Source organism: Musa acuminata, chromosome BXJ2-4 (genome assembly GCF_036884655.1).
Source record: "Musa acuminata AAA Group cultivar baxijiao chromosome BXJ2-4, Cavendish_Baxijiao_AAA, whole genome shotgun sequence".
Taxonomy (NCBI): domain Eukaryota; kingdom Viridiplantae; phylum Streptophyta; class Magnoliopsida; order Zingiberales; family Musaceae; genus Musa; species Musa acuminata.
Genome location: NC_088341.1, coordinates 32277175 through 32339239, shown reverse-complemented (window position 1 = coordinate 32339239; position 62065 = coordinate 32277175). Strand labels below are relative to the sequence as shown.

General features: G+C 35.2%; 4 protein-coding genes and 2 long non-coding RNA genes across 14 annotated transcripts; 5 read left to right on the top strand and 1 right to left on the bottom strand.

Moving 5' to 3' along the window:
* The first annotated feature begins 4328 nt into the window (after positions 1–4328).
* Positions 4329–10473, top strand: LOC135584900 (probable alpha-amylase 2). 3 transcript variants are annotated; one of them, XM_009413778.3, is made up of 14 exons: positions 4329–4525; positions 4623–4818; positions 5400–5490; positions 5619–5658; positions 6159–6196; positions 7296–7422; positions 7500–7726; positions 8047–8192; positions 8283–8401; positions 9068–9156; positions 9261–9383; positions 9536–9571; positions 9911–10009; positions 10081–10473. In XM_009413778.3, the coding sequence occupies exons 3-14, from the start codon at positions 5473–5475 to the stop codon at positions 10270–10272; spliced, it is 1254 nt and encodes a 417-aa protein (XP_009412053.1). In that variant the 5' UTR covers positions 4329–4525; positions 4623–4818; positions 5400–5472; the 3' UTR covers positions 10273–10473. The 3 variants fall into 3 exon arrangements, with proteins under 3 accessions (XP_009412053.1, XP_064960826.1, XP_064960825.1); XM_065104754.1 differs by having other exon boundaries at positions 4334–4475; XM_065104753.1 differs by lacking the exon at positions 4329–4525 and having other exon boundaries at positions 4550–4818.
* A 262-nt stretch (positions 10474–10735) lies between these two features.
* Positions 10736–16082, top strand: LOC103993436 (uncharacterized). Of its 4 annotated transcripts, none has more exons than XR_010486103.1 (3): positions 10736–11277; positions 11666–13515; positions 14329–16082. It is a non-coding gene; the product is annotated as an uncharacterized LOC103993436 (long non-coding RNA). The 4 variants fall into 4 exon arrangements; XR_010486101.1 differs by lacking the exon at positions 14329–16082 and having other exon boundaries at positions 11666–11710; positions 11803–14246; XR_010486102.1 differs by lacking the exon at positions 14329–16082 and having other exon boundaries at positions 11666–11955; positions 12034–14246.
* An 8619-nt stretch (positions 16083–24701) lies between these two features.
* Positions 24702–31368, top strand: LOC135610349 (probable alpha-amylase 2). The gene is made up of 13 exons (XM_065104750.1): positions 24702–24794; positions 25376–25464; positions 25593–25632; positions 26226–26263; positions 27363–27489; positions 27567–27793; positions 29027–29172; positions 29269–29387; positions 30057–30145; positions 30251–30373; positions 30526–30561; positions 30900–30998; positions 31070–31368. Exons 2-13 carry the CDS (start codon positions 25447–25449, stop codon positions 31259–31261), a joined length of 1254 nt encoding a protein of 417 aa, XP_064960822.1. The 5' UTR covers positions 24702–24794; positions 25376–25446; the 3' UTR covers positions 31262–31368.
* An 836-nt stretch (positions 31369–32204) lies between these two features.
* On the top strand, positions 32205–36769 carry LOC135610348 (uncharacterized). Of its 2 annotated transcripts, none has more exons than XR_010486098.1 (4): positions 32205–32318; positions 34364–34429; positions 35909–36019; positions 36093–36769. It is a non-coding gene; the product is annotated as an uncharacterized LOC135610348 (long non-coding RNA). The 2 variants fall into 2 exon arrangements; XR_010486099.1 differs by lacking the exon at positions 32205–32318 and adding an exon at positions 32325–33554.
* A 1351-nt stretch (positions 36770–38120) lies between these two features.
* LOC103993185 (probable alpha-amylase 2) lies at positions 38121–44952 on the top strand. Of its 3 annotated transcripts, none has more exons than XM_009413272.3 (13): positions 38121–38460; positions 39044–39132; positions 39261–39300; positions 39806–39843; positions 40924–41050; positions 41128–41354; positions 42615–42760; positions 42856–42974; positions 43624–43712; positions 43828–43950; positions 44103–44138; positions 44467–44565; positions 44637–44952. In XM_009413272.3, the coding sequence occupies exons 2-13, from the start codon at positions 39115–39117 to the stop codon at positions 44826–44828; spliced, it is 1254 nt and encodes a 417-aa protein (XP_009411547.2). In that variant the 5' UTR covers positions 38121–38460; positions 39044–39114; the 3' UTR covers positions 44829–44952. The 3 variants fall into 3 exon arrangements, with proteins under 3 accessions (XP_009411547.2, XP_064960821.1, XP_064960820.1); XM_065104749.1 differs by lacking the exon at positions 38121–38460 and adding an exon at positions 38574–38627; XM_065104748.1 differs by lacking the exon at positions 38121–38460 and adding an exon at positions 38645–38754.
* Positions 44953–52784: 7832 nt separating this feature from the next.
* On the bottom strand, positions 52785–53198 carry LOC135608745 (auxin-responsive protein SAUR36-like). Its single transcript, XM_065101781.1, has one exon. It carries the CDS (start codon positions 53196–53198, stop codon positions 52785–52787), a length of 414 nt encoding a protein of 137 aa, XP_064957853.1.
* Between the last annotated feature and the right edge of the window lie 8867 nt (positions 53199–62065).

Below are 62065 nucleotides of genomic sequence, written 5' to 3'. Positions count from 1 at the left end.
AAAAATTTAGAAATAATTAAAATTAATTAAAAACTTAAAAGTTCTATTCTATTAATTACTGATCCATTCATTTATGACTTACGGTCTAAAGTATTTAAAAAAATATATTTTTATGATTGGGTTTATAAGTAAGTCATAAAAAATATGATGATAAATGCTTGAGTGGATATTATAATTGATATCATTATTTATGTAATTAAAAGTATTTGTTTGTACTAGCCTGTTCACATTTATGTATGTACACATTATGGTTGAATGTGTTAACATGATTTTTTTGATAAAATAAATTAAAAAAATATTTTGGATTATATTAGGAAGGGTTAATAGTATTGTAACATATAGAAGAAAGTATAATATTAATGATGGATAACCGTCATGACTCGTATTAGTAGTCAGATTTAATGTTTGTATTATGTTTATTGGACTTATTGTCTTATTTTATAAAATTCATACGCATGTGTAATTTTTTTTCAAAATTTTATTATTTAATTAAATAAAATTATTTTTAAATAAAATTTTATTTTATTTAATTTGATTTTAAATTTCTTTTATATCTTCTCGATTAATAGGTCAAGTGAGAGAATATTATATTATAATAACCCTATCCAATTAGGTAAGATATATTATGGATATAATTAAATATGATTATCTGTTAATAGAAAAGAAGCTTAATTATGTTATAATTCCGACTTGATGGGAGGGACTATTCTAATTATTTATTTTAGATTTTCTACTCTCGCCTATAAATAGACAAGACCTCCTATGACCCAACACATAATATAAATATGGGGATACATAGAGATTATAAATCTTGTCTCATCTTCCAATCTTGTGAATTAGTCAATTAGAGATTATAGATCTTCTCTCATCTCATTTTTGTCCCTAATTTATTGTTTATAGTAGTCATACGAAGGATAAGAAGAAAAAAAAGATAAGTCTGGTTCTTCTTACAGATTGACATCGTTATAACTTTCGGATTCAAAGAAGACGCGTTTACCGATCAGATAAAAGTTATATGAATAGTATCAAAAGGTATGCATCATAAATTTAAATATATTATTATTTGATTTCATATTTTTATATTAAGATTTTTCACATAATAGAAGCGGATGATTTTTATGTTTACATAAATACACAATTTATACTAGATTTTCTCTTATTACAGCTTATACAATCCATTTGATATAGTTTGGATTGTCGAACAAGATTTATTATGAATCCGACCATATCAAATATCAAATGCTTATGCGATATGAGGTCTTATATAAATCATAGCAAATATTAAGCTCCCCACTACTCATATTCGACATAGATAACATAGTTATTGATAATTACTTGTTCATTAGATATACTGAACATTCATATATATATATGTATATATATATATATATATATATATATATATATGTATGTATATATATATATGTATGTATATATATATATGTATGTATATATATATATGTATGTATATATATATATGTATATATATATGTATATATATATATATATATGTATATATATATATATATGTATATATATATATGTATATATATATATATATGTATATATATATATATGTATATATATATATATGTATGTATATATATATATATGTATATATATGTATATATATATATAATATATATATACATATATATATATATATACATATATATATATACATACATATATATATATATACATATATATATATATATATACATATATATATATATACATATATATATATATACATATATATATATATACATATATATATATATATATACATATATATATATATATACATATATATATATATATATACATATATATATATATATACATATATATATATATACATATATATATATATACATATATATATATATACATATATATATATATATATACATATATATATATATATATACATATATATATATATATATATATATATATATATATATATATATAGAATAATAGGTAATTGGTTTGTTAATTCACAAACCAGTTGGAGTCTCTAGATCAATTACAATTGAAGAAGACCAATCATTGATATGACATAATTTTGAACACTCCCTCTGAAATGACTTTTGGCTAGACTTATAATTTTTTTAGCATTGCTCTAATTCTTTCTAATAGAGTCATATTTATTTGTTCTTCTACATTATTTTGCATTTTGCCGATGAGTATATGTAATACTAAATTATGCAGAAAACATCAAATTCATAGGCTAAATATTCTTCTCGATTCTATGTCCTCAAATAATTTTTTTTTTTTAATTCAAGTTCCACTTATGCCTTAACAAAAAAACATTAATTTTTTTTCCTAAATCACCTACCTCTATAGAAATTTGATTCAACAATTATTCCTACTTTAGAGACCCCCAAGTAAGGCATTAATTATTTTTAATTAAAAAACACAAAATAAAAAATAAAATTAAGATTTCTTACCTTTTTGGAAACCCTTGTCATTTTTATAAACGACTATAGAGAACGATTGGTAGTTGTCTTTGAATTTAGGTAAGTCCGTGATTTTTTTAAACCATATTTGATGTATGCCTCTCAATAACTTAGAATTGAATATCGATGACATGATAATCAATAAGTAATCTAATATTATGACATGATAATTTTTAAACCATATTTGATGTTGAAAATTGATGCTAAAATTATTTGTAATTATATAAAATTATTTGAAGTTGAAATAGTAGCGTATTAGTATTTTCTATTTAAATATTTTTTAAAAATATTTTTCCTTGCCATGAATGGGTACTTTGATGCTACTATTTCAAGGTTCAGTTTCAAATAATTAGGATTGATGTTTTCATTTAGTTGTAAATATTATTAAGTGATATTATACTTTCATGTGATTTTGTTGGTATTGTTCTAATCGTATCTAAATATTTTTATATTATATACTATTTGAAAAAAAAATAGATTATTGGTAAAGTCTAGTCCGATTGAACTCACACTCAATTCAAGTCTAGCCTTGATAAATCCAACTCGGGTTAGATTTAACTTGATCCACATTAGCACTTCATGCAACCTTGAGACTCGATTAGTTAGTTAAGGTTTAAGCCAATATTATGATGTTTGGTATCCCTATAATTATAGTGCGGAGTTAATCACTAGATCGAATCTATAGATATATGTAAACCATGATTTATTATTTTCTACACCTATTTGATGCCTTCTTCAATGTTTACGTTAATGAATGAAATTGTGCTACATGATAATGTAAGGAAATATGATTTCTTGTCAAAGCAAACAAACTTTTATTGATAGAGTGATGATTTCAACATGAACTATTAGCAATAATGTATTTTCTATCGATGGGATAATACTCCATCGGGATTTCGATGTATGAGTTTATATCCGTTCTTAAGAGAACATAAAATATATTTGTTTATAATAATAATTTAGGTTTAATGCAAGGAAAGGAAAGACTCACTAATTTTTTTCCTTAAGTGCAGCATAGCTTTATCAATGGGTTAATTAAACTTGTGTTCTTTGACCTTTTAAAGTGCTATCTACAGCTTAGGTAGGTAGGTTTGTGAGATCACATATTCTTTTACTGCCATTGACATTTGCCGTTGACATTTGGCAGGAATTACTTTCCAAGTTGGTAAAGAAGCACAAGTGTCCTCCGCGAGTTAAAATCAATTATTAATTATTCTTTTTCTTTATTGTGGATTTGTTCTTCACGCAATAGATTCTTTGACTTATCTTGGATTAAACTTTATTATATACGTCATCTAAACGATCCATCGCGTATGAAAATATATTCCCTTACCATATGTCAACATGAATCTTTAATTGACTATATAGCATAATAATAATAATAATAATAATAAATAGTAGTCCAATGGAATTGCCGACGGGATTGCCGACGTGCTTTGAAAAGGAGTACAATGGAATCGATGCCGTCGCGACGGTGCATGTAAGCTGTCAGCGGGGGAATGATTTGATCACGCATAGCCGAGATTGAGCTGTTCAAATGCGGCAGCCGTTTATGAACCATACGACACAAAAGCTACGCGGTGATTAGGGGCCATATGTAACATCCGGTTTGGATCGATGTGGATCCCGCTTTTCCAACCAAAGAAGAGCTCGCGAAGAGTGGATGCTGTCTGGGCCGGTCCTCGAAGTGGTGATGGGTCGACAATTTCTTATGTTATCGTTGTGAAGAAAAGGCCGGAGAGAGGTTGGGGCACAAAGCAGACGGCGACACGAACCGTGTCGCCAGCCATCTGCGCGTGCACGCCTCTTACTCTTCCGCCTTCACTTTGTCGACCCCGCGCGTGGGCCAAGATTCTGACGCACTCGTTGGTCGATTCCCAGCCGTTGGTGCCGAGAAGCGAAGGGAAAGACGATCAGAGCGCGAGGGGCGCACAAAGAACAAACGCCTACCGGGCGTACAGGGAACCCGATAAAGTTCTCCGAGGACGAAGACGGAAAGAGACGTGGGAGGTTTGTTTATGTAATGGTTTTAGGGAAATAGAAAGGGGAGAAACGATCGCGTACGATGCTCCTCGACATCACCTCTCTCTCTCTCTCGCTTTTTGTTCTTTTCATCATATTCGAATTCATTGGCCCTTCTTTCTTGATGGTTCACAGCCGAGCGACAGGAAAAAGAAAAGAGAGATCCCGGAATCGGATCCATTTCACGCATTAAAATCGTTTTCTGCTGTCACGGACAATGATTCCTGAGCTCGAATTCGTCGTCCTTGACGCCTATAAAACGCTCGAGACTAGGCGAGGGAGAGATCACAAAGACGGCACACAGCGAGCCCTTGACTTGAATTGTTCTTAGGTTTGTTTCGCCTCAAGCGTCTTTGAGATGATGATGGAGTCGTTGCACCAAAAAGAAGTTCCTTGTTTTGTCTTTTCGTTGGCTAAATCTTTTGCATCTTTAGTTAGCTGTAAGTGCATTATATGGTCGTGGAGGCGATTGCTTGGAAACGTTTAGCTAAAACCCGTGAGACTCATTGCTTGGTATTGAGAAACGACATGCACTCTTTTAGCCCACAATACTGGAAAGAGTGCCTCAAACTTGAGGATTGTTTACATGGGCTTTTCAAGGTTTAAATGAGCTTATTCTAACCATAATTGTATGTGGTAAAAGTAAGGTTTGCCGTGCTAGGATCGTCATACCTATTATTTGAAATATCTGGCTGTGATATTTGCTATTTCATATTGCAAATTACTTAATGTTGTAAAGCAGAGTTCTGGAAGATGTTTTAGGAAAACTTAAATGCTATAGGAATATGTTGATTTTTGTTGCAATTTATGATATTGTTCTTCTAATTACTATTCTTCTTTTGCCAATCATTTCACTGTTGAAGTTTTATTCTGAGCTCAATGCATTACATTTATAAATGGCTGTCACTGCAGGGATAGAACCTCTCTGCATCTGCTTAACTGAATCAGAGGTCACAGTTATCTGATAATCATCTAGTTATCAGTTATGGGTTACGTTCGCACGGTATGCACTGACCTTCATCTTTTTTGCACTTACCTTTGAGTCTTTTCTTAGTTTGTGGTCCCTTTGCAATCAATCGTCTGGTCATGCTCCGTTATCGTTTGCATTTGTGACTTATGTGGGATTTGCAGGCGGTTGATGACACACGTCAGGGAAAAGAATGTTCCAACGGTAAGGAAACTTTCTAATATTCTATCACCTTTTGTGACTGCTATATTATTCTCTTTCAATTTTGGTAAATAATAAAGGATCTTTTATTGTTAAATCTGTTAAAGTTATTTAAAAGTTAGACATTTTCTGAAAGACTGTATGATACTCCAAAAAAGCTTATATGTCTATCTCTTGTATTGTAACCTTTTCTGGAATAAATGTAAATGTAACACTAACGACATAAGAAATAAATGATGAATCATCTTAAATAAAAGTACTTCAGATATTCCTGTTATGTGTTGTTATTTACAATATCTTGGAAATGACATATTTCTAATGTATTTTCATACAAATTGCATAAGTGATTGCACATATATATATATATATATATATATATATATATATATATATATATATATATATATATATTATGGCCTCAAAATGATGTAGCAATAGACTACTGTTTCGGTTTATGTTTGTTACTAAATCCAGTACCTCCCAATTTATATTCTATTGTTCAGGTGGAGCAATACAAAATGGAAGAGAGATCCTCCTTCAGGTGATAGATTTATTTTTTTGTTCTTTTTTCATTTCCATAATGTCTACATTAATACCATGAAGTGTGAGAATCCCTAAGGAAATTTATGTATAGAATTTTAGTTAATTGTTCATGCACCCATTTAAGAATGGGGGAATTGGAATGACTAATTTAAATTACTTGATATAATACCAAATAAAACACAACAAATGAATAATAAATTGTTTTTGACAGAATTCATTTTTAATTCTTCTAAAGGACATTTAGGTAAGACACAAGCTGCGGTACTTCTTTTATTTGATGGGCATGGAGGAAAAAACTAATGATAGAATGAATATTTTTATTGTACCACCCCGGATCTTTGAGCTGAAGGGAAACAGCATGATGATCATCCTGGATATCCTTGAATAGTAACAATTAATAGCATTCATGAATCTCAGGTGGTCAGTTCCAGAAAATTTTTTAACCACTTTGGTTAGACTCTTGTTCACCGGATAATCTTTATCTGGCATCTTAAATTTGTCTCTATGAAACTTCTTTTATTCATTTTTGCTTATAGCAATCTTCACTAATCTGACACCTAATCCATCTAAAACTACCATGTGATTTAGACAGTGCAAGAATTGATAGGTTAGCCTGTCTCCTTGCTGATAAAGTTCAATAGTAACTCGATAGGAAGAGAATTGATAGGTTAGCCTGTCTCTTTGTTGATCAAGTTCAATAGTAACTCAATAGGAAAAACTAAATCATAACGAGGATATCATAACTTTTAGTAATAACTAAAGTTCCAACTACAAGACATTGAGTTTGCTGGTATAACTGTATACACTTTACATGTATCATCACATACATTTCCAAGGAAAATTTATAATTGTGACTCGTAGTTAAGCTATAGCACATCACATTTGTCACTGTAACTTTATAACATGTTGTTGTGTATTGTATCTTAGTTAACTCTTTTATCAAATTTTATTCTTTCCTCAAAAGTGCTTAAGTCATTTGAGGGTCTATGCAGCATTTAACCATTCTTGCAGATGCATGCCATTGCAATTGTTCTTGTTATTTTAAAACTCATGCTGAACTGTTAATGTTTATGCTTAACAAACATCTGTTTTTGCAGGCTTTCAATTGGGAGTCACACAAACATGATTGGTGGCATAATTTAGAGAGGAAAGTTGGTGATATTGCTAAATCTGGCTTCACATCAGCTTGGCTGCCTCCAGCAACCAATTCATTATCTAAAGAAGGTTAGTAAATCAATGGATATTTCTTCATTTGTATTTTCAGCTTATGCTTATGAAATTTCTCCCCCTCATTTTTACAGGGTATTTGCCACAAAACTTGTATTGCCTTGACTCTTCATATGGTTCCCACAATGGATTAATAAGTTTACTTAAAAAAATGCATCAACACAAAGTCAGAGCAATGGCTGATATAGTTATTAACCATCGAGTTGGAACTGCTCGTGGACGTGGGGGAGCATACAACCGCTATGATGGAATTCCCATGCCCTGGGATGAACGTGCTATCACATCATGCTCTGGTGGCCTGGTAAGGTTACATCTTGATAGTATATGAAGTTTGTATATTAATAGTTCAAATATGTTAGCCAAGTTAATTCAACTGGAGTCGGTGGTTTTAACAAATATGTTAATTCAACAAATATGTTAGCAATGGCTTGGTGATTTTAATGCTTCTCATAATTATTATTATTTGTGGTGAAGGACTTGAACTGCCAGTATGACAATATATTCTTCTATGTATCTCCTTACTGATAGTACTTGAATGTATCAACTTGTGTAGCATGCAAAAAGGGTCATATTAAAACCATCGTTTCCAATTTCTTCTTCTTTTAACTGCGTTGCCTCTAGGGTTCGCGAAGCTATGGTGAAAACTTTCATGGAGTTCCCAACATTGATCATAGCCAAGCTTTTGTACGAAAAGACATAATTGGTTGGTTAAAGTGGCTTCGCAAAGATATTGGTTTCCAGGATTTTCGTTTTGATTTTGCAAAAGGGTGAGTGTCCTCTTTGAAGTTATTGTGAACTCTGCTGAGACTTCTCTTTTGCATGTTTCCTAAAGTAATATTCTCTTGTGAACTTCATAGATATGACCCAAAATTTGTAAAAGAATATGTTGAAGAGTCAAAACCTGTATTTTCTGTGGGAGAATATTGGGATAGCTGTAATTATTCTGCCCCTGATTCTCGCTTGGACTACAATCAAGGTATTATCCTTCAAAAAGACATTTCATTTTAATGTCACATGAGTAAATTCTTACCTTATATGTTAATGTGCTTCCTTCAATTATATGGTGATCTGATGTTTTATGATTTTTTTGGTAATATGTATATGAAAACAATCTAAAAGTAGTTCTTGTGCTGTGTGGTCTGTTCTATGTTTGTTTTCAGAATAGTTAGGACTTAGCTTCTGTTAATTGCAACTAACTTGTAGTGCCAGTTTAGGGAAATCAGTATTTTGAGACACCTAGAATTCTGATATCTTGCTCTTAATGTGGAAAATAACTTCAGCTTGGACTCCTATGGTTGGCATGACATAGTTACTATTGGGAGCTGTTGTGCTTCAAAGTAGTTGTCAATATGAATGAAAACAATGGCCACTACATAAAAAATGAATATTTTTGTAAATAATGTCTCGCTCTGGAACTTCAGGAAACTGAATAAGCTTTGTTAAACTATTAATTCATCATATCACTTAAACTAACAGTAACCTTTTCCATGTGTAACTTAAACTAATGTTTACATCTGCAGAAGAGGTACAACCTCCATTTAGATGGTAGGCGTGCCAAAAAGTCTGGTTGTTTTCTATAGAACATCAATGCTTATAGAATATTATACAATTTACATATATATTTACCTTGTTAAATGTACAGACAGTCACAGACAAAGGATTATTAACTGGATTGACAAAACCGGACAGGTCTCTGCTGCATTTGATTTCACGACAAAGGGCATCCTACAGGTGCTTTCTGTAAAAAGTTTTCTTTTCTCATGTTGTAACAAATCTATCCTTTGGCTTGGCAGCAGTATTATGAAAGCTGCTAAAATTTGTTCGATTAAATACAGGAAGCAGTTAAGGGACAACTATGGCGATTGCGTGATTCTCAAGGGAAGCCACCTGGTGTGATTGGGTGGTGGCCTTCACGAGCAGTCACATTTATTGAGAACCATGACACTGGCTCAACTCAGGTATATCAATTTTCATCAGTTGGATGAATTGCTTCTTAATGTACTATCAAATTTATTTCAGATTAAAGCATGCTTGAATTATAAGACTCTGCCACTTCTATTATATCTATCAATTTTAAGTATCTACTAAATGGTGGGATATAATTTTTCAGGGTCATTGGCCTTTCCCATCTGATCATGTTATTGAGGTATGTCTTTGATTTGACACTATACCCATTTATGGCAGAGTAGCGATTTTTTTTTTGGAAACTAACTCCTCTCTTCTAAACATTGTTGTGCTATGATGAAATCTTTGAATCTTAGGTTTTTTTGTATATGCATAGTAGAATACATAAAAATTATGGTCGATAATGATTCTATAAAAAAAAAATATTTTGAATAAAAAAAATAGAGGTAAGTTTGTAACAGTACTTAAAGCCATTCTAAGTAAAGATGTTTCTGTAACTATGGGGCAGAAAGCTTCGTCATTATTTGTCTTCTATGTTTTTGAACTGCAACAGATTTTTAATTCCAAAATTGTTTTATAGGGATATGTTTATATACTCACTCATCCAGGAATACCAACCGTATTCTACGATCACTTTTACGATTGGGGTAACTCTTACCACAATCAAATCATGAAATTGGTATGCTCACCTGCTTATTCTTGGTGAATCATTTTTCTAGACCATTTTTCTTAAATCTTAATAATATGCAGATGAACATTCGTTGCCACCAAGATATCCACAGTCGTTCCAATATCAAGATTTTAGAGGCTCGCTCCGATCTCTATGCTGCAAAAATTGACGACAAAGTCTGCATGAAGATTGGAGATGGGTCTTGGTGTCCGAGTGGTCGGGAATGGACACTTGCTGCTAGTGGAAATAGATACGCAGTTTGGCACAAGTAGTATTGTCATTATATATATATATATATATATATATATATATATATATATATATATATATATATATATATATATATATATATATATATATATATATATATATACGAGGGATAAAGAAATAAATCATTTTTCTTCGGTTGTATCTTCTGTTGACTGAAGTCGTCTTACTTTCTGTTTTCTAAATAATCATGAGCAGTTTACTAATGATTTACATATTAAATTTTTGCTTGGTAGTGATATACTAGACTAATTTATCAAAGGTTGAGGGTTCTGATATATTTTTGACGATAATGGTTAGATTAATTGGTAAAGATTTTGATATACTATCTTAAGATCATAAGCTCGAACTTTGTATTTGTCATTTACCCATAAAAAAAATTGTTGATTGGTGGGTCGATCTTGTCCTATGGATTTAAAATTTTCGCAGGTGGTGGCCTCACTATATATATATTTTTAAAAAGCCATATGGCAAGGTTGAATCAGCCTTTATTTTCTGATGGTGATGACGCTCTCACAAGACTGATACCAGCCTCAAGTGCAAAATGGGGTGAGTCACACTCCTTCAAAGGTTCCAGTGTTGGCACCAATCTCTCGATACCCAACACGGTACCTGATTTTTAGTGATGAATCAAGGCTCACCCATCTTGGCGTTGGATGTGGTCTATGGTCAGTGGCGGAGCATTCCTAACATTTCCAAACTGATTACACTTAATTTAAATGCGTTGCCGTATTAGTTATATTTGCAAGTTAGTAAAAATTATGTGTACTAAATCATCTTAATCAATCATGATGGAGAGTTCACCGCAGGGATCGACGCATCGGACGGTCGGCGTTGCTGCTTTAAGGCAGCTATATTGGTCGTCGCATCTCTTAAATTAACGGAGTAGATACCCGCGGTCATAATTAATTGCTCCAGAACGCGTTCGTTACCCCCCTAATCGCAACAACACCGCTTCATCCTCTGTAGATCGCCTTGATCCTCGGTGGCTGGTGGCTAGCGGCACAGTGGTACCTTCTCTCGCTCCTCTTCATCGCCTCTATTCCGATCGGGCTCCCTTTCTTGCCCCTTCACGTTCGCTATCTGCTTCGAAACCCCAATCTTTCCGGACTCTCATTCCTTTATTTTCGGTGATTCCAGGCTAGATTCTTTATTTCTAGTTGTTTCTTATGTTCTTCTGTCCTGCGAGAATGTCATTGCTGTTCTTATTGTGGGGCATCGTCAATGCTCTTCTTGTTCGGTTGACTCGGGATTTTGCTTGTTCCGCCTGTTTCGCCGCCTAAGTGTCAAGAACTCTGTTTCCTCATTCGTTACACTATAATTTAGGGTGTCTGTTTAGCTTGCCATGGAGATCATGTTTTCTAATCCATAAATACCTCTTCTTTACATGTATACAAGAATCATCAACAATATTATGCTTCCGAAGACAACTTGCATCTCCGGGTAATAGGGTTATTTTCTTGGCTCCATGCTTTCATCTTGTGTTTTATAGATGACTTTGATCGTCTCGATGAGGCCTTCTTTTCTTTTATCAGGGAGCTTTGGTCGGTTAAATTTTAACTGGATTGGGTCAACAAGTTGACCCGAAACCTCGTATCTCGGGACTAAGAACCGATCAAAGACCGTGTTCTTAACGATTTTGATCAGGGTTTACTGAAAGAGAAGTCTGTTTCAAAGACCGTTCTGCAGTAAAAATCCCTCTTCTTCATTTGTTGTGTTGTCAGATCCGAGTGTTGGTACATTCTGACCACGTGGAAGCATTGCAGTTAAAGGCCACCGCATGTCTCGTCCAAAAGAGATGCAACCTTTTCTTTTGTCGAAGAAAGGGGCGTGAGACTTCAGATCTCGTGGGAGATCAACCAGACGTGCTTACGATGGCCGTGGATACCCATCATGAGATTTGCTGCCTTTATGTCGCCATTTTCGAGACGCCTGTAGTTTACGAGAGTTTAGACCGCATTTATACGAACATCTGCTGGGAGTTACGGTATCACCTTATACTTCTCTTGCATTTTCTCTTTACATCTTTCTCTCTCTAAACTAAATTCTGTATCAAATTATATCCACCGGTAGTCTAGACTTTTCCATTTGATACGTACTTGGGGGCTGAGATATTACGTAGACTTGGCTATAACTCATGCACAATGCTCTCTTCTAAATTTTATTTGAACTACTTATGAGGTTAAATCAAGGAAAAGGGATAAACTTTTTCGAGAGTGGGTTCAGGAATGCTGTACTTTGTCCGATTTCTTATTTTAATGATGTTGGACAAAGTGGCGTGTAATAATGAATCAATTGGTTGGTGAGGTAGAATTGATGTAAATAAAACCCATGGCATGGGTGTGGAACAGAGGAAACATAATGGTAGGGTGGGTGGGGTTGTGGACATCATCAATGATGGTAAATCATAAGACAAATAAGGGAGGAATTCTGCTGCTTGGTGCAGTTCTTCCAACATCTTCTGCTTCCCTTTTCCCTTGTTCCCATGGTAAAAGAAAGTGGGGTATACATTTTAATTTTAATAGCTAGGTAGTTTTATATTTATGTATCTCGTTTATAAGCTTCTTGATGAGAAAAGGTAAAGAAAATTAGGTTGTGGGAGCTGAAAATTGAAAGAGGGAGAAAGAAAGAAACCTTCTAGGGCCGTGAACGATCATCATGTAGAGAGAAAAAGTTGCCTTTTTGCCTACCAAGATAAGCTTTTAATATCGAAGCTCAAAAAGAGGGTAAGAGCATCACAGCGAGTTCTTTAATTCTGACAAAGAAATTGACTTCGTCGAAAGATAGATCAGAGGATGGAATGCGAGTGGCCATCGCTAATACTTGTGCTATGCATTAAATATCAATTGTCCATATACTCAGAAGTCTTTGCTTTTAGTCTTTCTCCATGGCACAGACTGCACTAGCTCTTCGAGTAGTACTTTTGCTGGTCCTGGGTTTGTGCCTGTTGCACAGACCACATTTTATTTGTAGTTACAGCTCTCTGACAAATTTAATCTGTCCGCTAATTAGCAGCTGAGACTGGGCCTAAGAGGCGGAAGCCACACCTGCACCTACATTGTCATTCAAGTGGTTGTAACAAGTGTTCTTTAATCTACTCTAATTCCTCCAAGTGGTCATTGAACCTACGTGACACAACAGAAAATGTTGAAGACCAAGACATGGCCTTTGTTCCTGTTTAAGCGAGCGAGAGTTGGCGCTACAACCGAGGGAAGAAGACAGATTTGTAGGTGCGGAAGGCCGGAAAGGTTTGTGCTTAAACACTTTCCTTTTAGATAGGATGATTTGAGATGAAAGAATTGTGGGACACGATTGAAACTTTACTTCTCCACTTTGTCTCTCAAGGACAATCCCTGCCTCACCCTCATTAGTCCTCTCTTTTCCTCACCCACTCCCTCTCTTATATGGAACACAGAATATCTCCCTCGTTTGTTCAGAAGGATCATAAGTTTGGAGGCACTTGTAGCTCATTTATTCTGCAGTTGTTGTCATGTGGGTTTATCAAAGTGTTGCTTGCAGAGTTTATTGGCATTCTGTCCATCTCCAAGTCATCCATCTCTCCTGAACATGGAGAAGCTTATAGATGGAGGTGGGCATCCTGCCAACAGATCTCTGCTGGCTTCTCTTTGTGAAACCCTTGTGACAGACCGGCCTCGATTTCTAGTAGCCCGGGGATTCATTCTCTCATAAAATAGAGAAAACAGGCACTTACTTATATGTTGAGAATATGAGAAAAAGGTAAAACATGCAGCTCCTTTTTTGTTTATTCTTTTGATAGGACATATGCAGCACTCGTACAACTTATGTATTATATGGGCTTCGTGGTGTCACCTCCTACGATTCTTTTGTTATCTTGAGTTCTTTTCTTCTTGGCTGCTATCATACGTTATTATTACCTGTTGAAATTACGGAGATCATTTTCCTTTTTCTTTACTTTCTGATACTGATTTCAATAAGAAGTATGGAATCCTTATCCTTCGCTTGTGTTTGTTTGCTTCATTTCCTTTAATGTTGCTTGCTTTTAACTGGCATTCTTGTGCTAATTTTCATGATATGCCCAGATCGCTGATCTGATGTTAATTGAAGGCCGAATTATGGATGGAAAGAAGATATTGCTGAAAAATATTATATGTTAACCTTCTTGATGACAAAAGTGTTCTTTTTTGTTCATCATATTACTTCCCCCGACGACAGATCTTGTAGAAGGATATCTTGGATGTGGCTTTCTAGACCCTATATGTCTTTTTCTTTCCTAGAAAATTTTATTCTTTTTGCTCTCTGTCCACTTTACTCTTTGTTATTTTCTTTCTTATTTTTTGTTCTTTTTACTGAAATAAAAGACACCCTTTGTTCTTTTATCTTTCTTGAACCATCATTTGCCGAGAATGAAACTAAAACTTATCTCAGGAGCGAGAGAGGCACTTCTTTTCATAAATTTAGGCCCTATATGAACAATATACATAAGATACTTTTTTGGATCTATAACAAAATATTACTTAAAAAAATTCAATTGTAAAAAATTTTGTGTCTTTAGTTAGTCCGGGTGATGAATGCCTTTAATTTGTGCTCAAATACAACAAAGATAATCCAGTCTCTTTTGTCATACATTGTATGTGTAAGGCTTTGTTTTTGTTCTTATTTAATTTTTTTGTTTCAAAAGCAATTTGCATTTTAGATTTGATAGCATGTTTAGATTCCATGAGGAAGAAGTTATTTGCCTTTGAAACAGGGAGAATGGATTTAATGAAAGTTGAAGAATATGTGTCAGAAATTTATCAGATTAGGAGCAATTGAGGGTGAAGTATTCATCCATTAAAATTGTGAATCTTAGGAATAATAAATGCAAAATTTCTAATTGAGAATTTCAAAGAATCCGATTTCATATGATTTGAACAAGCAGAATCGAATGCATGAGATTAGAACCTGGTTGACTATGGCTTCAGCCAAAAGTGTTGTGCTAATGGAGAAAGATTCGGTAGTCGCAGCTGTAGTGGGTTTTTTCAGCAACTTTATGATATTCTTGATTTGTATGGCCAATCTTATGACAATATATGCAAATTGACTTTTTCAACTTTTCATTGAAATTACTCATAGCCACGGTTGAGGTAGAGGGTAAAGAACTCCTTAAGAGGGGTTCTGGGACTCTTACAACAAGGAGATGCACTACAACCACCATGACGATCTCATCAGTGATTGACCATTGTCGTACGTGATCCACTCCTTGAGGAGGTATCGTGTACAAGTGTTTGCCATGCTTGATTGAGGGGATCCATTTGATTGGGCAAAGGAGATCTGAAAGAGGGGCTTGATTTGATCTCAATTGGTGATGCGTAGAGAAGGTGGAAGCATACTTGAGAGAGAGAATAATCTATCATCCTTCTTGCAGTGTTGCAAGCTGAGTCAACATGGTGGATGATGTGGCTACGATGAAATCAATGAAGTAGGGAGCTTGCTTATTGTTGGTAGTGGTGAACAAAGTGGTGACCACGATGATTCAATGAAGCGGGGAAGGAAGCAACAACTTGCTTGTTGTCGACAACGATGAACAAAGAGGAGAGTCGTTGTTGGAGGGGAGTCACCGTCAATCGTTGGTGAGTCACCAAGGATAGGGAAGCAAGGAGTCACCGATCATTGGTGAGTCACGTCGAGGCAGGGAAGAAGGGATGCAGATGGTTGATGATGAGATTTTCGAGATGAATCAAGTACTGTCGGAGGTATGTCAGTGAACAAGGAAAGGTTGGAGTGAGGAAATCATCGTCATTGTTGTTCAAGATGAAAGGATACTATATTAGAATGAAAAAGAAGAAATTTTATTTTATTGATTGCATATTCTTTGTACAGCGTATCCTTATTTATTTATAAGGTGAAATATAATCAAATCAATCTTATAAATTGATGGCATTGTCAAATTTCTTTTGTACGATAAGAATTAGGAAAATATATGAGGATCATATCGAGGGATATGAGATCCTTTTTAATAGTAATTTTTTACATAGTAATATATGTTAGAGAAAAAGAAATTACTTGATATAGATCATTTAGAGTAAAAATAATTTAGTTATGTTATCTCTATTTCTAGCTAAACTTTTTAGTTTTTAGAATATTTCGACTAATTATCCTGAAACTAATGAGTTAGTTACTATTGTTTGGCATAGTGATCCTCTCAATAATTTTCACCGTAACTTATTTAAAGTCAAATCCTTATTCTCTAATTGGAATAAACATTGGGTAGGTTTACTCGAGCATAGATTAGAATTTTAATTGGGATATTATTACCCCTTCCAAAGTTTTTAATTGGTTTTTTCATCATAATTTTATTTATCTCAATTGGACTAAAATTTTCTTGACTTTTATACTGAAAACTAAGATGTCCAACACAAAACAAACATATAGTGTGAAGCAATGACCATCAAAGGAGAACTGTGGTTTGCTTCAAACCAAGGATTCACTCAATATTGTGGATCATTATTTAAGATATCAAACTACTTCAACAAACTTACTTCTTACATCTTCTTACACTGTTATGGAGAACATAAGTAAATAGCTAATTGGGCTGTTAAAAGTATCCTCCCGAGTTGTCCTTATATCTATCCAAAGATCTTAATAGGTCTCTCATCACTGTAGAATTTTTAAGTCACTAATCAAAGTTTTCTCTTTTGTAAAAAAAAAAAAATATTAATAACTCATCAGACTAATAAATACATCTCATATGATAATTAGGACCAATTATCAAATAAAAATGAATAGAATCTAGAAAATAAATTCATTCTTAAGACATGAAACCATCCTGGGGATCCCGTCGCAGGCTTAGGGTTTTATGAGCCTACTCTGCGGGCGCCCTCCTCCTCCTCCTCCTCCTCCTCGAGCGACGGTGACGGAGAGGAGTCATTTCGGACTCGAGCAATGGGGGGCTCCGCAGAAGGCAGGAATCCTTCTGAGGGGTTGAGATGTCTGGGATTCTGATGTTTCTGCTCTCTCCGCTCCGTTTGGCGTCGAATGATACTAGTATCTTTCTGCTATCTCTTTGCTTTCTCAAGATTTGTTTAAGATCATGTCTTGTTAGGTTTTGGAGGCGGCTTCTTTAGATCGTTGGAAGGGTGGGGTTTTGTGAAGCGGCAGGATCTAGTTCATTCTCGGCTTCTGGTTGGGAGTACTTGGGAAAGTGGGGAATGTGGTCTCATGCCTAGCCAAACTTGGCCTTTTCTGGTCTTAGTTGATTGAAATGAGTTGTGATTTCACGTCATGAAATCTTGAGCTCAATTAAGTGTTAATTCGAGTGGTTTCTTGGAATTCTGCTAATGCTTTTATCGTTTGAGGATATATCATCGTTATTTCTTTGTACCAAAGTGGCAATTCTTTCGGTAAAATATTGAGATGGTCTACGCTTCCCTAAGTTTATGTTTCTCACGAACAACCTCCTACAGGAGTGGTTTTCATTCTTTGGCATAGAAGATGTCTTTAACGAGCTTGATATCAAATTTGAAGGTGATTGGCCTTCGTCTATTATAGGAAGGCCTCTAGTGAATGTCGGTGACATCGTCGGAGGAGGAAGCCGATAGTGGATATAGGTCACGTTGACCGAACCAATATAAAATCTCGATTTGCATTTTCTTTGTGCACTTTACTTTAACTGCAAGCTTCCTTCTTATTACTTTCAAAGTTAAGCATTTCCAAAATCGATTTTATCATACGAAACGAAATTTCTTAAACCGACGTTTTTACTACTGCACTAATTCACCTCCCCTCTTAGTACGCTCTTGATCCTAACAATTGGTATCAGAGTCACGGTTTTCTATTTTGGTTTAACACCCATATAGAAATAGCTCATTTCGGCTTTCAAGAGGGTCACTCTCTCATTCATTCTCCCTTTTTCAAAGGGATGGACTACACTTATTGAAAAACTCGAATGAGAGTTTTCTTGCTTTCTTTGGATTTGAATTTATGACACATTGTCGAATCCGGCTTTAAAAGGTTTTCTCTTCCAATGAAAGATTGGAATGATTTGGAGAAAGAAGACTTTTTCTTTAAATGCTAGAGCTATGAATGCTCTATTTTGCGTCTTAGATAAAATGGAGTTTAATCGAGTTTCTTTGTGTGAAACGACTTTCGATATTTGGCGCACTCTTGAAATCACACACGAAGGCACAAGTAGTGTAAAAGATCCTAAAGTAAATTTTTTGATGCACGATTTTGAGATGTTTTGTATGAAACCATGCGAAACCATTATTGACATGTATACTCGTTTTACGGATACCATCAATGGTTTAAAAGCACTCGATAGAAGTTTTTCGGATTTTGAACTTATAAATAAGATTTTGTGTTCTCTTTCTAAAGATTGGAATTCAAAAGTAACTACGATATAATAGGTTAAAGATCTAAACAACCTATCACTTGAAGAACTAATTGGTTCATTGATGACATATGAAATAGTGCACAATACACATGATGAACATGATGAACAAAACCGCCTTCTAAAGAACAGGAAGGATTTGAGACATAGAACAATTGAAGATCTCTCGAGCATAAACTCAAGTGATGGTGAACTTGAACTCACTAAGAAATTTAAAAAATTAATGAAATAAAATTTTAAGAACAAAAAGAACGGAACTACTTGTTTTAAACGCAAGAAGAAGAACACAAATTGGGATGAATCGAGCTCCTCCGAAGACGAGGAGAAAATCAAGAAAGACGAGGTGACAAACTACACCTTAACCGCTTTCAATAATGGGGTAATCGAAACCCTCTTAATTTACTTTGAAATTACTTGATGCTTTTCACGATGCATTTTCTTTTTTTATTTAGTTTGGAAAAATTATTTTTTAAAAAATTGCATAATGTAATGAAAATACAAAAAAAATAGGAATCATGCTAATTTTTTATGATGATCATGAAAATTATATGAAAATATAATAAAATATTAATTTAATGCTTGCACACCAAATATAATTAATTTTATGTATGTGCTTGAGAAGCAATAATATATATCTTAATGATTTTCATATTATCTTCCGATTTTAAAAATGATGCATGACTTTTATATAGAAACTAAGCATGAAAAGTTAGATTCACCAAAAGAAAGAAAAATGCATGACTATAATGAACTTCATTGAAAATGCTTTAAGTTTGATGAAATAATGTAATAAGATATAATGATCATGCTTAATGAGTTTAACTTTTGAAATGATGCATGATGATTTTTGAGATTTATGGATTATCGATTTTTATCGTAATGAAAGTTGCTTTTTCGATTTTAAAATTGATGCATATTTTATTTGGCATAAATGAAAAGAGAATGTTTCTATAAAATAAATCACATGAATTTAAACAACTAAAAAGAGAAAAGCATTGTTCTTAAATATTCTTTTTCTTTATCTTATTGATTTTTATGAATCTCTTGAAATTGATTTTGATGGTTTGAATTTAATGGGTTTTATCAAAATCACGATCTTGATTTCTCGAAATTTATAACTTGAAATCTTTAATGAGTCAAGATTTTTTACTCTTTATTCTCTTGCATTTTGAGAAAATTTTCAATATGAATCATAAGAATTCTTATGCATGAATTGAAATTTTTTTCTCCTATGTTTCCTTTTACGATTTACTAAAGAGAATATCCTTTTCAAAATTCATGACTTAAAATTTATTTGAATATCTTTTATTATTTGATCTCCTAAGATCTCTTTTTGAATATTTAAAGAGGAGCATTTTTTAGATGAATCATGATTTTAATGATTGAAGATTTGATATGCATGAATTGACATCTAGCTCTCCTACTATTCTTTTTGCCATTCACTAAAAAGAAGACTAATTCTAATAATCCATGATATGCTATTTGACATCTTTTAAGGTTTATGATTTGAATTTTATTATTTAAATTCCTTGTATTCATGAAGTAATTTCTCATCACCAAGTTCTTCTTGATATTCTTCAAGTGATGATATGAATGCATGAAACACTTATGATAATGATGCATGCAATGATGAAATATTCATGATAAAATAATTGTTTTGACATTCATGACATATTTTCATCTATGCTATTTACCTTTGTCATAACTTGAAAATTGATGTAAAGGGTCTCCCCTTCTTTTTGCCAATGACAAAGGGGGAGAAAGAGTTGCTAATATGCACATCTCAAAGGTAAAAGATGCTAGCTCGCACAATTCAAGAAGAAAGCAAAAAATTACACTTCTCAAAAGAGAAGAATGAACTTCTTCTTGAACATCTCAAATTGTTAGCTTCAATGTTGTAAAACAATGTAACATTTTGTTAGCTTGCGTTTTTGTAAAGGAAGCAAAAATAATGACACTTCTCAAAGGAGAAGAAAGAGCTTGCTATCTTGAACATCACTAGCTTGCCTATCTTGAGAAGCAAAGAGTTATTATCTCAAAAGAAGCAAAATTGCTATCCTGCACATAGCAAAGAAAATAAATTTGCAAACTTACACAATTCTAAATTATTGCATATGTTGCAAAACTTGCTTTCTTTTTCAAATACTTGCTAGCTTGAACATTGCAAAACAAACATGCTGAACTTACGTATCTAGCAAAATTTATAAACTTGTAAAACTTAAAACTTTTGCTAGCTTGCATGATTATAAAATTGGAGATTTATGATGCAATGTATTGAACTTATTCCAAACATATGAATAGTTAGAACTTCTCCTTTTTGTTGATGTTGATGTTAAAGGGGGAGAAGTATATTGGATTTTTGAATCCAAGAGTCTCTATCAATACGATATATTAATAGGGGGAGTTTGGTTAAACTCCGGGAGTTAAGGTTAACTCCGTCGTCGGTTAGTTGTCATCGTCAAAAAGGGAGAGATTGTTGAATCTTGGATTTTGATGATGAAACCAATCGATAAGTGTTTATGTTTTAATCTGCGTTTTGAGTGACGCAGGATGCTTCGATCAGGATGAGACAATTAAAGCAGGAAAAATCATGTTGGGCTGGAGGAACATGTCAGAAGATTGGACGTCGGGCCGGTGGATCGGTCGACGTATCGATAGAAGGCTTCGGGCCGTGGATTCGGGCATCGGGCCAAGAAGAGCGGACATTGCGCCAAGGATATCGGAGTTGCAGAGTCAACTGGCCGATTGGGCAATAGGCTGCAGGAGAGGACGATGCGTCGAAGAATCGGACGAAGCGTCGAGAGACCAATGACATGCCAGACAACTTGATTAATGCTTAGTATTAATTGTCTAGATCGAAGTTTGTTTTACATGTGTAGGATTAACTACGATAGTAAGGCATGAAGCAAAATAAAGTCCCGGAGTCAAGGACACGATCACGTTGGGAGTTCGAGAGTTCGTCGGAAGTCCGGACGTTCGTCGGAAGTTCTGGAGAAATCAGCCGAGAAGTCTTGGAGCTTGCCAGAGAAGCTCGTCGGAACTCACCAAGAAGATCATCATGAAATCCATGAGTTTGTCGGGAGTCCATCGGAAGATCATCGGAAGCTCGCCGGATGAATAGACATAGGGACTTGTTTAGCTTAGTAAATGTCTTAGGATTTCATAATTAGCACGCAATTGGGCTTGGATTGGGCCAACCCGGCCAGCTAAGCCCATGTAAGAATTGTGTTGGGCCCAATAAGAAGCCCAAACAGTGCCTCAAGAAATCTCACCGTCATGGCACAGTCTTCGAGGTTGTGTCAGGAGGTGGTACCGCTAGTTTGGGTGGTTATACCGCCCCTAGCAGAGTGCCGGGCAGTGGTACCGCTAGTCTGGGTAGTGGTACTGCCCAGCACTGTGTCCCAAGCGGTGGTACCGCTAGACCTAAGCGGTGGTACCGCTCAAGACAGTGTCAATCAAACTAACATTGGGTGGTGGTACCGCTCGTGCTCGGGGAACCCAGGATGGGAAAGTTTTAGGCTCCAAGTTTGAATCAACTTGAAGCCTATAAATACTCCTCTCATCCCTGGTTAAAACATACAAGCACAGAGAGTCTAAAAGCAAAGAAACGCTGGTGCAATCTCTTTAGAATTCCCTCCTCTACTCTAAGTGTTAGATTTCTGTAAGAGAGGAGTGTGAGTGCTTGTAAGGGTTATCTCCTAAACCCAGTAAAAGGAGAAGAGGGGTGTAAAAGATGATTGGCCTTCGCCTATTGAAGGGAGGCCTCTAGTGGACGCCGGTGACCTCGTCGGAGGAGGAAGCTGATAGTGGATGTAGGTCACGTTGACCGAACCACTCTAAAATCTCGGTTTGTATTTCCTTTATGCACTTTACTTTAACTGCAAGCCTCCTTATTACTTTCAAAGTTAAGCATTTCCGAAATCGGTTTTATCATACGAATTAAACCGACGTTTTTACCGTTGCACTAATTCACCCCCTCTCTTAGTGCGCTCTTGATCCTAATAGTGATAATACTGTAGTAATTTTCTTCTCTAAGAATTACAAGTACTTTAATGATTCCAAACACATCAAGATAAAGTATTTTATGGTTAGAGAAAAAGTCCAAAAACAATAAGTGTTAATTGAGAACCTAAGTACCATTATGATGATTATTTATCCATTTACCAAAGTTTTACATTGTAACATATTTAAAGAATATGTTCTTATAACGGAGCTTGTGAGTAAGCCATATAAGATACGGTGATATATGTTTAGGTAGATGTTATTATTGATATTTTTTTACATAATTAAAGTTATTTATTTTTATTATCCTATTTACATTTATATTTATGTATATTATAGTTAAATGTAATAATAGAATTATTTTAATAACATAAATTACAGAGGTTATTATGGACTATATTATTAAAGACTAACTTTAATTATGTAAAAAAATAAAAAAGTATATGATATTGATGATATATAACTACTATGACTCACATTGATAGTTGAATTTAATATAATATTATTATGTTTATTAGACTTATTGGCTTGTTTTTAAAATTTATGGTTATGTATAAAATATTTTTTAAAATTTTTTGGAATCCAATTAGGTAAACTTGTTTTCAAACAAATTTTATTTTATTTATTTTGATTTTGAATATCTTTTATATCTTATCAATTAATGGGTCAAATGAGAGAATATTAGATTATGTGGCCATCTATAATTGAATAAGATATATAATAGAACTAATTAGATTCTGATGACAGATATTAGCTAATGAAAAAGAAGTCCATATTATAATAAGATTCCTTAGTGGATGTCCTTGATAATAAAAACTCTCATAATAATTTATCTTAGATCCTCTGCTCTTTTTTATAAATAGACAGGACTTCTAAAGGCTAAACATGCATCAGATATATGTAGTTAAGAGATTATAATTTCTCTCTCAATCTTCTTGAATTATCAATATAGTCCTATAAAAGAAAATGAGAGTCTAATTCTTTTCTTAGATATAAAAACGATGCCTAGATCACATAGATTTTTTTTTTAATGAAATCAAAAGGTACGTATGGTAAAAATCGATCTAATGTTATTTGATTTCAATCTTGACATAAAAAAATTTTCGTATTACATATAGCATATTATAGATTTTGTGCTTACAAAGATAATCGTTTATGAAAAGGGTGATCATGGGAATTATTCTTTCTTTTCCATGAGCTCTAGGGGATTAGGGGAATTATTCTTCCTTTTTTAAAAGATAAGGGGAATTTTTCTCCTTTATCCATGAGCACCAGATGATTAGGGGAATTATTTAAAAAAAAACAACGTGGTGATTAGAGGAATTTTTCTTCCTTTCCATGAGTGCCCGGTGATTAGGAGAATATTATTCTTTCTTTTTTTTTTAAAGCTACGCGATGATTAGGGGAATTTTTCTTTTTTTCCATGTGCGCCAGGTGATTAGGAGAATTATTCTTTCTTTTTTTTAAAAGATATACGGTGATTAGAGAAATTTTTCTTCTTTTATTTTGAAAAGCTCCGCGGTGATTATGAGAATTTCTTCTTTTCCATGAGCGCCGCTGCTTCGATTCCTCGACCCGCGGTCGAATTCGACCGGTACCATACGAAATCTCCGGTCAGAAAAGCGGGACCATTCGACCGGGACCATACGTAGGCCCCATTTTCTGACCAAAGAAGAGCTCGCGAAGAGTGGATGCTGTCTCGGCCCAGAGGCGAAGGGCACGAAAAGCAGAGCGCGAGGGGGGCAAAAGAACAAACGCCTACCGGGCGCACAGGAAACCGACCGCTTTGATGTTTGATGGACGAAGACGGAAAGAGACGTGGGAGGTTTGATGTTTTCAGGGGAAAACAAAGGGGGAGAAACGATCGCTTACGTCGCTCCTCGACGTCACCTCTCTCTCTCTCACTTACGTCGCTCCTCGACGTCACCTCTCTCTCTCTCGTCTTTTCATCATATTCGAATTCAGTGGCTTGATGGTTCACAGCCGAGCGAGAAGAAGAAACGAGAGATATCGGAATCGGATCCATTTCACGCATTAAAATCGTTTTCTGCTGTCACGGACAATGATTCCCGAGCTGGAATTCGTCGTCCTTCACGCCTATAAAACGCTCGAGACAAGGCGACGGCGAGATCACAAGACGGCACACAGCGAGCCCTTGATTTGAATTGTTCTTAGGTTTGTTTCGCCTCCAGCGTCTTTGAGATGATGATTGAGTCGTTGCACCAAAAAGAAGTTCCTTGTTTTGTCTTTTTGTTGGCTAAATCTTTTGCATCTTTAGTTAGCTATAAGTGCCTTATATGGTCGTGGAAGCGATTGCTGGGAAACGTTTAGCTAAAACCCGTGAGACTCATTGCTTGGTATTGAGAAACGACATGCACTCTTTTAGCCCACAATACTGGAAAGAGTGCCTCAAACTTGAGGATTGTTTACATGGGCTTTTTCAAGGTTTAAATGAGCTTATTCTAACCATAATTGTATGTGGTAAAAGTAAGGTTTGCCGTGGTAGGATCGTCATACCTATTATTTGAAATATCTGGCAGTGATATTTGCTATTTTATATTGCAAATTACTTAATGTTGTAAAGCAGAGTTCTGGAAGATGTTTTAGGAAACTTAAATGCTATAGGAATATGTTGATTTTTGTTGCAATTTTTGATAGTGTTCTTCTAATTACTATTCTTCTTTTTCCAATCATTTCACTGTTGAAGTTTTATCCTGAGCTCAATGCATTACATTTATAAATGGCTGTCACTGCAGGCATTACCTCTCTGCATCTGCTTAACTGAATCAGAGGTCACGGATATCTACTAATCATCTAGTTATCAGTTATGAGTTACAATCGCACGGTATGCACTGACCTTCGTTTTTTTTGCACCTACCTTTGAGTCTTTCCTTAGTTTGTGGTCCCTTTGAAATCAGTCATCTGGTCATGTTCCGTTATCATTTGCATTTGTGCCTTATGTGGGATTTGCAGGTGGTTGATGAGACACTTCGGGGAAAAGAATGTTCCAAGAGTATGGAAACTTTCTAATATTCTATCACCTTATGTGACTGCTATATTATTCTCTTTGAATTTTGCTAAATAATATAGGATCTTTTATTGTTAAATCTGTTAAAGTTATAAAGAAGTTAGACATTTTCTGACAGATTGTTTCGTACTCCAAAAAAGCCTATACGTCTATCTCTTGTATTGTAACCTTTTCTGGAATAAATGTAAATGTAACACTAACTACATAAGAAATAAATGATGAATCATCTTAAATAAAAGTATTTCAGATATTCCTGTTATGTGTTGTTATTTACAATATCTTGGAAATGACATATTTCTAATGTTTTTTTATACAAATTGCATAAGTGATTGCAGGTTCTTAAATTTCTATTTCTACCATATATGTAAATATATATATATATATATATATATATATATGTATATATGTATATATATGTATGTATACATAGTTATACATATATATATTTATTTATATATATGTATGTATGGTAGAAACAGACTGCTGTTGTAGTCTTAAAATGATGTAGCAATAGACTACTATTTGGTTTATGTTCCTTACTAAATCCAGTAGCTACCAATTTATTGTCTATTGTCCAGATGGAGCAATACAAAATGGAAGGGAGATCCTCCTTCAGGTGATAGATTGATTTTTTTATTTTTTTCATGTCCATATTGTCTACATTAATCCCATGAAGTGTGAGAATCCCCAAGGAAATTTATGTATAAGAATTTTAGTTAATTGTTCATGCACCCATTTAAGATTGGGGGAATTGGAATGACTAATTTAAATTACTTGATATAATACCAAATAAAACACAACAAATGCAAAATAAATCGTTTTTGACAGAATTCATTTTCAATTCTTCTAAAGGACATTTAGGTAAGACACATGCTGTGGTATTTATTTTATTTGATGGGCGTGAAGGAAAAAACTAATGATAGAATAAATATTTTTATTGTACCACCCCGGATCTTCAAGCTGAAGGGAAATAGCGTGATGATCATCCTGGATATCCTTGAATAGTAACAATTAAAAGCATTCATGAATCTCAGGTGGTCAGTTCCAGAAAATTTTTTAACCACTTTGGTTAGACTCTATTGATCACCAGATAATTTTTATCTGCCATCTTAAATATGTCTTTATGAAACTTCTTTTATTCATTTTTGCTTATGGCAATCTTCTTTAATCTGACACCTAATCCATCTAAAACTACCATGTGATTTAGTTAGTGCAAGAATTGATAGGTTAGCCTGTCTCCTTGCTGATAAAGTTCAATAGTAACTCAATAGGAAGAGAATTGATAGGTTTGCCTGTCTCCTTGTTGATCAAGTTCAATAGTAACTCAAAAAGAAAAACTAAATCATTATGAGGATATCAAAACGTTTAGTAATAACTAAAGTTCCAACTACAAGACATTGAGTATGCTGGTATAACTGTATGCACTTTACATGTATCATCACATACATTTCCAAGGAAATTTATAATTGTGACTCGTAGTTAAGCTATACCACATCACATTTGTCACTGTAACTTTATAACACGTTGTTTTGTATTGTATCTTAGTTAACTCTTTAATCAAATTTTATTCTTTCCTCAAAAGTGCTTAAGTCATTTGAGGGTCTATGCAGCATTTAACCATTTTTACAGATGCATGTCTTTGCAATTGTTCTTGTTATTTTGAAACTCATGCTGAACTGTTAATGTTTATGCTTAACAAACATCTGTTTTTGCAGGCTTTCAATTGGGAGTCACACAAACATGATTGGTGGCATAATTTGGAGAGGAAAGTTGGTGATGTTGCTAAATCTGGCTTCACATCAGCTTGGCTGCCTCCAGCAACCAATTCATTATCTAAAGAAGGTTAGTAAATCAATGGATATTTCTTCATTTGGATTTTCAGCTTATGCTTATGAAATTTATCCCCCTCATTTTTACAGGGTATCTGCCACAAAACTTGCATAGCCTTAACTCTTCATATGGTTCCCAAGATGGATTAAAAAGTTTACTTCAAAAAATGCATCAACACAAAGTCAGAGCAATGGCTGATATAGTTATTAACCATCGAGTTGGAACTACCCGTGGACATGGGGGAACATACAACCGCTATGATGGAATTCCCATGTCCTGGGATGAACATGCTGTCACATCATGCTCTGGTGGCCTGGTAAGGTTACATCTCGATAGTATATGAAATTTGTATATTAATAGTTAGTCAAGTTAATTCAACTAGAGTTTGTTATATTTAGTCACATCATGTATGCTTTCCATATTCTTGACTACTTCCTTTATGTTCTCTCTTGTTTACATATACTTACATCGTACCAAATGTTACCTTCAAGGTGGATGCATCTATTTATATAATTGATGGTATACTTCAATAAAGTGTTTCTGTCACATGTTCTTTTTGAGTCAGAGCCAAATATATCTTTTGGGTAGACCAAAGCGAAGAAACATGCAGGTTAAGACGCTAGGTGTGCAAATAATTTCTGCTCATTGATAAAAATTAAAATTTACTATTTGTCTTATTGTTCAATTATTAAATTCTCACATGAAGAGTAAGAGAACTTTTTTAATGAGATTTATTTTATGATGAATGATTGACCAGAATTGAGCATTTGGAAAGCATAGGATATATTCAGTTTTCTGGCTTCAATGAATAACTAATCCGTATGATGCAAAATTAGAAAATTATCAAATTTTGTGTTTCCTTTCAAAGGGGCATGATTGAAACCTCTTGGCATGCATGTGCTAGGAGCCATGTGCCAAAGCTTAGCAGACCTTGGCGTGATGACATTTATATAGGGCAAAAATGTGAGGGAAAAAAAGGAACTAGTCAAAATAGTATCAACAGTAAGAAATTTGAGAATTAAGTAGATCATACTAGTATATCCCTTCTGTATATATTTACAAGAAATAAAAAAAACACATTTTTGACGAAAAACTGGATTTGTTCCGGAAATTGGTTTCATGCTGTGGCTGTTGACACAACCAGCATTACATGGTATCCTGCCATGCTAAGAGGTTAGCAAGCTTGCATGCCAGTCAAAAGGCAATTGTTGATTGCATATAATATTTTAGTAATCTATTCAAAAGAATTTTTAATCATCCTTTCAAGTCTCAGAAGAATTTAAAAATCTTTATAGAAACCTTCCTAGTTTTGCTAAAGTTGCTTGATTCTGTGATTTTGGTTGTTCAAGCAATGGCATGGTGCTTTTAATGCTTCTCATAATTATTAGTATTTGTGGTGAACGACTTGAACTGCCAATATGACAATATGTTCTTCTATGTATCTTCTTAATGATAGTACTTGAATGTATCAACTTGTGTAGCATGCAAAAAGGGTCATATTAAAACCATCGTTTCCAATTTCTTCTTCTTTTAACTGCATTGCCTCTAGGGTTCACGAAGCTATGGTGAAAACTTTCATGGAGTTCCCAACATTGATCATAGCCAAGCTTTTGTACGAAAAGACATAATTGGTTGGTTAAAGTGGCTTCGCAAAGATATTGGTTTTCAGGATTTTCGTTTTGATTTTGCAAAAGGGTGAGTGTCCTCTTTGAAGTTATTGTCATCTAGAACTCTGCTAAGACTTCTCTTTTGCATGTTTCCTAAAGTAATATTCTCTTTTGAACTTCATAGATATAACCCAAAATTTGTAAAAGAATATGTTGAAGAGTCAAAACCTGTATTTTCTGTGGGAGAATATTGGGATAGCTGTAATTATGTAGCCCCTGATTCTCGCTTGGACTACAATCAAGGTATTATCCTTCAAAAATACATTTCATTTTAATGCCACATGAGTAAATTCTTACCTTATATGTTAATGTGCTTAAATTATATGGTGATCTGATGTTTTATGATTTTTTTTTGGTAATATGTATATGAAAACAATCTAAAAGTAATTCTTGTGCTGTGTGGTCTGTTCTATATTTGTTTTCAGAATAGTTAGGACTTAGCTTCTGTTAATTGCAACTAACTTGTAGTGCTAGTTTAGGGAAATCAGTATTTTGAGATGCCTAGAATTCTGATATCTTGCTCTTAATGTGGAAAATAACTTCAGCTTGGACTCCTATTGTTGGCATGACATAGTTACTATTGGGAGCTGTTGTGCTTCAAAGTAGTTGTCAATATGAATGAAAACCATGCCCACTACATGAAAAATGAATATTTTTGTAAATAATGTCTCTCTCTGTAACTTCAGGAAACTGAATAAGCTTTGTTAAACTATTAATTCATCATATCACTTAAAACTAACAGTAACCTTTTCCATGTGTATGTAACTTAAACTAATGTTTACATCTGCAGAAGAGGTACAACCTCCATTTAGATGGTAGGCGTGCCAAAAAGTCTGGTTGTTTTCTATAGAACATCAATGCTTATAGAATATTATACAATTTACATATACATTTACCTTGTTAAATGTACAGACAGTCACAGACAAAGGATTATTAACTGGATTGACAAAACCGGACAGGTCTCTGCTGCATTTGATTTCACGACAAAGGGCATCCTACAGGTGCTTTCTGTAAAAAGTTTTCTTTTCTCATGTTATAACAAATCTATCCTTTTTGCTTGGCAGCAGTATTATGAAAGCTGCTAAAATTTATTTGATTAAATACAGGAAGCAGTTAAGGGACAACTATGGCGATTGCGTGATTCTCAAGGGAAGCCACCCGGTGTGGTTGGGTGGTGGCCTTCACGAGCAGTGACATTTATTGAGAACCATGTCACTGGGTCAACTCAGGTATATCAATTTTCATCAGTTGGATGAATTGTTACGTAATGTATCATCAAATTTATTTTAGATTAAAGCATGCTTGAATTAGATGACTCTTCCACTTCCATTCTATCTACCAGTTTTAAGTATCTACTAAATAGTGGGATATAATTTTTCAGGGTCATTGGCCTTTCCCATTTGATCATATTATGGAGGTATGTATTTGATTTTACACCATACTCATTTATAACTGAGTAGCGATTTTTTTTATGAAACTAACTTCTCTCTTCTAAATATTATTGTCCTATGATGAAATCTTTGGTTCTTAGTTTTATTTGTATATGCATAGTAGAATACATGAAAATTATGGTCGATAATGATTCTATTAAAAAAATCACTTTGAATGAAAAAATAGAGGTAAGTTTGTAACACTACTTCAAACCATACTAAGCAAAGATGTTGTAGTAACTCTGGGGCCGCAAGCTTCGTCATTATTTTTGTCTTCTATGTTTTTGAACTACAATAAATTTTTAATTCCCAAATTACTTTGTAGGGATATGTTTATATACTCACTCATCCAGGAATACCAACCGTATTCTACGATCACTTCTATGATTGGGGTAACTCTTACCACGATCAAATCATGAAATTGGTATGCTCATTTACTTATTCTTGTTGAATCATTTTTCTAGGTCATCTTTCTTAAATCTTAATAATATACAGATGAACATTCGTTGCCACCAAGATATCCATAGTCGTTCTAAGATCAATATTTTGGAGGCTCGCTCCGATCTCTATGCCGCAAAAATCGACGACAAAATCTGTATGAAGATTGGCAATGGGTCATGGTGTCCGAGTGGTCGGGAATGGACACTTGCTACAAGTGGAAATAGATATGCAGTGTGGCACAAATAGTATTGTCATATTATATATATATATATATATGTATGTATATATATATATATGTATGTATATATATATATATGTATGTATATATATATATATGTATGTATATATATATATATATGTATGTATTTATGTGTATATGTATATGCATGTATATATATAGGATGGAGAAATAAATCATTTTTCTTCGGTTGTATCTTTTGTTGACTGAAGTTGTCTTGCTTCCTATTTTTAAATAATCATGAGCAATTTACTAATGATTTACTCATTAAATTTTGACGATATGCTAGACTAATTTATGAAAGGTTGAGGATTTAAAATCTCATTAGTTTAATTGGTAATGATTTTGACAGTATATTATAACATCGCAGGCTCGAACTTTGTATTTGTCATTTACCCTTAAAAAAAAATTGTTGATTGGTAGGTCGATATTGCCCTATAGATTTAAAATTTTCGCAGGTGGTGGCCTCACTATATATATATTTTTAAAAAGCCATATGGCAAGGTTGAATCAGCCTTTATTTTCTGTTGGTGATGACGCTCTCACAAGACTGATACCAGCCTCAAGTGCAAAATGGGGTGACTCACTCCTTTAAAGGTTCCAGTGTTGGCACCAATCACTCGATACCCAACACGGGCCCTGTTTTTTAGTGATGGATCAAGGCTCACCCATCTCGGCGTTGGATGCGGTCTACGGTCAAGTACTGACCCGCTACTGCTAATTATCATAGTACATGTCCCTTCGACGAAACCAATTACACTTAATTTAAATGCGTTACCGTACTAGTTAAATTTGCAAGTTAGTAAAAATTAAGTGTGCTAAATCATCTAAATCATCGCTACCGGAGGGATCGGCGCATCGCCATACACAAGCAGCATCGGACGGTAAGGGTAGCTGCTTTAAGGCGGCTGTAATAGTAGTCGCATCTCTAAAATTAAAAGAGTAGATACGCGCGGTCATAATTAGTTGCTCCAAGAACTCGTTCGTTACCCCCCTAATCCCTACACCGCCTCATCCTCTGTAGATCGCCTTGAACCTCGGTGGCTGGTGGCTAGCGGCACAGTGGTACCTTCTCTCGCTCCTCTTCATCGCCTCTATTCCGATCGGGCTCCCTTTCTTGCCCCTTCCGTTCGCTATCTGCTTCGAAACCCCAATCTTTCCGGACTCTCATTCCTTTATTTTCGGTGATTCCAAGCTAGATTCTTTATTTCTAGTTGTTTCTTATGTTCTTCTGTCCTGCGAGAATGTCATTGCTGTTCTTACTGTGGGGTATCGTCAATGCTCTTCTTGTTCGGTTGACTCGGAATTTTGCTTGTTCCGCCTGTTGCGCCGCCCAATTGTCAAGAACTCCGTTTCCTCATTCTTTACACTATAATTTAGGGTGTCTGTTTAGCTTGCCATGGAGATCATGTTTTCTAATCCATAAATGCCTCTGCTTTACATGTATACAAGAATCCTCAACAATATTATGCTTCTGAAGACAACTTGCATCTCCGGGTAATAGGGTTACTTTCTTGGCTCCATGCTTTCATCTTGTGTTATGTGACTTTGATCTTCTCGATGAGGCCTTCTTTTATTTTATTAGCGAGCTTTTTGGTCGGTCAAATTTGAACTGGATTGGGTCAACAAGTTGTTGACCAGAAACGTCGTGTCTCGGGACTGAGAACCGATCAAGGACCGTGTTCTTAACGATTTCGATCAGGGTTTACTGAAAGAGAAGTATGTTTCGACCGTTCCGCAGTAAAAATCCCTCTTCTTCATGCGTGTTTAGTCAGATACGATAAGAGTGTAAGAGCATCGCAGCGAGTTCTTTAATTCTGACAAAGAAGTTGACTTCGTTGAAAGATAGATCAGAGGATGGAATGCGAGTGGTCATCGCTAATACTTGTGCTATGCATTAAATATCAATTGTCCATATACTCAGAAGTCTTTGCTTTTAGTCTTTCTCCGTGGCACTAGCTCTTCGAGTAGTACTTTTGCTGGTCCTGGGTTTGTGCCTGTTGCACAGACCACATTTTATTCGTAGTTACAGCTCTCTGACAAATTTAATCTGTCCGCTAATTAGCAGCTGAGACTGGGCCTAAGGGGCGGAAGCCACACCTGCACCTACATTGTCATTCAAGTGGTTGTAACAAGTGTTGTTTAGTCTACACTAATTCCTCCAAGTGGTCATTGAACCTACGTGACACCACAGAAAATGTTGATGAACAAGACATGGCCTTTGTTCCTGTTTAAGCGAGCGAGAGTTGGCGCTACAACCGAGGGAAGAAGACAGATTTGTAGGTGCGGAAGGCCGGAAAGGTTTGTGCTTAAACACTTTACTTTTAGATAGGATGATCTGAGATGAAAGAAGTGTGGGACACGATTGAAACCTTACTTCTCCACTTTGTCTCTCAAAGACAATCCCTGCCTCACCCTCAAACTCACCCTCAGTAGTCCTCTCTTTTCCTCACCCACTCTCTCTCTTATATGGAACACAGAATATCTCCCTCGTTTGATCAGAAGGATCATAAGTTTGGAGGCACTTGTATCTCATTTATTCTGCAGTTGTTGTCATGTGGGTTTATCAAAGGGTTGCTTGCAGAGGTTATTGGCATTCTGTCCATCTCCAAGTCATCCATCTCTCCTGAACATGGAGAAGCTTATAGATGGAGGTGGGCATCCTGCCAACAGATCTCTGTTGGCTTCTCTTTGTGAAACCCATGTGAAGCTTATAGATTGCAAGTGGCCTGGGGATTCATTCTCTCATAAAATAGAGAAAACAGGGCACGCACTTATATGATGAGAATATGAAAGAATGGTAAAAAACATGCAGCTCCCGTTTTGTTAATTCTTTTGATAGGACATATGCAGCACTTGTACAACTTATGTATTATATGGGCTTCGTGGTGTCACCTCCTACGATTCTTTTGTTACCGTGAGTTCTTTTCTTCTTGGCTGCTGTCATATGCCATTATTACCTGTTGAAATTACATTTTCTTTACTTTCTGATACTGATTACAATAACAAGTATGGAATCCTTATCCTTTCTTATGTTTGTTTGCTTCATTTCCATTTCCTTTGCTTGCTTTTAACTGGCATTCTTGTGCTAATTTTCCTGATATATCCAGATCACTGATCTGATGTTAATTGACGGCCGAATGATAGATGGAAAGAAGATATTGCTGAAAAATATCGTATGTCAACCTTTTCGATGACAAAAGCCCTCTTTTATGTTCATCATATTACTTGCTCGGATGTGCCTTTTTAGACTCTATATGTCTTTTTCTTTCCTAGAAAATCTTATTCTTTTTGCTCTCTGTTCACTTTGCTCTTTCTTGATTTTCTTTCCTTTTGGGTTATCTTTACTGAAACAAAAGACACCCTTTTTGTTCTTTTATCTTTCTTGAACCATCATTGGCATGAGAATGAAACTAAAACTTATATCAGGAGGGAGAGAGGCACTTCTGTTCATAAATTGCCTGCTAGCAGTTGCCTTTATGATCTTATTTTCTTTGTTCTTTAAAATTGGCTACTTACATTGATAACCAACTCCCTGTCAGGGTAAATGAACCTGATGAATTCACCAAACCAGATCTTGCTTCAGGTTTGCATACGTTTGTAAGCCCTCAGTCTTAGTGGACAAGAACAAGCACATGCACTCAGAAAAAGGGTTTATTATTTGCTAGCATCTGGAAATGATAAAATTACAAATGTAGGCATTTTGTCAAACGCAGGTTTTGGTTGCCTGCATCAACAATGCATATTGCACTTTCGATGGCAGCTGAAGTCCTTGATTCTGCATTTTCACATTCAACTAAGGTGTCTGAATGTGTTATTGCAGGCTAGTTACAACTGAAGACTGGGATCTCTGTCATCCTGCTCTCTGATAACCACCACTCCTTTTGCCACTGCTTCCAATCATTGCCCCTCTGGCCATCAACTTGATTGCTGTTGTTCTTGGTGTCACCACTCTTGATCGCTGTTGTCCCTTTTTCTACATCTCTTGGTGACAACGGTCCTTCCCGCTATATAGCCACTGTTTCTTTAACCATTCCTGCTCCTCTGACATCCAGAAAAAATGCATTGAAGTTGCAAAAGCAAGAATGATATATAATCATGGCCTTAAATTTAACCACTTTCTTTTCGAACTTCTTGAAAAACAGACAAACCACTTTCTTTTTCTGACGTGCAGCAAATGCTTTGATATAGCTAACGTAACTCAGGAACTTTTAATCTGATTACCAGATGATTTTCAATGCTGAATGAAGTGATACAATTTATCTGGACTCTTTCTTGAACACTAGTTGCGAAAATGGGACTTCTTTCTTTTTATCTCATCCTTGTTTCTCCTTTTGCATGCTGATGCTTTAGTACTTTGTATGCCAAGCGCTTAAACAAAAAGGTGGAGTTCTTGAAGAAATGAAGCTCGAATGTGCAGACACGTTGAAGGAATGCCTCCTTTTCAAATACTAAGAAAAATGGGGCTCGTGTTGCATTACAGTGTTTTGAATGAATATTTTTGTTATCTACAGTTGTGTCTACTTAGTTCTTTGTTTTTCTATGTATTAATTGCTGATGACACTTTCGCTGTCACTGTTATCCTACTCTGCATGCATGCACACCAATTAATCGCATTGGACACAATCACTAAAATTTAAAGATTACTTGTACAGGAATGCGTACGACAACAAGCCAGGTAGTGACTCTGGCAAACTCACCAAGAGCATGGAATATGAAACATTTGGGTTGGGTACCTGCTCCATCTGTCTCACCTGAACATCATAGTAATCAACATTTTGATATAGTTTCCTTGTTTTGTTGCAATTCTTTGAACGTCATTAATTGATCTAATTTCAGGTTATGTCTCAAGTCATCATGTGTTGAAGCATCATAGACATTTGCCTCCTGCTCGCTTACCAACCTCAATTACTCCACCACAAACACAGGGTTCTAAATCTTGGTTTCATTGACCTGGTTTGGCTCATGTTTTTTGGCCAAAACTAAGAATTTAGCCGACTTTGTCGGTGATGATAATTATTGCGTAATGTCGATCACCATGATTAACTTTTGTTCACATGACTTATTGATCTATTTATTTCTTCTTCTTGAACTTCAAACAGGTTGTGAAATGTCCTGTTCTGATCCACTCACTTCAACCCCAATTGGTTCACCCTGTGGATGTGTATACCCTATGCAAGTTGGAATTGATCTTGGTGTAGCACCCACCATATGAGTGATTCTCTAGAATTGCTGAGCTTGAAGTTGACGTTGTGTCTGGCACATTTCTGAAACAAAGTCGAGTGAGAATAATGGGTGCCAGTGCTAGCATGAAGGACAACAGTTATTGTTGACTTGGTGCCTCCAGGTGAGAAATTCGATAAGACGACTGCACTTCTGACTTACGAAACATTTTATATATCTTAGACTTTTTATATTATCACTGGACCACTTTTTATATATCAGACTGTCATTCCATCCTCTTGATTATATTATCACTAGACCATACAAGAATCTACTCCATATGAGTTTGTCAATACTAATTGGCTTAGTCATCACATCTTATTTTAAAATATTCAATATTATATTATGTATTGATTGTCATGTGATCAATATTCAATTCTTAGTCATCAATTGTCATGTGATCGTATTTTAGACTTTAGATTAATATATGATATATGCCTCCCACTAACTTCGAATTGAATATTGATCACATGACAATGAATACATAATATAATTTTATGGCTTGTTAACTTGATTTGACGTTGCAAACTGGTGTTAAGATTATTTGTAATTATATAATTAAGTCCATAGACCAGCACTAGTAGCGTTTTTCTATTTAAATATATCTTTAAATATTTTTCTATAATGAAATGGTTACTTTGATGCTACTATTTTTTTTTTCCTGAAGTGCAGCAAAGCTTTCTCAATGGGTTAATTAAATTTGTGTTTTTGACCTTTTAAAGTGCGCTCTACAGCTCGGTGGGTAGGTTTGTTAGAACACACATTCTTTTATTACCGTTGACATTTCGCAATAATTGATTTGGAAGAACACGTGTTCTCTGCGAGTTAAAATCAATTAATTATTCCTTTCATTTATTGTGGATTTGTTCTTCACGCAAAAGATTCTGGTTTTTTGACTTGTGGTGCTTAGATTAAACTTTATTATACGTCATCTAAAGGATCCATGGCGTATGGAAATATATTCCCGTGCTACATGCCAACATGAATCTTTAATTGATTATATAGCATGATAATAATAATAATAATAATAATAATAATGATAATAATAATAATAATAAATAGTATAATATAATAAGCCCTCACACGGCATTGCCGACGTGCTTTTGAAAAGGAGTTCATTGGAATCGATGCGATCAGCGAGGGTGGATTTGAGCTGTAGGCGGGGGAATGATTTGATCAGGTATAGCCGAGATTGAGCTGTTCAAATGCGACAGCCTGCTATGAATCATAGGACACGAAAACTACGCGGTGATTCGATTCCTCAACCCGCGGCCGAAGCAGCGTTCGCGTGGGACGATACGAAATCTCCGGTCTCAGATCTAGCATCGACGTGGGTCCCGCTTTTCTGGCCAAAGAAGGGCTCGCGAAGAGTGCCTGCTGTCTCGGCCGGTCCTTGAAGCGGTGATGGGCCGGCAATTTCTTACGTTATCATTGTGAAGAAAATACCGGAGAGTCGGGGCGCAAAGCAGACGGTGACACGAGCCGTGACGCGAGCAATCTCGTTGTGCACGCCTCTCCCTCAACGCCGCGGGTGGGCCAATATTCTGACGCACTCGTTACCCGATTCCCGGCCGTTGGTGCCGAGAAGCGAAGGGAAAGAAAAGCAGAGCGCGAGAGGGGAGGGGGTGGAGGCAAAGAACAAACGCCTGCCGGGCGTCCAACCGACAAAGTTCTCCGAGGACGAAGACGATGCAATGTTTATAGGGGAAAAGAAAGGGGAGAAACGATCGCGCACGTCGCTCCTCGTCATCACCTCGCTCTTTTTTATTTTTTCTTCTCATCATATTCAAATTCAGTGGCCCTTCTCTCTTGATGGTTCACAGCCGAGCGAGAGGATCACGTATTAAAATCGTTTTCTGCTGTCACGGAAAATGATTCCCGAGCTGGAATTCGTCGTCCTTGACGCCTATAAAACGCTCGAGACTAGGCGACAGAGAGATCACAAGACGGCACACAGCGAGCCCTTGGTTTGAATTGTTCTTAGGTTTGTTTTGCCTCAACCGTCTTTGAGATGATGATCGAGTCGTTGCACCAAAAAGAAGTTCTTTGTTTTGTCGTTTTGTTGGCTAAATCTTTTGCATCTTTAGTTAGCTGTAAGTGCATTATATGGTCGTGGAGGCGATTGCTTGGAAACGTTCAGCTAAAAAACCCGTAAGACTCATTGCTTGGTATCGAGAAACGACATGCACTCTTTTAGCCCACAGTACTGGAAAGAGTGCCTCAAATTTGAGGATTGTTTACATGGGCCTTTCAAGGTTTAGACGACCTTATTTTAACGGTAATTGTATGTGGTAAAAGTCAGGCTTGCCGTACTAGGATCGTCATAGCTATTATTTGAAATATCTGGCTGTGACATTTGCTATTTCATATTGCATATTACTTAATGTTGTAAAGCAGAGTTCTGGAAGATGTTTTAGGAAACTTAAATGCTATAGGAATATGTTGATTTTTGTTGCAATTTTTTGTTATTGTTCCTCTAATTGCTATTCTTCTTTTTCCTATCATTTCACTGTTGAAGTTTTATTCTGAGCTCAATGCATTACATTTATAAATGGCTGTCACTGCAGGCATTACCTCTCTGCATCTGCTTAACTGAATCAGAGGTCACGGTTATCTACTAATCATCTAGTTATCAGTTATGAGTTACAATCGCACGGTATGCACTGACCTTCGTTTTTTTTGCACCTACCTTTGAGTCTTTCCTTAGTTTGTGGTCCCTTTGCAATCAATCGCCTGGTCATGTTCCGTTATCGTTTAAATTTGTGCCTTACGTGGGATTTGCAGGTGGTTGATGAGACACGTCAGGGAAACGAATGTTCCAACGGTAAGGATCTTTGAATTTTGTGACTGCTATATTATTCTCTTTGAATTTTGGTAAATAATATAGGATCTTTTATTGTTAAATCTGTTAAAGTTATAAAAAAGTTAGACATTTTATGACAAATCGTTTCATACTCCAAAAAAGCCTATACGTCTATCTCTTGTATTGTAACCTTTTCTGGAATAAATGTAAATGTAACAGTAACTACATAAGAAATAAATGACGAATTATCTTTGATAAAAGTACTTCAGATATTCCTGTTATGTGTTGTTATTTACAATATCTTGGAAATGTTTTACATCTTTCTAATGTAATTTAATACAAATTGCACAAGTGATTTCAGGTTCTTAAATTTCTATTTTCTAGCATTGCAATATATATTTATATATATATATATATATATATATATATAAAGTTATGGCCTTAAAATGATGTAGCAATAGACTACTATTTTGGTTTACGTTCGTTACTAAATCCAATACCTCCCAATTTATTGTCTATTGTTCAGGTGGACCATTACAAAATGGAAGAGAGATCCTCTTTCAGGTGAAAGATTGATTTGTTTTGTTTTTCATGTCCATATTGTCTACATTAATACCATGAAGTGTGAGAATCCTAAGGAAATTTATGTATTAGAATTTTAGTTAATTGTTTATGCACCCACTCAAAATTGGGGGAATTGGAATGACTAATTTAAATTACTTGATATAATATCAAATAAAACACAACAAATGCAAAATAATTCGTTTTTGATAGAATTCATTATCAATTCTTGTAAAGGACATTTAGGTAAGACACAACCTGAGGTACTTCTTATATTTGATGGGCATGAGAAAAATTGATGATAGAATGAATATTTTTATTGCACCACCCTGGATCTTTGAGCTGAAGGGAAGGAGCATGATGATCATCCTGGATATCCTTGAATAGTAACAATTAATAGCATATATGAATCTCAGGTGGTCAGTTTCAGAAAATTTTTTGACCACTTCAGTTAGACTCTATTGTTCACCAGATAATCTTTATGTGGCATCTTGAAACTTCTTTTATTCATTTTTGCTTACAGAAATCTTCATTAATCTGACACCTAATCCATCTAAAACTACCATGTGATTTAGATAGTGCAAAGAATTGATAGGTTAGCCTGTGTCCTTGCTGATAAAGTTCAATAGTAACTCAATAGGAAGAGAATTGATATGTTAGCCTGTCTCCTTGTTGATCAAGTTCAATAGTAACTCAATAGGAAAAACTAAATCATAATGAGGATATCAAAACGTTTAGTACTAATTAAAGTTCCAACTACAAGACATTGAGTATGCAGGTATAACTGTAAACACTTTACATGTGTCACCACATACATTTCCAAGCAAAATTTATAATTGTGACTCATGATTAAGCTATAGCACAGCAGATATGTCACTGTCACTTTATAACAAGTTGTTTTGTATTGTATCTTAGTTAATTCTTTTAGCAAATTTTATTCTTTCCTCAAAAGTGCTCAAGTCAGTTGAGGGTCTATGCAGCATTTAACCATTTTTACATATGCATGCCATGTAATTGATCTCGTTATTTTAAAACTCATGCTGAACTGTTAATTTTATGCTTAACAAACATTTGTTTTTGCAGGCTTTCAATTGGGAGTCACACGAACATGATTGGTGGCATAATTTAGAGATGAGAGTTGATGATATTGCTAGATCCGGCTTCACGTCAGCTTGGCTGCCTCCAGCAACCAATTCATTATCTAAAGAAGGTTAGTAAATCAATGGATATTTCTTCATTTGTATTTTCAGCTTATGCTTATGAAAATTTTCCCCCTCATTTTTACAGGGTATCTGCCACAAAACTTGTATTGCCTTGACTCTGCATATGGTTCCCACGATGGATTAATAAATTTAATTCAAGAAATGCATCAACACAGAGTCAGAACAATGGCTGATATAGTTATTAACCATCGAGTTGGAACTACCCGTGGACATGGGGGAGCATACAACCGCTTTGATGGAATTCCCATGTCCTGGGATGAACGTGCTGTCACATCAAACTCTGGTGGCCTGGTAAAGCCACATTTCAAGAGTATATGAAATTTGTATATTAATACTTCAAATATGTTAGTCATGTTAATTCAACTAGAGTTGGTTATATTTATTCACATCATGTATGCTTTGCATATTCTTGACTGCTTCCTTTTTGTTCTCTTTTTTGCATATACTTACATCGTACCAAATGTTACCGTCAAGGTAGATGCATCTGTTGGTATAATTGATGGTCATACTTCAATAAAGTTTTTCTTACATATATTTCTTTTTGAGTCAAAGTCAAATATGTCTTTTGGGTAGACCAAAGTGAAGAAAAGTACAGGTTAAGAAACTAGGTGTGTAAATAATTTTCACACATAGATAAAAATTAAAATTTACTACTTGATTTATTGTTCAATTATTAAATTCTCACATGAAGAGTAAGAGAACTTTTTTAATTAGATTTATTTTATGATGAATGTTTGACAAGCATTGAGAATTTGGAAAGCATAGGATATACTTAGTTTTCTAGCTTCAGAGAATAACTGATCCTTATGCAGCAAAGTTAGAAAATTATCAAATTTTGTGTTTCCTTTCAAAGGGGCATGATAGAAATCTCTTGGCATGCATGTTCTGGGAGCCATGTGTCAAAGCTCAGCGGTCCTTGGTATGATTACATTTATATAGGGCAAAAATATGAGGAAAAAATAAGAACTAGTCAAAATAGTATAAACCGTAAGAAATTTGAGAATTAAGTAGAGCATACTAGTTTATCCCCTCTGTATATATTATCATAAATAAACAAAAAATATTTTTGAGGAAAAACTGGATTTGTTCCAGCAATTGGTATCATGCTGTGGCAGTTGACACAGCCAGCATTACAGTTGGCATCCTGTCGTGCTAAGAGGTTAGCAAGCTCCCATGCCAGACAAAAGACAAACCTTGATTGCATGTAATATTCTAGTAATCTATTCAAAAGAATTTATAATCATCCTTTTCAAGTCTCAGAAGAATTGGAAAATCTTTATAGAAACCTTCACGGTTATGCTAAAGTTGCTTGATTCTGAGTTATGTATCTTTTGATTTTGGTTGTTCAAAGCAATGGTTTGGTGCTTTTACTGCTTCTTATAATAATAATTATTATTTGTGGTGAAGGACTTGTACTGCCAATATGACAATATATTCTTCAATGTATCTTCTTACTGATAGTGCTTGAATGTATCAACTTCTGTAACATGCAAAAATGGTCATATTAAAACCATTGTTTCCAATTTCTTCTTTTAACTGCGTTGCCTCTAGGGTTCTCCAAGCTATGGTGAAAACTTTGATGGAGTTCCCAACATTGATCATAGCCAAGCTTTTGTACGAGAAGACATAATTGGTTGGTTAAAGTGGCTTCGCGAAACAATTGGTTTCCAAGATTTTCGTTTTGATTTTGCAAAAGGGTGAGTTTCCTTTTGAAGTTATTGTCCTCTTGAACTCTGCTGAGACTTTTCTTTTGCATGTTTCCTAAAGTAATATTCTCTTGTGAACTTCATAGATATGACCCAAAATTTGTAAAAGAATATGTTGAAGAGTCGAAGCCTGTATTTTCTGTGGGAGAATATTGGGATAGCTGTAATTATGTAGCCCCTGATTCTCGCTTGGACTACAATCAAGGTATCATCCTTCAAAAATACATTTCATTTTAATGTCACATTAGTAAATTCATACCAGATAAAATAAACAATCCTGATATGTTAATGTGCTTCCTTAATTTGATGGTTTATGATTTTTTTGGTAATATGTATAAGAAAACAACCTAAAAGTGGTTCTTGTGTTGTGTGGTCTGTTCTATATTTGTTTTCAGAGTAGTTAGGACTTAGCTTCTGTTAATTGCACCTGACTTGTAGTGCTAGTTTAGGGAAATCAGTATTTTGAGATACCTAGAAATCTGATATCTTGCTCTTAATGTGGATAATAACTTTGGCTTGGACTACTATGGTTGGCATGACATAGTTAATATTTGGAGCTGATGTACTTCAAAGTAGATGTCAATATGAACGAAAACCATGGCCACTACATGAAAAATGAATATTTTTGTAAATAATGTCTCGCTCTGGAACTTCTGGAAACTGAATAAGCTTTGTTAAACTAGTAATTCATCATATCACTTAAAACTAAAAGTAAACTTTTCCATGTGTAGCTTAAACTAATTGGTACATCTCCAGAAGAGGTAGCCAAAAAGTCTTGTTGATTTCTATAGAACATCAATGCTTATAGAATATTATACAATTTACATATACATTTTACCCTGTTAAATGCACAGACAGTCACAGACGGAGGATTATTGACTGGATTGAAAAAACCGGACATGTCTCTGCAGCATTTGATTTCACGACAAAGGGCATCCTACAGGTGCTTTCAGTAAAGAATTTTCTTTTCTCATGTTATAACAAATCTATCCTTCGGCTTAACAGTAGTTTTAGGAAAGCTGCTAAAATTTGTTGGATTAAATACATTCTTAAAACAGGAAGCAGTTAAGGGACAACTATGGCGATTGCGCGATCCTCAAGGGAAGCCACCTGGTGTGATTGGGTGGTGGTCTTCACGAGCAGTCACATTTATTGAGAATCATGACACTGGCTCAACTCAGGTATATCAATTTTCATCGGTCGGATGAATTGCTACCTAATGTACCATAAAATTTATTTTAGATTAAAGCATGCTTGAATTAGAAGACTCTGTCACTTTCATTATATTTACTAGTTTTAAGTATCTACTAAATGGTGGGATATAATTTTTCAGGGTCATTGGCCCTTCCCATCTGATCATGTTATGGAGGTATGTCTTAGATTCTACATTATACCTATTTATAGCATAGTAGTAATTTTTTTCTTTGAAAACTAACTCTTCTCATCTAAATATTGTTGTGCTATGATGAAATATTTGAATCTTAGTTCTTTTTTATATGCATAATAGAATACACGAAAATTATGGTGGATAATGATTCTACTAAAAAAAATATTTTGAACGGAAAGAAAGAGGTCAGTTTGTAACACTACTTAAAGCCATACTAAGCAAAGATGTTGCAGCAACCGTAATCTTCATCATTTTTTGTCTTCTATATTTTTGAACTGTAATAAATTTTTAATACCTAAATGCTTTATAGGGATATGTTTATATACTCACTCATCCAGGAATACCAACAGTATTCTATGACCACTTCTATGATTGGGATAACGCTTATCACAATCAAATCGTGAGATTGGTATGCTCACCTACTTATTCTTTTTGAATCATCTTTCTATGCTACGTTTCTAAAATCTTAATAATGTGTAGATGAACATTCGTTGTTGTCAAGATATTCATAGTCGTTCCAAGATTGAGATTTTGGAGGCTCGCTCCGACCTCTATGCTGCAAGAATCGACAACAAAGTCTGCATGAAAATTGGTGATGGGTCATGGTGTCCGAGTGGTCAGGAATGGACACTTGCTGCTAGTGGAAATAGATACGCAGTCTGGCACAAGTAGTTTGATAAAATAAATCATTTTTCTTCACTTGTATCTTCTGTTGACTGAAGTTATCTTGCTTCCTGTTTTCTAAATAATCATGAGTAATTTATTGATGATTTACACATTAAATTTTGGCTTAATAGTGGTATACCTTTAAAAAAAAATTATTGCTGATTGGCGGGTGGTTGTTGTCGTATAGATTTAAAATTTTCACAGGTGATGGCCTCACTATATATATTTAAAAAACAAAAGCTATATGGCAAGGTTGAATCAGCCTTTATTTTCTGTTGGTGACGACGCTCTCACAAGACTGATACCAGCATCAAGTGCAAAATGGGGTGACTCACTCGTTAAAAGGTTCCAGGGATCGCACCAATCTCTCGATACCCAACACGGGACCTGATTTTTAGTGCTGGATCAAGGCTCACCCATCTCGGCGTTGGATGCGCTCTATGGTCAATGGCCGGAGCATTCCTAGCATTTCCAAACAGATTACACTTAATTTAAATGCGTTACCGTATTAGTTATATTTGCAAGTTAGAAAAAATTATGTGTACTAAATCAGCTTAATCAATCATGATGGAGTGAGTTCACCGCAGGGATCGACGCATCGTCCGCCATACATAAGCAGCATCGGACGGTCGGCGTTGCTGCTTTAAGGCAGCTATATTAGTCGTCGCATCTCTTAAATTGTTGGAGTAAATACGCGCGGTCATAATTAATTGCTCCGAGAACGCGTTCGTTACCCCCCTAATCCCTACACCGCCTCATCCTCTGTAGATCGCCTTGATCCTCGGTGGCTGGTGGCTAGCGGCACAGTGGTACCTTCTCTCGCTCCTCTTCATCGCCTCTATTCCGATCGGGCTCCCTTTCTTGCCCCTTCGCGTTTCCGGACTCTCATTCCTTTATTTTCGGTGATTCCAGGCTAGATTCTTTATTTCTAGTTGTTTCTTATGTTCTTCTGTCCTGCGAGAATGTCATTGCTGTTCTTATTGTGGGGCATCGTCAATGCTCTTCTTGTTCGGTTGACTCGGGACTTTGCTTGTTCCGCCTGTTTCGCCGCCTAAGTGTCAAGAACTCTGTTTCCTCATTCTTTACACTATAATTTAGGGTGTCTGTTTAGCTTGCCATCGAGATCATGTTTTCTAATCCATAAATACCTCTTCTTTACATGTATTCAAGAATCATCAACAATATTATGTTATATTGATGACTTTGATCGCCTCGAAGAGGCCTTCTTTTATTTTATCAGGAAGCTTTGGTCGGTTAAATTTTAACTGGATTGGGTCAACAAGTTGACCCGAAACGTCGTATCTCGGGACTAAGAACCGATCAAAGACCGTGTTCTTAACGATTTTGATCAGGGTTTACTGAAAGAGAAGTCTGTTTCAAAGACCGTTCTGCAGTAAAAATCCCTCTTCTTCATGCGATGTGTTGTCAGATCCGAGTGTTGGTACATTCTGATCACGTGGAAGCATTGCAGTTAAAGGCCACCGCATTTCTGGCCCAAAAGAGATGCAACCTCTTCTGAATTTTATTTGAACTACTTATGAGGTTAAATCAAGGAAAAGGGATAAACTTTTTCGAGAGTGGGTTCAGGAATGCTGTACTTTGTCCGATTTCTTATTTTAATGATGTTGGACAAAGTGGAGTGTAATAATGGATCAATTGGTTGGTGAGGTAGAATTGATGCAATTAAAACCCATGGCATGGGTGTGGAACAGAGGAATGAAAATGGTGGGGTGGGGTGGGGTTGTCGACATCATCAATGGTGGTAAATCATAAGACAAATAAGGCTGCTTGGTGCAGTTCTTCCAACGTCTTCTGCTTCCCTTTTCCCTTGTTCCCATGGTACAAGAAAGTGGGGTATACATTTTAATTTTAATAACATGTTAATGTTTTGTACCCTTCCTCACCCTCAGGAGTCCTGTCTGTTCCTCACCCACTCTCTCTCTCTCTCTTATATGAACAGAGAATATCTCCCTCGTTTGTTCAGAAGGATCATAAGTTTGGAGGCACTTGTAGCAGCTCATTTATTCTGCAGTTGTTGTCATGTGGGTTTATCAAAGGATTGCTTGCAGAGGTTATTGGCATTCTGTCCATCTCCAAGTCATCCATCTCTCGTGAACATGGAGAAGCTTATAGATGGAGGTGGGCATCCTGCCAACAGATCTCTGTTGGCTTCTCTTTGTGAAACCCTTGTGACAGACCGACCTCGACTGCATGTAGCCCGGCTATTCATTCTCTCATTGAATAGAGAAAACAGGCACTTACTTGTATGATGAGAATATGAAAGAACGGTAAAAAACATGCAGTTCCTTTTTTGTTTATTCTTTTGATAGGACATATGCAGGACTCGTACAACTTATGTATTATATGGGCATCGTGGTGTCACCTTCTACGATTCTTTTGTTACCATCCATGAGTTCTTTTCTTCATGGCTGCTATCATGTGCCATTATTGCCTGTTGAAATTACCATTTTCCTTTTTTCTTTACTTTCTGATACTGATTACAATAACAAGTATGGAATCCTTATCCTTCGCTTGTGTTTGTTTGCTTCATTTCCTTTAATGTTGCTTGCTTTTAACTAGCATTCTTGTGCTAATTTTCCTGAAATGTCCAGATCGCTGATCTGATGTTAATTGAGGGCCGAATTATGGATGGAAAGAAGATATTGCTGAAAAAATATCATATGTTAACCTTTTCGATGACAAAAGTGCTCTTTTATGTTCATCATATTGCGTGGAAGGGTCTCTTAGGTTGTGCCTTTCTGGATCCTATATGCATTTTATTTTTCTAGAAAATTTTATTCATTTTGCTCTCTGTCCACTTTACTCTTTGTTATTTTCTTTCTTATTTTTTGCTCTCTTTACTGAAACAAAAGACACCCTTTGTTCTTTTATCTTTCTTGAACTATCATTTGCCGAGTATGAAACTAAAACTCATCTCAGGAGAGAAAGAGACACTTCTTTTCATAAATTTAAGCCCCTATATGTGAACAATCTACATAAGATACTTTTTTTTTTTTGGATCTATAAGAAATATTACTATAAAATTCAAATGTAAAGTCTTTAGTTAGTTTGTTTTGTTATTCTTTCATGTTCATTTTCGTCCAAAAACATCTTTCAGGTGATTGAAGATGTGGGAATGCCTTTAATCTGTGCACAAACGCAACAAAGATAATCCAGTTTCTTTTGTCAAACATTGTTTGTGTAAGGCTTTTTTTGTTTCTTATTTAATTTTTTTTTTTGTTTCAAAATCAATTTGCATTTTAGATTTGATAGCACCTTTATATTCCATGAGGAAGAAGTTACTATCCTTCGGAACAAGGAGAGAGAAATATGATGGAACACTTGAAGAATAGATTTAATGAAAGTTGAATAACATATATATATATATATATATATATATATATATATCAGAAACTATCAGGTTAGACGTAGCAATTGAGCGTGAAGTATTCATCCATTAAAAGTGTGAATCTTGGGAATAATAAATGCAGAATTTCTAAATCAGAATTTTGAGGAATCTGATATCATATGATTTGAACAAGCAAAATCAAGAAGTCAGTAACATTAGAGGTAGAATCAAGTGATGCACAAGATAGAACCTGGTTGATTATGGCTTCAACATCTATTCGGTAGTTGCAGTTGTAGTGGTCTTTCTAGCAAGCTTATGATATTGTTGAATTGTATGTCCAATCTTACGACAATATCTGCAAATTAACTTTTTCAGCTCTTCGTTCAAATTACTTACAGCGACGGTCGAGGCAGAGGGTGAAAAACTCCTTGGAGGGGTTCTGGGACTCCAGAAAGATGATGATAATCTCATCAAAGATGGATCATTGTCGTGCATGATCCTTTCCTTTCCTTGAGGAGACGTCGTACGAGCGTTTGCCATACCTGATTGAGGGGATCCACTTGATCGGGCAAAAAGATATGAAAGAGGGGCTTGATTTGATCTCAAGTAGTGATGCGTGGAGAAGGAAGCATATTTGAGAGTGATAGCAATCCGTCATCCTTCTCGCGGCGTTGCAAGCTGAGTCAATATGGTGGATGATGTGGCTATGATAAAATCAGCGAATTAGGGAACAACCTACAACTTGCTTGTCGTTGGCGACGACTAACAAATTGGTGACTGCAATGAAATCAATGAAGCGGGGAAGGAAGAAACAACTTGCTTGTTGTCAGCAACGATGAACAAAGAGGTGGTCGCTGTAAATAAGTGATAGTGCTAGAGGTAAATTTGTCCTAGAGGAGAGTCATCGTCAGAGAAGAGTCACCATGAATCGCTGGAAGAAGGGACATAAATGGCTGACGATGAGATCTTAGAGGTGAGTCACCTATCGTTGGAGATGAGCCAGTCGATAAGGAAAAGTTATAGTGAGGAAATCATTGTCATTATCGTTTATGACTAAGGGAGGGGGATGTTAATTGAAGGGCTTTGATACTATGTTAGAATGAAAAGAGAAGAAATTTTATTTTATTGATTTTTTTTGTTTTGTATATCGTAACCTTATTTATAGGATAAAATATAATTAAATTAATACCATAAATTGATGATATTATCATATTCTTTTTGTGTATTAGGAATCAAGAGAAATATATAATGGTTACCTCAGGCAATATGAGATCCTTTTTACATAATAAATTGTTAGAGAAAAAGCTTATATTGATAACTTAGATACTCATTCTTCTCTCCTTTCTTCTCACTTCGCCTTCCCATAAGAGCATCCCCCCAAGCCTTCAAACCCATCCAAAAAGTTGGCATGAGGATCTAACCTCTAATATCCAAAAAGATTTACAACGTTTAACTAGATGAATAGGTAGCAGTATTAAAAGATTTGATCAAATCCTTTTAAAAGATGGTGGGAATCACTTAGATATTGTCTATTTATTTTGCTATTTGTGGAAGATAGGCTTGCGAATTAATTTTAACAATATGTGATGTTAGCCTCTTACTTAAGTCCTCTAATAAAATCATATATTTCACCCTTTCTCATACTACCAATCCTACTCAATTAGGAAAAGACATTTGGTTGTCTCATGTTGGTCAACCTTTGGATCTTATGTGGCAAACTCACCGCCACTACCATGCTCCTACTATGACTCAAGTCATTAATACCTTATTGAATCCTTACATATATAATCATAAATTGATTCTTGTATAACCGTATAGCATTCTTCTTGTTTCTTGACATTCTTTTTAATTGTATCATTCTTATCTTGAAATAATTTATAGATATTCGTCGAAACCTTTTTGTATTTTGCAACATCAAGATGACTTCTAGCCAAACGCATCTTCTAGTGATTCCTTACCGTAGTTGATACAATCACAATGAATGAGCTATCAATAATAATGGTTCTTGTCTAACTTTTAGGTATGATTCTAAGATTATATATAATAAATCATACTTTACCACTACAAATTATAATCAATTGATCATTAAATACACTAATTATAACATTAAAAATACTAATTACTTTCTAATTAGCCCTCTTTTATTACTATAAATATTTAAAGCACCCTAATAATTATTAAATACATTGAATTAACTAATGATTATTAAATATTTCAAATACACTAATAATTATTAAATATGAGGTTAAATAATGATTTATCATTAAATATACTAATTATAATATAAAAATTAAATAAAATTTTAATTAACTTTATTTTACCATTATGAATATATTAAATATCCTAAGAGGCATTAAATACATAAATTTAATATCAAATTATGATAAAATCATCATTAAATACACTTGTCACAGTAGTAATATAGTTAATTACTTTTTAATTAGTCCTTTTTACATGTGAAACACTATTAAAGAGAGTGAATTGATCTGACATAAGTAGAATTTTGATTAAATTATTATTATAATTATTTATCACAGCATTAATATCTAATTAAACCTCTCATCACAAACTTGTAAATCATCAAATACAAATATTTCACCCAATATATATATATATATATATCTAATTTTGATTAAATCAATAATATACACTCTATCACAACATTAAAAGCCTTAATGACTCTCTAATTGACCTTATTAAATTATCATAAATATATCAAACAATATATTAGATTGAGAACATAAAATAAGCTTAATCATCTTATAAATCAATAAAATCTAGAAAAAAATTCATATATTTGATTATAGTATTCTTCCTATAACTTGAGTATTAATCCTCCCAAATTAGTCTCTCAAACTTAATACAATCAATAAATCATAGTTTTATTGAGTTTAAGAGATTGTAGATGTGAGAAAGATAAGAGTGAGAAAGAAATTAAGAGACTAAAAAAGAAGTAAACGAGGGGGTAGAAAAAAGTTAAAAACTCTTAGATCGAGTTCAAACGGTCAAATGATTCATTTAAATTCAACAAATCCTTGCTCTTTATCGATAATGGTCAAATTTCAATCGTCCTATACCCCGTATTACCCAATATAGAGCTCTCTTTTATGGATCCCTGATAGTCCACATGATAGATACATACTGTCTAAAATAAGAATATCACATGATAAATTTTATTAAAGAGTATTATGATAAGAGAGAGATTTGTTATATGTATAAGTTGATAGGTTTATGTGTATAATTTGAAATAATGTACTTTTTAATATATATTTATATATATATATATATATATATGTTACGTTGTGATACTTGTTTATTGTCACATTCTAGTGTATATATGTGAGATATGTACTTAAAGAGTGTGGGAACTTTTATGGTATCAGATAGCAAGATCAAAGATTTGTATAAACGTAGGAAATATATTTTTTTTATCATAAAATAGTTAAATTTAATATTTATGATATTAGGAGATAATGACATGTACACGTGGAAGTAGCAGTTGAGTGGGTTGTGGAATCGAGTGCCGTATTTTCCGCATGAGACAAACTAGTATACCAAAGACATCTCAGGTTGGTGAAGGTATTCAAACTTAGCCTGTGAATGGGTAAAATGTTCAAATGCCCCACCAATCGTATATATCTATTGCTCCAGTTATACAAATTCCACCGATTGCATCGGGAGTGATATCCCTCATCATCATCCACCCGTTGTTGCATATGGATAGACTAATATTACTGAAGGACATGGAGACGGAGCTAATATAAAACTCGAATAATTCAAGCGTTTTAGTCCCTTCCCTTTTGACGAAAGGCATGATCACCTGATGGCAACGATGGATTCGAGTCGTCGAAAAGATTTCTAATGCTATCGGTTGTACAAATGACAGAAGGTCACCTTTGCCTCTTCCCATCCTTGTTGAAGGCAAGGCTGACTACTCAACAACGTCTACTAAAGGCCGATTCTGAGATGGTGATGCGGCAGCAATTGCAACATGGCATTTTATGAGCAGTAGTACTTTCCCGCCTCTGTGCATCGCCAAAAATACATGGATTTCTTAATTGGTCAGCAAGAAGACTATTATTTCTTTGTGGTCGCTCCGAAACTTTATAGAATCCTTAGGGCCGTTGTCTACGATGAACAAAAGATCTTGATCGAAGGATTCATGTGACAGATAATTGTGCTCTCTGAATTCAAGTTTGTTTATTCAGGTGTGGAAATTGTGCTTGAAACATAATCTTTTCCCATTCTCTGCGCCTTTCACTCTGAAACCAAACCTAATCCTGTTGCAGTAGGAACGATGGCACGTCTGGTTCACGCGCAAGGGACCACGGGAGCTGCAATGTTTGACATTATAGCCGCAATAACACTTCATTTTCCTGGATCGCTCAGTCTCATGTTATTCCTTGGAATGTTACATCAACCATGTCATTGGCTTATCCCTACAGTACGATTTTTTTTGTTGTTTGCCAGACAGGGACGTGACCAACAACACACCTATTGCCTTCCCACATGTGGATCGATGGAGGACGGTCCTAACACTGACCGATTGCATCTGCGAGATGAAGGAAGAATAACTCTACACAAGTGCTCCAAAAGAATACCAACACAACAAATCAGCCATGGCGAAGCAGTGCACGCTTCTTCCGAGTCATGTCGATCGAGCAAGAAGCGGCACCGGTGGGGAGTAAGGGAGCCGCACAAGGCTTGTTCCACCTCTTGAGGGATGCGTCTCTGAGCGACGCCACGACGTGCTCCATGTACGCCGCGTCGCACGGCAGCGTGATGCGGCTGTCGCCGACCGGCAGCCCGAACTCCTCCTCCGACTTCCGGAGCAGCTCCTTGAAGACGCTACTGTTGAGATAAGCTATCGGGATCAGGAAACGCCGCCCGTCCCTCGTGTACGCGGCGAAGTGGCCCTTTCGAGCCACCGATGTCCTCCGAGAGCTGCCACCACCGTCATCTCCACCACTGAGCAATGAGATCTTTGCCTCACCCACCATCTTGATGAGCTTCCTCGGGCTAACCATGACGTACCCTGTACTGCCAAAACCTACTAGGCAGCTATGGAGTAGAAGAAACGAGATCATGGAATGCCTGTGTGTTATGTTGTGGTGGGAGGCAATGGACGAACTCGTCTGGTTATAAATAGATAGGCAGCAGCGCTCGATTACTTAGGTAAAGGGTAAGGGGTAAGATGAAGGTAGTGGATACAAAACATTAGCTGAAAGAGTAGAAAGTCGAACCATATCTTCTTGATTGGCTATCTATCATAGGTTTCAAAGAGCAAGCACGTACAATGACATCGTAGGGACAGGTTAGACCACCTATCAGAAAATGATCGATGGACTCAGCTCAGCCACAGTTGCAGTAGCCATTATCTGAAAGAACCCTTCATCGAAACTAGTGTGTCAGCTTCCTCTTCGATACTACTACGAGTGCAGAAGGATACTGAGACAAGACACATATAAAACTGCTACATACTGATACATTTGCGACACTACGTCGACGGTCAATAGCAAAAGTATACTGAGAGGAGACGGCCGTGGGCAACACAGCTCTTTCCTTGATGATCTCCAGGCTTTTTGCATGCGACAGGAGTTGTCTCTATTATTTTCTATAGCATCTCTCTCATGATTTCCGGCAGACCATGTGCCTTTTCTGCTCTCCGCCACTAATGCGTTTACGGATACTTCCAAAAAATCAGACGAAATAATAATTCAAATAATTAGAATTAAATGTAACAAAAAATAACATTTTAAATTAAAATTAAAAAAAAAGGTGATTGATTTTTTGATGTACTTTTTTTGAGGGGATTTGTTGGGCTATAGATGACTTTTTTTATTTTATTTTAAAAAATATAATTTATTCTTTTGTTACTATAAATATATTTTTTGGATGAATCTAAAACATTGTAGATTAGAAATACTTTTTTGTTTCTTCTATTATCTTCTCCTCTTTCTCGGTAAAGTTTATGGTATAAGAGCTTGGTTCTAGAAATACTAGTAAAAATATGTCAATTAAAAAAGAAAGAGACATCAATAAAAGAAAAAAAGATGATAGACATTGGAGTAAATATTTCTAATCAATTCTTTCCTATATTCAAAGTTGAAAATTATTAATTTTGAACCATTAAAATAATAACTTTATTTATTTCACAAGAATTATGAAACTTGATAGAAAATGATTTTATTGAGTATAATCGACATGATTCCAATATTACTAAAGATCAAATGAATAAGAACATATAGAAAGATGTAAGAGCTCTCTATATGCTATAATAAGCAATAGATAAATCCTTATTTTCCCAAATCATATGAGCATCGATATCAACAAAAGCTTAAAAGATATTAAAAAATATGATTGACGATACAAACAAGGTAAAAATTTAAAACTTCAAATTCTTCGATATGAATTTAAAACTATTATGATGAAAAATTATGAATCTATTCCTATTTTTTAAAAAAAATCTTTTATATTGTGAACCAAATGAGGTCTTACGGTGAAAACCTAAATTTGATGTGTAGAAATAGTTTTATGAATCTTAACTCTAAAATTTGATATGATTTTTACTATTATAGAAGAAGCTAAAGTTACAAATACATTATTTGTTGATAAATTAATGTGTTCGCTTTTAGTTCATGAATAATAAATAAATAAATATTTAGATGAAACTTTAGAATATATTCTTCAAACGAAGATAGATTAGAAGAATGATCGAAAGAAAATCCAAAAATCAAATCTCAAAAGAAAGGTTAGAATGGTAGAGGTCATGGACAATTTGATACTCGAGGCAAGGAACGAGACCGATCAAATGAGATTTAGAAGAACTCTAATGAAGGTAACATAGAATTGTTACAAAGAAATTGGATATATTGACAAATATTTCTAGTAGAAAAATAAAAATCTAAATATTCCTCTCTACTTTCAGTGTAAAAAAATATAGCAGTCTTGAAAAAAATTATTGGAACAAAAATCAAGTAAAGGAAAAAAAAAATATTTTCTTTATGGCATTTGATAAAAAATGTTCTAGATTTATTTATTTTTGGATAGCGGATATAGTAATCATATGATATGAGACAAAAGTTTATTTTAAATATTTGATAGTTTAATCAAATCTACAATACACATGGGAATTAATAGTAAGGTTTGAGAGGAAGGGAAAGGAATAATTGTTGGGAACATCAAATCTAATAAAAAATTTATTGATGATATGATGTTTATTTTTACTTTAAAATAAAATCTCATTAGTATAAAGTAATTGATGAGAAAAACATATTATGCTATTTTTATGATAAAAATATTTAATTTATGATAAAAAAAAATTAAAAAATGTTAGCAACCGTAAGGATGACAGAAAATAAAATATTGTTTTATATGAATTTATTGCTATTGTTATTGATGAATCAACATTATGACATAAAAGATATGATCATCTAAATTATGATAGACTAAAACCGTTAAATTATAAAAATATGATAGTTTATTTGCCTAAAATTAAGAATAAAGATACTGTTTGTGAATCTTATGTTTTTGTAAAATAGCATAGAAATTTCTTCGAGACAGTTCATTCTTGGAGAACCTAAGAATAGTTGGAACTTGTGCATGCAAATATTTATGGACCTATGTAGATTGTCTCATGTGGTGGAAGTAATTTTTTTATTATTTATAAATGATTACACAAGAATGATGCAAGTATATTTTCTGAAGAAAAACTAAAGTTTTTTCTATTTTCAAAATTTTCAACGTATATGTAAAAAAATAAAATGGTTATTTTATTAAAACTTTATGAACTTAAAGGGGATAAATTTACTTCTAAATATTTTTTATTTTTTACAATAATGTAAACATTCATAGGAAATTGACTAGAGCTACACCCCCAATAAAATATAGTAGCCGAAGAACAAGTTATGATTGAGACTTGCAAGTGTATGCTTAAAAGAAATAGTACCAAAAGAGATTTGGATAGAAGTTATCAGTATAGCAGTGTATTTGTTAAATCACTTTCCTGAAAAAGAAAAACATCTTATGAAGCATGGTTGGATAGAAAGCCATATGTGAATCACTTAAAGGTATTTGATTGTATTGCTTACTTTTATGTTTCTAGGGCTTTTACATTATTTTCTGATCTAGGGCTTTTACATTATTTTCTAGAAATAGAAATTATTTAAGTTGTAAATATAATTTTTGTATCAACAAAAATATACTAAAGATTTATTAAAAAAGTTTCATATATAAGCTAGTGAATCTCCAATAAATATAAATGATAAACTTATATTAGCTATTGTCATTGAAAAATTATATGAGAAATAGCATAGAAGTTTAATCAATAGGTTAATTTATCTCATACGTTCAAGATCAGATATTATGTTTGGAGTAGCTAAAAGAGTTCATAAATGCATCAAGCAAACTCTTAATTACGGCATATATTATGAACAGATAAAAGATTCCAAGTTATATTATTATACTAATAGTGATTAGGTTGGTTATGCGAATGATAGAAAAAATACTTCATGATTTATGCTCAGAGATGACTTCATGGATAACAAAAAAGCAAGAATATATTATTCTCTCAAGCTCTAAGGTGGAGTATGTTGCGGCTACAAGTACATATCAAACAATTTGACTTTCAAGAATCTTATTAGATCTTAAAAAAAAAAAAAGATGAACTAACTAAAATCTACTACAACAACAACAAGTATACTATTGCAATAACGAAGAATTTTATCAGAGCACATCAAACATACTGATATTTGACATCATTTTATTTATGAATTGATTAATAAAAGAGAAATTCAAATAGATTATTACAACATCAAAAATCAACTTGCCGACTTCTTTACAAAAGTTATAGTAAAAAATAATTACTTTTTTCAAAGATAATTTTAAGTTATAATTATTTTGAATTAAAGAAGTATGATAAAATTAATTCAGATAATTAGGATTAGATACAACAAAAGATAAAAATTTAGATTAAGATAAATGGATGAATAATTATTTTTTAGTTTGCGGATGAGGATGAGAAGATTTATTAAGCTATGGATAACTTCTTCCTTATTAAAAAAATAATTTATTTTTTAAATTATAAATAAGTAATCTTTGATGAATCTAAAGCAATTAATTTTTATGTTTTTACTATCTTTTCCTCTTTCTCTAAAATTACTACTCCGAAACAAAGCTCATTCGCTTAGGGATTGAGCTCAGAGCGCAGTTAGAACCCAGCAATATCGCTTCGGGGAAGTATACAGGTTTAATCCCAACATTCCTTGGTGTCATATGTGTGGCTATTGTCACTGTTTGGGATTGCTCGGTGAATGTGCATCTCGAGTGTTGATTCTTTCCTTGTTTCTTGCAGTGGTGTGGCTTGTGGTTGAGAGCCCGTGGTGCACATTGTTCTTCACGCTGAAACTTGTCATGTCTTATCGCCAAGTCTGCGAGTATGTGTGTGTGGCTACGATGGATTTCAGCATCTTTTAGGGTGATTCCAGCTTAATCTTTCTCATCTGCTCGTCCGCAGGCGCTTGACTTTGGAAGCGTAGGTTGTTGTATGTTGGGTTGGAGAGAGAGCAAGCCATGTGCATGCCAGTGAGAAGATTAACTGCTCATGTTTGTGGTTGAGCAATCGCTTACGACGACACAAATTTTCTTCGAAGGGAAGGTTATGGTGGTAGATCATGCAACCTACAAATGTGTACATCTTTTGTCCTTCGGATGCGTTAGAACTGTTTATTGATCCAAAACTGTTATTGACAGATGAAGTGATGGGATATAAAGTGAAATAAACTTTTGTATATGAACAAATACAAGTAGGCTATGACATACAGTCGAATTAAATGAAATCATAATCAAATATAACACTAAGATATACATAGAAAATCCCTCAAACGTGAAGGATAAAAATCACGAGACAAACAAGAGATAATCCACTATAAGAATAATGAATATATAAATCTCAATATCTTGTCTAAAAAATCCTAGCAACAATCACAAGAGAATAACTAGGATACAAGGATCACGTCACTATGCATAAAATTCTAAATTCTCCCTAAGTAATCACAGTAAGAATCTACTGTAGATTTGATCTAACCTGAGATGCAAACATTGCTAGATGATTGAGAACAGTTTTTCTGCGTTATCCTTATTTTCTTCTCTTTCTTTTTCATTGGATTTCTGTCTTTCTCTCTTCCTTTTTTGCTGCTGCCAAGATATGTCCTACTGCTCTTGTTGCTATCCTTTTATGCTTATTTTTGTAACCACCACACCGCTCTCGTAGAATTGTAGCTGGAAATTAATTGTTGTCCGTGTGAGAACAGTTTGAATTGCTTAGGCTTGGATGTTCTTCTCAGATCAGGATGAGCTAAGGGTACCGTAGCTGAATGTTTGTTGCATCTGTTGGATCTGAAGTTGCCATTTCTTGGCAGTCAGTGCGACAGGTCGCGTGAATGATTGCTACGTCTTGGCTTCTCATGTCGAGCATAATATATCCCAAATACTTGTGCACCATTATGTTTCAAGCTCAGGTACCATACAGTTTCCAGTAAATGCTAGTCTCTGTCTTTATGGTATAAGACTAAACTTATTATTCACTTGCAAGTTTCCAATATCTCCTAAAAATATTATATATATATATATATATATATATTCCTTTAAAAGATGTATGTAGGAAAATATATCCTTCACATACGATGTCACGGATGGCTAGTATGTATGTATCTGGAAAGATTTCTGATTATAACATGGCATCTTAAGTGTTTCTTCTGCTGATATCTCTGATACTTGAAGAAACCAGGACGAAAAGATATATAATTGCTTCATATGAGGATGAATCTTGCAATGGCAGATCAATCTGCATTACCACATAGAAGCTGACAGAATGTTTCAGCCTCTGGGATAGTTAACCAGTCAGCAACTGTGAGATGAAATGGATTGTATTGTTTTGTTGCTTTATTGCTGAGTCTCTCCTATTGTTTTTCTGCTCCTCTTTGGTGTTAGTTCAAGTTTGTGAGTTTTCCTTCATGTGTTCCATCTCTTCATTCCAGTGTTCATCTAATCGGAACAGGAAATGTTGTTTCACGTAGATGGGAGTGAACCATCCACCACCAGACCAAGCCCCGTCTTGGCAGCAGAAGTACAGTACAATTATAAGAAAGATAATGGTAACGGATGCTTAATTATAACTTTATACTAAGCTAAACTTAGTATTTTGATGTAAAAGAAAAGTATATTTTACATGAACGAATTTATTATAAATTTCCTTTCTTTTCTGTTTTCGGACAATTCGAGTACTAGTGAGATGGTTGGAGAGTCCTTTGGCAAACTTGATCTTGTTTTGGACTTCAGATACTGTACGCTGCATCAGAAGGAGGCTTGAGGATAGAGGACAAGCTGCTTAACTGCTTGCTTGAGCAAAAGGATTGAAGGAAGAAACGTATAATTCTGCTTGTATCAAATCTCTTTACATGAAACACAAAACTCGTTTCGAGAAAACATTGATCTCTATGCCGCTACTATTTGTTGCTGATGACTTCCAGAATGAAGACACGAGGACTCCGAGCACTTATTCGCATCGAGGAAGGCAAGCAGCATCCTCTCCACATCTCCGGACACGCCTCTGTTAAGCAAGGAGAGTATGTACTCCATGAACACGGACGGCACTGCGCGCCAATGTGATCGGTCCATCGCCAGGTAATCCAAGCTCCGACGACGACATATTTAGGAGCTCCTGAACTATACGGCTCTTGAGGAAGGCCAATGGAAGCATGAACCTCGCATCATCCACGGTGTACACGACAATGGCCCTTGTCAGCAACTACAGCAGCGCTGCAATCACAGGATCTGCCACGGCTACCGGATCTCATCAAGGAGGCTCCTTTCTTTGCCCTCTCAACAAGTCTCTTGGGGCTCAACATGGGGCAGGCACTTCTTTGGGAAACAGACCTTAGAGATCAGAGAGTGATGAAACTTGGGATCACCACCAAATGCAGACGACTACTTATATTGCAGGAACGGCACCTCAGGCCAGAGCTGTGTTATCGCAGATAGGTTTTCCTCAACTGCACGATGAAATCTCGCTGGATGATCGAAGGAAATCCTCTCCTCCAATATATACAAATAAGACATTATATTCAACCATTTGAGGTGTGCTATCACTGTGCCTCTCAAGAAGTCATGTTGCAAGGGGAGCAGAGCCATGTGATCTTGCTAGAGGTAGTAAAGATGATAGCAATATGTTTAGGTTTGGTTGAGCAACTCATTGACGTTCCACCTCTCGTTCTGGTCATCCAAAAACATGTACGCTCCATGCCATTTGTCGTCTTGAATATATCACTGAATGGTTTCTTCCTGTTCTGTTATTTTGATCGGTAATTCCATATTAATCTTTTCAAGAACAATTCATGGCATCCACCTTAAGAATTCTATAGGTTACTGGAGAGAGAAGATGAAACCATTTTGCCTATGATGGTAGGTTGGTCAGTTGGCTTCTGTGAGTGCTACAAAGGTACTTCTTGTGTTCTTGCAGCGTAGGGATGAGTCGAAGACGTTGTGATGATTGAATGATTGTAATAAGACTGTCGGAAAGTGATCGATCATTACTTGATCAAAGAAATGGGAGAAGAAATGTATAATGCCTGGGAATGTCAAAAAGACCTTTCATCTCTCTACGTTAACGCTACTCATTGTTGTTGCTTGTTTCCAAGATGACTTGACACAGACGCTGAGTACCGATCTGCAGACATGGAGGCAAGCAAGGCCCTCTCCACTTCTTTAGATTTGCGTCTACTGAGCAAGGAGAGGACGTACTCCATGAAACCTGCATTGCTAGCAAGGAGAGGAGCTCCTGAAATAAACGGCTATTGAGGAATGGCAGGCGAGCCATGCATGAACCTTGCATCATCTAGTACAGTGAACACGACAAAATGGCCCTCGTTGGCCACCACTGGATCAAGGGGATTCCTTTCTTTGCCTTCAAGCCTCTTGGGGCTCAACATGAGCACCCTTTACGGATCTCAGAGTATTGAATCCTCTACTTATTGGAGAAACCGCACCTCAAGCCGGAGCTGTGGCTTTCAGTATGCAGAAAGGGATCAAGGCCATGTGCTGGCCAGATCTGGCGACTTCCGTATGAGAGTTGCGGACGAGGACGGTACGGACATGCGATGTGCTGAAGATAACATGGTTTGCGTATGAAGATGCCATTTCGTTCGGCTATTTATTGGCGCTGTGGCCCAACCAAACGAAGAAGATGCAGCAGCGGCTACGACAACAGGAGGAGGTTTGCGAGATGTTGCTCAAGAAAAGAGGATGTCATGTCGACATGTTTCATGCCTTCTCTTAAAGATGCTTCTTGCATTAAATAAGATGTATAATGATGTATATGCTGATTTCCTTTTGGTTTAAACACTTTTGACATGCAAATAAGCTTGTCGAATGGACTCAAATAAAAGCTTGTTGCTGAAATCCATGTTGTTCTCTCAAATTGTACATTCCTCAAGTCAGCTTTCCTGTTCTGCGTAAGCATGAGGCTCATCAATGATCCAGCTCTGTTTTCTATGAACGAAGAATCTTGGCGCTAAATATTGTGGTTAAAGAGTGTAGATGGATTAGAGCTTTCGAACCACGATAACGCTGAACAATTAGTTTCTCTCTAGCCAGAGATTTGCATCAAACAAGGCAAGTAGGGTCGTCTCTACATCTCTAGACATGCGTCTATTGAGCAAAGTGATGAAGTACTCCATGAAAAGGGCATTGCATGTCAATGTGATCCAAACTTCTCTAACACCTTGAGGAGCTGTCGAATCATGAGGTTCTCGAGGAATAAACCAAGGGAGCCATGAACCTTGTTTCATCCACAGCGTACATTGCATCCTTGGCAGTCCCAGGAACAGGAACGACTCCC

Excerpts from the sequence above, each read along its gene's own strand:
- LOC135584900 (XM_009413778.3), top strand. Across the intron at positions 7,423-7,499 it reads CAATTCATTATCTAAAGAAG|GGTATTTGCCACAAAACTTG; the intron begins GTTAGTAAATCA and ends TCATTTTTACAG. Across the intron at positions 9,157-9,260 it reads CGACAAAGGGCATCCTACAG|GAAGCAGTTAAGGGACAACT; the intron begins GTGCTTTCTGTA and ends GATTAAATACAG.
- LOC103993185 (XM_009413272.3), top strand. Across the intron at positions 41,355-42,614 it reads CATCAAACTCTGGTGGCCTG|GGTTCTCCAAGCTATGGTGA; the intron begins GTAAAGCCACAT and ends CGTTGCCTCTAG. Across the intron at positions 44,139-44,466 it reads CATCTGATCATGTTATGGAG|GGATATGTTTATATACTCAC; the intron begins GTATGTCTTAGA and ends AATGCTTTATAG.
- LOC135608745 (XM_065101781.1), bottom strand. The coding sequence starts at position 53,198 with ATGGTTAGCCCGAGGAAGCTCATCAAGATGGTGGGTGAGGCAAAGATC.
- LOC135610349 (XM_065104750.1), top strand. Across the intron at positions 26,264-27,362 it reads GAAGGGAGATCCTCCTTCAG|GCTTTCAATTGGGAGTCACA; the intron begins GTGATAGATTGA and ends CTGTTTTTGCAG. Across the intron at positions 29,173-29,268 it reads CGTTTTGATTTTGCAAAAGG|ATATAACCCAAAATTTGTAA; the intron begins GTGAGTGTCCTC and ends TGAACTTCATAG.